Source organism: Bos indicus x Bos taurus, chromosome 15 (genome assembly GCF_003369695.1).
Source record: "Bos indicus x Bos taurus breed Angus x Brahman F1 hybrid chromosome 15, Bos_hybrid_MaternalHap_v2.0, whole genome shotgun sequence".
In the NCBI taxonomy this organism is placed as follows: Eukaryota; Metazoa; Chordata; class Mammalia; order Artiodactyla; family Bovidae; genus Bos; species Bos indicus x Bos taurus.
This window is the reverse complement of record NC_040090.1, coordinates 46,984,389-47,056,477: the sequence shown is the minus strand read 5'-3', so window position 1 is coordinate 47,056,477 and position 72,089 is coordinate 46,984,389. Positions and strand designations below refer to the sequence as shown.

The window sequence follows — 72,089 nt, the reverse complement described above, 5'->3', positions numbered from 1 at the left end:
TGGTATCACCTACCTTGGATCAGCAGGTATGGACACTCCGTACATGTTGATTAAATTGAATTAAACAATTAGCCTTCCTTCATCCATAGAGCAACCTTTGAGAACTAAAGGAAAGATCATGATTTCATTGGGTCTCATGTTCCTATAAATAATTAGAATGTTCATGTAGTTAGTAAAGAATTCCCCGAAATCAGGGCTTTTCAAACTTTAGTGGGCATTGGAATCACCTGTAGCGCTCGTTAAACCCAATTACTGGGCCCCACCCCTGGAGTTTCCTGCTTGATAGGTCTGGAGTGGGACTTGCTAATTTGCATTTCCAACAAGTTCTCAGGTGATGCCCATGCTGCTGAAATAAAAGATCACCATTAGAACACCACCACCACCAGGCTAATGATTGCTGCAGGCAAGATCACCGATAGATGCTAATATTAGTGAGCAAAGCATTAAAGAAAAATAGGATATTTGTACAGTCTCCAACAAGTATTTATTCACTACGGAGGTGGTTTTTATACTTGTTCACCAATTGTTTGCTTGTTCTCCCTCCAGGAATGGAGTTTAATTCCCCTCCCCTGAATGTGGGCTGGATTTAGTGACTTGCTTCTAACAAATAGTGTATGGGACATGGGACGAGCAGTATAGTAACTTCATGGTGGGAAAACCTGGCAGATGCCACCCTCACTAAGTGGTCAAGGCTAAACCAGAAATAAGTCACATTGATACCATGTACCTCCTAATGTGTTGTGATAAGGGTACTTCACCTTTATGATAGTCTTCCCCAAAATCCATAGCCTCAGTCTAATCAAGAGAAAACATAAGGCCAATCGAAATGGAGAAATATTCTACAAAATAACTGGGCAACTCTTTTTTTACGTCTTCCCTGGTGGCTCAATCGGTAAAAAGTCTGCCTGCAATGCAGAAGACCTGGGTTCAATCCCCAGGTAGGGAACATCCCCTGGAGAAGGAAATGGCAACCCACTCCAGTATTCTTGCCTGGAGAATTCCATGGACAGAGGAGCCTGGTGGGCTACAGTCCATGGGGTCACAAACAGTGGGAAACTACTGAGTGACTAACACTTTCACTTCACTTTCAAAGGTTTTAAAGTCAAAGAGGAAAGACCAAATAAATGTCACAGATTAAAAGAAAATAGGAGATATGGTAACCAATACATTATCCCAAATAATATATTATTTGGGATATATTGAAACAGAAAAAGGAAATTAGTAACTTTTTAAAAACTGGTAAAATCCAAATAAAGCCTGTAGTTTAGTTAATAGTAGGTCCGCTTCTCAGTTTAGATAAATGTGCCACAGTCGTGTAAGATGTTGACATTGGGACAGGACTGGCTACATAATTTGGTGGATATAGGCAGGGCCATGTTTTTTCCAGTTGTCATGTGTGGATGTGAGAGTTGGAACATACAAAAGACTGAGCACCGAAGAAATTATGTTTTCCAACTGTGGTGCTGGAGAAAACTCTCGAGAGTCCCTTGGACAGCAAGGAGATCAAACCGGTCAGTCCTAAAGGAAATCAACCCTGAATATTCATAGGAAGGACTGATGCTGATGTGAAGAGCTGACTCATTGGAAAAGACCCTGATGCTGGGTAAGACTGAGGTTAGAAGAAGGGGGCAACAGAGGATGAGATGGCTGGATGGCATCACCTATTCAATGGACATGAGTTTGAGCAAACTCCAGGAGATAGTGAAGGACAGGGAAGGCTGGAGTGCTGCAATAGATGGGGTCACAAAGAGTCAGACACGACTAAGCAACTGAACAACAAGTGTAAAGTAAAACTCTGGGGCCACTTGTTCAAAATTTAAAAGATTTCAAGACAGCAACAGAGAAGAAAACCAGGCACAGGCCATTCTGAACATGGGGTGCAGTGAGACCACACAGGTTGTTATGCCATGAAGCCTGCCCTGCGTTTGGAGGAAGCAAGGTGTGAAGCATATGGTCAGGACTTAAGCTGAGCTGGGAGACAGCACTGAGCTGTCAGGTATCTGAGTAGCTGATTAAAGCAACAAGTTTTAAGAAACAGGCCTTTAATCACTTACTCTGATGATATGAGGAGAAAATGATGACTCCCCCTGGAACCACACATAGGTTGAAGGTCAGGTGAATCCGTGTGGATGTGGAGTTCATCTCACTGTTGAGGGAGCCCCAAGGAACAAAAGGCCCCAGCAGTGGGAGGTGAGAAAAGTTCAGAGTGAAAAAGAACTAGGGGTGGGTGGGTACAGAGTCAGAGTGGGGAAAGGTTCTTTAAGTTTTTCCCTCTTCCCCCTGATAAAGAGCATTTAGCGGAAGTTTCTGAAAAAGACCTCAACCAAAGCCTTGGATAAAAGGAAGGAAGGTGTCTGGGCTAGGAATGTAAGTATGAGAAAGATCTCCACCATGACTAGTAGGAGGAGGGGCCTGAGACCCCGATTGCAGCTCCCTTCAGACGGCTGTGCAGCTATGGGCAGGAAGTACCGTGAGAGCAGTGCCCCTCGAAACCCCCGTGAGGCTTGCCACGTGGTGCCTTTGTGTTAACCTATGGGTGGGCCTGAAACATCACATGTAGGTTTTTAACCAGGAGCTGAACTCCTTGTTTTTTTTGTACTATGTTTGCAAGTCTTCTATAAATCTATAATTATTTCAAAATAAAACTTTTTTTAAAAAGGGCTCTCTCATCGTTGTCCCATTCTTTCCTCTCCCATACCTTCTAAACATTTTGTTTGTAACTGAGACTAATAAACTAAGTTTCTAAGAACTAGTTTCTTTGTCCTTCTCTCCACAGGTCTTAGACATGAATCACTGAGGCTGCTCCAGGGACCTCTGAAGACCTGGATCATGGGCTACTTTGTCCCTTCTCTCCGCACCAATAGGCCTCTTTCCCAAATGCAGATTATCAGCTTGTGGAAATAGATGCCTATGAATCAGCGGCCCTATCCAGACATACCTGAACCTGGATGGATTGAGCACCACCCACAAGTCCTCTGCCAGGTGTTCACTGAGTGGACTGCCCTTGCTTCTCTCCACTTAAATTTCATTCTCCATCTCTGACATCTCCACTAAGTTCTCACAAATACCTCAATGCAGTATACACTGCTGCCTCATGTTCAATATGTCCAGAAAGGTATTTAACCCATCACTACCCATGCAAAAAATAAAAAAGTAAAAAACCTGCTTTCCTCCTAACATCTGACTTTCAATGACAATTTTGTGTTTCTAATCACCTGGGGATTAGAACCTTAGCTACATTTTGAGTTCACCCCATTTCCTACCACATTCCAGCAGTTATTCAGTAGTTTCTACCTCATCAATATGTCTCATCTGTTAAAGCCCCACCTGTGCCACAGGTTTTAATAGCTTTTTTCCAGGCTTATTACAATAGTTTCATTACTCATTCTATTGTCAAACCTATGTGCTATATATACCTTTTGCAGGCATGTCCTTTCTTACCTCTGAGCCTGTTCAGACTATTTCTGTTCACACTCTTCCCATCCTCCAGCCATTAAGCTAGGTAGTTCTCATTCAGCCTGTGTGTATTTGTTGATCCTCACTTTCTTCCCTGATCCTTCCCAGGCCTGGGTTAGATGACACCCTCAGCCCCTGGGTTTGCCCTCACACACTGTACTGTAGCTACCTGATTTGTTTGTCCCTTGCTTTAGGCATGAAGCATGACAGCAGGGACCATGACATGATTATAGCCTTAGCAACCAACATGAAGTGTGATACACAGTCTTAGTTAAAACTTACTTAAAAAAAAATCTTATTGACTGGAGGTATGAATGCTGGGCACTGTCCTAGGACTGGGGGTTATAAAGAATAAACTTTAGTTCCTCTTTTCAAAGATTTCACACTCAAGTGGAAGACAAAAAAAGTACAACAAGCACTTATTGAGTGCTTTATAAGCTAGGTACAATATTATCCCCATTTTACAATGGAAAATTGAAATGGAAAGTTTAATTGCCCAGTTTAAAAAGTGGCAGACGAGGAATTTATTATAATCAAGAGGAGGAAATACTCCAAATGTCTGTCAGTAGAAACATACATGAACAAACTGTAGTCATTCATACAATAGAATGCCACTCAGCAACTAAAAGCAATAAGTTACTGATACAACAACATGGGTGAATCTCCAAAACCTCCTGCTGAGCGAAAGAAGCCAGACACAAAAAGAGTACATGCAGTATGATTCCACTTATATAAAACTTCAGAAAAAAACATAAATCTAATATGTGGTATAAGAACACAGATCAGTATTTGCTTTGGGCTAGGGAAAAACACGGATATTGACTAGCAAAACATTCAAGGGAATTTGAGGCTGATGGTAATGTTCAGTATGTAGTTATATGGGTATATATCATTTGACAAAAATCATCACAGTATACCCTGAAAAGTAGTGAATTTTACCTGAGGTAAATTATATCTACACAGTTTATATAACTTTTTTAAAAGTAAAATTAAAAACTCAGTCAAATTTCAGAATCCTTGTTTTTAACCACTATGCTGCCTAACAAATATGACAGTTATACATTTGTAGAGACTGTATCAAGCATGCTGCTGCTGCTGCTGCTAAGTCGCTTCAGTCGTGTCCGACTCTGTGCGACCCCATAGACGGCAGCCCACCAGGCTTCCCCGTCCCTGGGATTCTCCAGGCAAGAACACTGGAGTGGGTTGCCATTTCCTTCTCCAATGCAAAAAGTGAAAAGTGAAAGTGAAGTTGCTCAGTCGAGTCCGACTCTTCGCAACCCCATGGACTGCAGCCTACCAAGCTCCTCCGTCCATGGGATTTTCCAGGCAAGAGTACTGGAGTGGGGTGCCATAGCCTTCTCCGGTATCAAGCATCATGAAATATAAAACTTTGGTTTCTACCAAAATAGTTGACTATTTCCCCCCTTTCCACCAAAATTAACACTGAAAAGAAAAAGTATAAAAGCAAGAGGAACATATAAGTGTCAGAAATCAACAACAGTAATAATAACAAAATGTGAGCCCTCTGGGGACAGAGTCTGGATCTGTTGTGTGTCAGGAGGTGGGTAGCTATAGCTTGAAGCTGACAATACCCAGAGGTGGTGTCCCCTCAGTGTGTGGGAGGAAAGTTCTGGCGTTTTGCTCTCACCTCCCTGCTGTACTGCCCTGGACAAACCATCACCTGTTCCTTCACAGTCCAGCCAGGCCAGCACCTAACAGTATAGGGGAAAAGTCCTTTGGGAGCAGGAACAAGCAAAGAACTGATAAATTTAAAAAATACTGAGATCCTACTATACATTTATTAGAATAACCAAAATCCAGAACAATGACAACGCCAAATGCTAGCGAGGATGTGGAGCAAAAGGAACTTTCATACACTCCTGGTGGGAATGCAAAATGGTACACCCAATCTGGGAAACAAGTGTCTTAAACTAAACACCCTCTTACCATGTGATCCAGCAATCACATTCCTTGGCATTTATCCAAAAGAGTCAAAAACACTGATGTCCACACAAAAACCTGAACACACATGTTTATAGCAGCTTTATTCATTATGGCCAAAAACTTGGAAGCCAGCTAGATACCTTCATTCAGTGAATGGATACATATACTGCAGTACACCCAGATGATGAACTATTATTCAGCACTAACAATGCGTATTACTAAGTGAAAGAAGCCAACATGAAAAAGCTACATACTAGGGCTTCCCTGGTGGCTCCGTGGTGAAGAATCTGCCTGCCAGTTCAGGAGACTCAGGTTCAATCCCTCCAGGAGGATCCCACATGCCACAGAACAACTGAGCCTGTGCACCAGAACTATTGATCTTCTGCTCTGGAGCCTGGGAGCTGCAACTGCTGAGGCCCATGCACCTGGACCCCATGCTCTGCAACAAGAGAAGCCACTGCAGCGAGAAGACCGAGCACCACGACTAGAGGAGAGTCCATGCAGCAATGAAGACCCAGCACCGCCAAAAGTAAGTAAATAATAAAATTAATTTTTAGAAAGCTACATATTGTGTAATTCCAACTCTATGACATTCTGGAAAAGGCGAAACTATGGAGACAATAAAAAGATTAATGGTTGCCAAGAGTAGGTGAGGAAAGGAAAAGACAAAATTGGCAGAGCACAAAGCATTTTTATGGCATGGAGAATATTCTGTATGGTATTATAACGATGGATATATGTCATTATACATTTGCCCAAATTCATAAAATATACCATACCAAGAGTAAATCCTAAGGTAAACTATGGGTTTGGGGTGATTATGGTGTGTCAATGGAGGTTCATCCTGGTGAGTGATGCTGGTAATGGGGGAATATGTACAGGTTTAGGGGCAGAAGGTATATGGGAAATCTCAGTATCTTCCTCTCAATTTTATGGTGAACCTAAAACCGCTCTAAAAAAAAATATCTTTGAAAAAAGTTGATGAAAATCAGTTGGATCTGCTTTCCACCCCCTCTCCCAAACCCAGACCAGACACAACCCACAGAGGCCACCCTCTGCCCATGCCAATTCACCTCACAGGTTTAAAGTGGAACTCCAGTTGTAGGACTCGAGGGACCTTGGGCTTTCTGCCCTCAGACTCATCTATTCCCCTCTCCTTAAATCCATGGAGACAGACACCTGAATGTGACCTCTTTCCCCAACACACCTTACCAAATGACTGATTGATAGCCTCAGGGAAACACGACTTCATAAACCAAAAGAACTAGATTTGAGGACGTAATTACTACGAAGAAAGGCAACATATAGAACAACACCTGAAGCAGAACTACTGAAATAAACCTTCCAAAAATGTAAAATACGCATGAAGATATGAGGGGAAAATATTAGCCATAGGAAGCAAAGACAGGAAATCAACAAGATCCCAAGAAGAAATGTTAGTATCAATACTAAAGCCAAAGTAAATAACACAGTCAATGGAATAAATGGCAAGATGAATTTGAAGAAAAATGAATTAGTGAATTAGAAGAGCAGACTGAGGAAATGATGGGAAATATAAAAGAAAAGCTAAAAGATGATTCTGGATGTGAAAAGATAGACTCGATATTAAAAATAGCATAGAATAAGGGGAATATAGGCATACCAGTGAGATGGGCAGAAAAAGCTGAGAGAGTAAAGAGCAGGGAAATCCATGAAAAGCCTCATAAAGAGAAGTCTTGAGATGAGACAAAAAGAAGGGTAGAAGTTTGCCAGGTGAGCATGGAAAGGGAAAACATTTCAGGCAGAGAGAAACAACGCAGGTAAACGCATGGCGGCACGAATACAAACCATCACTTGACTAGGATCTAGCAGGTAGTCTGGTGTGTCTGGAGCAAAGGCTATTTGAAGGAAGGTAAAGAAGGTTAACATTGGAATGCAAGCAAGAGTCAGGTCAGTAAAACTCTTGGGAGATCTGTAGCATAATTATACCCCATCTTAAATACCAGGAAACTAAGTCGAGCTCAGATAGTTGAGCGAGTTGCCCCAGGTCAGACTTCCAACTGCCAGGCTCGGACCTGTTCACTGCCTCACACTCAGCGGTGGTTCTGAGTTTGCTTGTAGCTTGGATGTCTCAGTGTTCTGCAAAGTCAATTAGAATTTTTTTAAACAGATGAATTTGGGAAGTAGGGGAGTTGTGCATCCAAGATTAGGTGCGTTGTTCTGAAGTTTCCGAGTGTCCAGTTGACAATTAGTAGTTTAGGGTTAAAAGTAAGAAGATCAAGACAGTTAATACAAATTCAGATATTCCCAGCACATGGAGGTGGATGGAAGTGGATGGAGTTGCAACAATAATGCCACTGGTAACCTCGGCAAACATTTCCTCAGGACAGAAACACTTTACTGGGGTAAGACATCACTAGCCAAGTGAGGAAAACTGAAAGGCCCACAGTCACTCTGGCTTGCTGCTTTCTGTTAGTCAGATCTCAGTTCAGTTGTAGCATTTTCCGCCAGCCAGACACTGCCAGCACACCAGATAACTCTGACTGGGATGTGAGTGCAGTGCAGCACTCAGCGCAGTACTTCGTGACCCCGTGGACTGTAGCCCGCCAGGCTCCTCTGTCCATGGAATTTTCCAGGCAAGAAAACTGGAGTGGGTTGCCATTTCCAATTTCAGTGGATCTTCCTGACCTAGGGATTGAACACACATCTCCTTCATCTCTTGCACTGTCAGGCAGATTCTTTACCACTGCACCAGTAAACCTGGGAAGTGAAAATAACCATCCTCAGATGCATATTGTCAAAAGTCTGACTTCTTCTAAGTGACATCCAATTCTGGGATCCAGGAATACAAGAACACCAGGGTTGCTTGGGAAACCCAAATTGGGGAGATGTATCTCTGAATGCCAGTTACCAAGAAACATATCCTTTTATCCAGAAGGAAAATAATATTACTTTTAGCTTGTAGATAAAGAAACCAAATCTGAGAGAAGTTAAGTGACTTGCTCAAGATCATTCAGCTAAGAGGCAAAACTGGGATTCAAATCGAGGGGAGGCTGGTTCCAAAGCCAAGGAGATGAAGATTAAACAAGACGGTGCTGGTGTACCCAACATTCACTCTCATTCTTGCTTTCTCAAAGCCCAGTATTCAGAGTGGGTCAGGAGAAAAAGGTCCATGTCCTTGTTCCTAAGAAGCTTGAGAACTGAAGTCACCATTTGCTGGGAAAGAAAGAGCTTTGGGTTACAAATCAGAAGAATTAGGTCCCAGTCTGATCTGTGCCACAACTTGCTGTGTGACTGTGACCAAGTCACTCACCTCTGTGGTCCCCATTCCCTCTGCAAAAGGAAGATTCTGGAAATGCAGGTGTCTGTGACTGGCAGGAGGCTTCCCTTAGACCCTAAGCCCCACCCAGCAGAGCTGGCAGTATCCAATTCTCTCCTCCCAATGCCTTTCCTCTTCTCCATTCATACCAGCCATTACAGCTAGGGCATCCCAGCTGAGGGCTAGGTGTGGATTGTTTGAGAAGCCATATGGCATCCCAGTGCAGCCGAGAGTCCAATCTCAAGGGGAAACCATTGTTCATTCATCTGGACCGAGTGACATTCTTTATGCAAGAATAACTCTTGATTAAAGGGTGAGTTTTAATGGAAACTAATTAGGCAAACTCTTTAGCCTGGGCATAATGATCAAATGAGCTGTCACACCATACCTGATACAATGATCTCACTCGCTACAAGATTTTATTCCTTAGCAATTACACTCCCACATGGCACTGCATGCCGTTATTGCCTGGAGCACACATGTCAAATTAAAGAGCAACTTATGCACCTGATATTTAATTATTGCCTAGTACTACAGACACCCAGGGAATGTCAAAGTGAGCAGTCCTGCTTGGGAGAAACGAAAACTGAAATCTACTTCTGCAAGGGAGTGAAAAAAATAGGGATAAAATATGTATAGGCTACTATAGTTCCTTATTCAGCCGTCTTACAATTCAGTTACAAAACTTGCTCTCCCCAACCTTGAATAATTTACCTTTTTTTTCCTTCATCCAGAGAAAGTCAGCAGTTGGAGAGTTGTAGGTAAAGGCACAGGGGTCCGATTGGTATTTGTTTATCTACATGATTGATGTGTGCAGGTCTGGTCAACATTGAGCTCTTCCTGTACGTTATTCTCTCCCTAACAGACTCTGACAGGAAAGAGGGTACCTGGCATGTCTTTCTAGCCCAAAGGGAAATGTTTGCCCTCAAGGCTGAGCACTCAGGAAGCCACATCTCACACCAGGCACACGAGCAACACGTTTGAAAAGTTGACCAAAGTTTCCCCACAAGCTGGGACAGTGAGAGGCCATGGGGAGGGAGGCTCTCTCTCTACTTTGGTTAGAATAATCTGGAGAACTTTGCAAACATACGGATGCTCAGAATCCCATCCCAGACTATTTACATTAGGATCCGAGGCCTTAACTTCTGGGGCTTCCCTGGTAGCTCAGCGGGTAAAGAATACACCTACAATGCAGGAGACCCTAGTTCGATTCCTGGGTTGGGAAGATCCCCTGGAGAAGGAATAGGCTACCCACTCCAGTATTCTTGAGCTTCCCTGGTGGCTCAGCTGGTGAAGAAGCTGCCTGCAATGCAGGAGACCTGGGTTCAATCCCTGCATTTGGAAGATCCCCTGGAGAAGGAATAGGCTACCCACTCCAGTATTCTTGAGCTTCCCTGGTGGCTCAGCTGGTGAAGAAGCTGCCTGCAATGCAGGAGACCTGGGTTCAATCCCTGCATTTGGAAGATCCCCTGGAGAAGGAATAGGCTACCCACTCCAGTATTCTTGAGCTTCCCTGGTGGCTCAGCTGGTGAAGAAGCTGCCTGCAATGCAGGAGACCTGGGTTCGATCCCTGCATTTGGAAGATCCCCTGGAGAAGGGAATGGCTACCCACTTCAGTATTCTGGCCTGGAGAATTCCATGGACTGTATAGTCCTTGGGGTGGCAAAGAGTCGGACATGGCTGAGTGACTTTTACTTTCTAGAAAGGAGGACTGGGTAATTTGTAAAGCTCCTCAGATGATTCTAATACTCAAGCAGGGCCAAGAACAGCTGGTCTGGACTGGAACCAGCCAGGCCAGAGCTTAGTGTTTTAGGAGCTGCTTTCTGTCCTCAAAAACACCTCCACACCTCAGTGCCTTTGGATGTGCTATTCTCTCCTCTGGAATGTTCTTTCACATCCCTTCTTTCTACCTCGGAAAAAAAAAATTATCCTTCAACATCAAATACATATGCTATTTTCCTCTGAGGTCTCCCCATGATTTCCCCAAGCAGAGTTGCTTCATCATCCACCAGGAGCCAGACACAAGGCTCAAAGGATCATTAAACCATCCTGCTCTCCTCAGCGGGGGTTCAAGAAGGGAATCCCCATGTCTCCAGCAATCATCTGTGAGTCCCAGCTGAGCAAACTCTGAGAATATCTTGGTCCCTTTGCTCCAGATAAAGAAATTCAATTACTCATTATCAGAATTGCACTGCCTAATACTAAAATGCCTTAATATGAGAGCTTTTGTATTTAGTAAACTGCACAGCTTGTGAAAACCCCCTCCAAACATCTGGCAAGAGGCCCAGCAGAGGTAGGGCTGAAACCTCTAATGATGGCAACATGTAAACAAGTGTTTTGTTTCAACCGATAATCATTAACTTCCAGTGTCAGGCTTACCCCTAGAGGTCTGATGCCTCAGCCTTGCAAAGGCCTCTGGGAAACAGCAGCTGGGATGAGGCCTATGCTGAGCCAATGGGGAGGGAAGGGGTGGGAAGGCCTGTCACTATCAACCTGGAGAGGCAGGAGGTGACAGGAGCAGATGCCTCTGATGAAAGGGAGTGCCATCAGGGAGTCCTAACTTCTTTTCAGGGATGTTCATACTGGGCAAGGGTTGCTTCTCGACTATGCCTGCCTAGCTGTGTGACCTTGGCAATAAAGCCCCAGTTTCTCTATCTGCCAAATAGAATTAACAAAGGTTCCTACTTTATAGTTGTGAGACATATGTGAGAAAACATGCTCCAACCAGGCTTTTGGCACTGCCCTGATTTACAAAAAGCAGTCAATAAAAGAAATTTCCAGTTTCTTTCTCCATTATTCCCTTCAGATGTTCCTAACTGGGAACTAGACTAGTCTGAAGACCCCTGTTCTAACTCACTAAGTAATGGCTATTTGACCGCAGGATCACTGGGCTGAAGTGTGTGTATTTGTACACATGAGTCTCAGAATAGAAACTGATAAGGGAACAGCTGGGTTTTTATTCTCATTGACCATTAACAAGTACTGGTGCTGAGTAATCCTTCACACTATAATTCATGTGCAAATATCAATTCATTCCATAAATATTAACTGAGTAACTACTATGTCCCAGATACTATGTGTACTAAGATGATTAAGAAGTGTGTTCACAGCTTGGGTTCTGGGAAAGCAGACACTGAGACAGAGAGGGGGTCACCATGGAGTGAGTTTAGGACCCACTTGTGTGAAAGGGAGATGTTATGGACTGAACTATGTCCCTCCAAAGTTCATGTGATAAAGCTCTACCCGAGTGTGACTGTATTTGGAGATAGGGCCTTTAAGGAGATAATTAAGGTTAAATAAAGTCATAAAAGGGCTTCCCAGGTAGCTCAGTGGTAAAGAATCTGCCTGCAATGCAGGACACTGGGTTCCCTGGGTCAGGAAGGTCCCCTGGAGAAGCGAATGGCTACCCGCTCCAGTATTCTTGCCTGGAGAATCCCATGGAGAGAGGAGCCTGGTGCGTTATAGTCCATAGGGTGGCAAAGAGTTGGATATGACTAAAGTGACTTAGCAGAGCATAGCACATGCAAAGTCATAAGTGGGACTCAGATTTGATAGGACTGGTATGCTCATGAGAAGAGGGAGAAACTAGAGCACTCTCTCGCTCTCTCTCTGCATAAGCACAGAGGAAAGACCAAGTGAGGATACAGTGAGTAGGGGGCTGTCTGTAAGCCAAGAAGAGAGAACCCAGAACCAGAAACCCAAACCAGCCAGGACCTTGATCTTGGACTTCCTGCCTCTAGGACTATGAGATAACAAATTTATGTTGTTTAAACCACCCAATCTGTGGTATGCCATTATAGAAGCCTAAGCTGACAAACACAGAGATGAAGGAAGCAGGAAAGGGGGGAGGCAGACACTGAGCTGTAACTCAGGCCCAATAAAGACCTCAGGTGACCACATGGGGAGCTCTGGAGTGGGAGGGCTTTCTGAGCCTCCTCCCAATCCAGAGAGGGGCTGGGCCTTTATGCCCCCCAGGTCATCAGTCATTGGATGCAGGCTGCCCCTGAAAAGAGGTGTGACCCTGGAATAGGTAGTTTCCTTCTGCAGAGCCAACCCCCAAGAAGGCCGGCAGGACTCTGTACATCTCAGCCTCCATCACAACGAGTTCCCTATGGCCCTAGTGACCAGTGTCCTTTGTCCAGCACCCACCATGTGCCAGAAGCCTCATAAATGTCATTTACTTGGTCTTCACAGTACTCCTGTGAGAAAATACCCATTTCACAGAGAAGGCGAAATAACGTCCAAAGCCACAAATCTGATACATAACAAAGGCCGAATTGAAGAGGCCTCTCTTTCCCTTATATCCTAGTCTTGTCTTGACAGCATGCTTCCTCCCCCTTGGAAACCTTCATTTTCCACAAGAAGCTTTCCCTGTCCTCCTCCAGCAGGTATATGTGCCCATGACACCCTGTGCCTCCCTCTTCAAAGCCTATAGCACTTTGCATTATCAACAGTCACACTATGCATGTTAGTTGCTTAGTAATGTCCAACTCTTTGCAACACCATAGACTGTAGCCCACCAGACTCCTCTGTCCATGGAATTCTCTAGGCAAGAATACTGGAGTGGGTTGCCATTTCTTCCTCCAGACACCTTCCTGACCCAGGGATGGGACCCGAGTCCCCTGCATTGCAGGCAGGTTTTTTACCATTTGAGCCACTATGGAAGCCTGATCACATTAGCTGACACAACCCTGGTGGCTCAGAGAGTAAAGAATTTGCCTCCAAAGCAGGAGACCTAGGTTTGATGCCTGGGTTGGGAAGATCCCCTGGAAGAGGGAATGGCAACCCACTCCAGTATTCTTGGCTAGAGAATTTCATGGACAGAGGAGCCTGGTGGGCTACCGTCCATAGGGTCGCAAAGAGTCAAGCACAACTGAGTGACGAACACTTGCACTTTAACATTTACCATGTCGCAGGCACTGTTCTGGCACTTTCCAAACATTAATTTATTTAATCTTTTCAACAGCCCTATAAAATATTATTTTGATCATTCTCATTTACAGATAAGAAGGCTAATAAGATATAAAACTGTTAAGTAACTTTCCCAGAGATACCCAACCAGGGTTTGAAACCACTCGATCTGGTTCCAGATATTATACTATTCTGTCTAGGGGTCATTTCTGACACCCTTCTGATTTGCAAATGTTTGGAGGACATAGACAAGTCTCATTCATATTTTTCCACCTCAGTGACTTACCTGGGACTGACATATACTGAGCTTTTTGTAAGGTTTTCCTAAACAACTAAGTGACGGCTTTCACATGAACATTTTGAAAATAATTGGATTTGATCTATGTGGACAAAGCCTAGAAGAAAAGACAGACAAAAAAAAAATCCATTTGATCTGTTGAGACATTGAGATCATGGGTGAATTTTAATACCTGGATATTGAGAGAATACTGGTTTTTAAGAATTCAAAATGGGTGATGGCAAACTTTATCTGCATTTCCTATTGCTGTCATGAGAGTGGACCTCTAGTACATTTCAGACGGCATTCCTACCGGGATGCAGGCTTCTCCAGTCCATGAAGCTCAGGTCCAGAAATATCTCAGGTGTCAGAGTAGGGCAATGTCTTTCCAATGACCCCATAACCAATTCTTAGATGAAAAGATCAAGGCTCTCATCATCACAACTCGGAAGTTACTGATACCCAGAAATGATGTAAAGAGTATTTTGGTGGGTCATTTAAGCCTGTTTCTAAGTGAACTCTAGTGACTGGGCAGATTCCCCAAGTCTTCAGATCTTCAGATTCCCACTAGGACATTTAGATAAGCAGACCCTTATGCAGCTGATAAGTAATCAGAATGAGCCAGTGGCCAGGGAGGCTCTGAGAAATTGCATTGAGTTCTCTCATCTCACTCCCGTACTTGCTGTTTACTTTATATTCATTCATTCACTCATTTATCCATTCAGCAGATGTAACTGGGGTCTTACTAGATGTCAAAAAGTTTTCTAGTCTTGAAGAATACATAACGAACAAGCCAGATGAGTCCTTTTCTTGTATGGAGTTTATAGTCTAATGAGAGAATACGAACAATAAACAAACGATATAACTTCAACTCATGATGATTTCTATAAAGAAAATAAAGCAGGGTGACATTCTGAAAAGTGAGTGAGGCACAGGGAAAAACTGATTTTGACAGGATAGTTAGGGAAGGATTCTCAGGGGTGGCATTTAAATAGAGACTTGAATAGTAAGTGGCCAACTTTCAGGAAATCTGGGAGAAGAGGAGTACAAAGTCCCTGAGGCTGAACTAGGCTTGCCAGCGTCCTGGGGGCAGAAATCAGACCAGTGCAGGTGGGCCGGCTGAGCATGGGGAAGAATAGTAAGATACAAAGCCTGAGAAGCAGAAAAGAAGTTTGGGTTTTATTTCTAGCATGATGAGGAACTATTGGAGAGCTTTTAAGAAAGACAGAAATGCAATATGGTTTAAGTATTTAAAAGATCACTCTGGCTGCCAAGTAAAGAATGAACTATAGGAAACAAAAATAGAATCTTGGAGACTCAGTTCACTGTCTACTAGATGTCTGGTCTGCTGATTTGGCTCTTGTTTCCGATCCCAAAGTTACTGCCAGCAATTCAAATTGCCTAGTTCATTTCACCTCCACCCCTGACTTCCCAGTACTTGAGTGCTGCTGCTCACCACTTCAGCCAGCACCCTATCTGCCCAACTGGCTCTGCACAAGTGGGGATCAGATGCGTCTCTAGATCACAAAAGGCAGCAGTTTAGCTCATTAATGTCACTTGTAAATTAATGTAAAACCCAAAAGTGTCAACTGCAAGATCCATGAAAACAGAGTAAAGAGTTGATACTGTTTACAAAGTTGCCCCAGTGCTATGCAGAGTAGGTGCTCCAAAGATATTGGTTAGATGAACAGATGGATCTAGAGGGGCTGGGTGCTCATTGTCTGGCTCAGATGAACAGAGCCTCCACTTGGGAGTCTGGGGAGAAGCTACAAAGAAGCTACAGTCCAGCAAACATCACTTCAACTTAAAACCTCCACATTGGCTGGGGTGAAGCTGCCCAGGGCCCCTCCTCAGATCAGGTGGAACCTGCTAGACTGCCAGGCTTGTTCATTAGTGGCCTGACATTACACATCTGCAAGTGGGTAATTTCTATGTTAACTACTCCCTCCCGCCATAATGAGAGCTCATAACTATGTTTTATATAAAGCCGATTATGCATTTGCACAGAGACCATAAAGGGTCAGTGATTATAAAGTGTGTTGGGAGTCTCTGGGGTAACCATCATACTACCCAGTCCAGACCCACCCTGTGGGATGCATTTGAATGACATGGGATGGGTGGGTTGGGAAGAAAGTCCTCTATAAGAGCTGACCAAGAAGGGCTTCTGGGATATGGCCCTCTCTAAAAGCATGCTACTACCACCTATTAGAATTCAAGACAGACTTATAGCTTGCTGAAAATATTAGGTCTAGGAGAAGGTCTTTTTTTTAATCTCTTTTTCATTTCTCTCTTATTTTTTCATATTTATATATAAATATATAAACATATGCATTATTTGATTCTGCTTTCACTGAAATTTTTTCAGAAAGAAGGCCACTCTTGTCTGTATGATAAAGGATTTTTGAGGACTGGCATGAGGTCTGAATTTCTTCCCTTGGGTTCTGTTATCATCTCCACGTCTACTAGCTGTGTTACCTTGAACCATACATATTACATTCATGGGTCTCATTTTCCACATTCATAAAATGGGATCACCATATCTCACATTTTTGGCAGGTCTATTTTGAGAATGAAAGCATAACACCATTTATTGAAACTTATTAGTTTCAGGCATTGTCTATGTGTCAATTCATTTAAACCTCTCAACAACCCCTTGTGGTGGGCCCTGGTGACATCTCCAATTTTAAAAGGTAGAAACTGAGAAGTTAGAAGGTTGGCTCTAAGTCACAGAGCTGATTAGCGGTAAAGCCAAAATTCAAGCCCAGGCAATCTGTCTCTGGAGCCAAAGAACCCAACAACAGCGCCCAGAGCAAAGTAAACATTCAAAAAATAAATAAAAGTTTCCGTCATCATTTTTACCAACTTCAAGCCAATTTTATGCACAAATCTTTCTCACTATTATCACATCTTGGGTATGACTCCAGGTCCTATTAAAAGGGACAGAGATACAGTGAGGGGCTACCGCAGAGTCAGGATTGTCTGGTACCCCCAGAGGGTTGACTCTTGGGCTACTGAGGGGATAGAATGGAGCCCTGACAGTGAGAGCGAGACAGAGACAAAGACGGCAGGAAAAGGACACAGGGTTCAAGACTGGAAATTTAGACTCTAGTCCCATCACCTGCCCACCCTGGGGCCTTGAGCAAAGCCAGCTGCCCTCAACGTTCTGCCCAGGGTATGGCAGGGGCTGAGTGGGCTAGCTCGGGGACTAGATGTGAGGGGTGAAGCACAGGCCAGTGAGGACAGGATGCCCACATGGGTCGGGAAGATGCCCTGGAGGCGGCAATGGCAGCCCACTCCAGTGTTCTTGCCTGGAGAATCCCATGGACAGAGGAGCCTGGCAGGCTATAGTCCATAGGGTTGCAAAGAGTCAGACACGACTGAATCGACTTAGCACGCACACACTGGAATATGAGTTAGACTGAGCAAGGGGGGCCATGGGCCCCTTGCAGGATTTTCCTCCTAGAGGTCATCCAGCGTGTTTGGATGGCCCAGACTTATGGCTGAGATAGCTGTAATCTAGACCATGAAGACCTTGGCAGAGAGCGTCAGGGAGCCAGAGCTCTGGCCCAGCCCACCAAGGACCTGTGGCATACCCCAGCCCAGTGACAGCCCCTTCTGGCCTCAGTTTTTCCCATCTGAAAAATGAGAGGGTCAATGAAACAAATTTTAATGGCTCTAACATCTTGAAAATTCCACATCCCCAAGCCTGACTTCATCCACAGCCTTATACTAATATCCTTGGGGCACAGCGATTTCATTTAGGTCAGATGATTTCCCTGCACACAAGCAGAAGTGAAACAAAAGCCCCCTTTCTCCCAAGTCATTAGCTCTCTCACACACAGGCGCACACACACACACACGCATGTAAACCCTCATAATGCTTATACAGGCCACCCCCTCCGCAGTCGTGCACAAAGGCTCACACACAGGCGCGCAGAGGCACAAACACCTGGACTCTCTAAGCGGCTCCTTCCCCCACCCGACTCCTGCGCACTCCCCACCCTCAAGCCTTCCAACTCCCCTACTGGGAAGCGGAGCGGCCCCACCAGCCTCCGCGAGTAACTTAACCTGATGGGCTGGTGCCACCTAATGGTCAGGATGAGAAATGCACCCTTGGTTCCAAGAAGCAGAAGGATTGGAAAAGGTCCAGGGTCATTATATTTACCCCCTCCCTCCAACAGGGCTATATCCAGAGCAGCCTTAGACCGATGAGACTTTCTTTAATCTTTAAAACCTTTCAAACAAGAATTTCCTTTCATGATGCCCCTAATATGGATCTTCTTTTCCAAAGATCAGTGTATTGTCATTAGCACTCTGAGTAGGCTTGCACTAGAGCTTAAAATTATTGCGCATGAACTCTGTTCAGCGTCATTCTAGAAGCTTTTGATGTGTTATCTTTTTAATCCTCACAACAGCTGTCTTTGCAGTGCTTGTATTACTGTCTTCATTTCAAAGAGCTACAACCAAGAAGGAGTAGGCCTAAGACAAACACGAGTTCTAACTCAGCAGCCACTTGGCCATCCTGTACCTCAGTTTTGTCAGTGTGTACACAACTGGTTCCAGACATTCATTCAGTCATTCTTTCCTTCAGCGAGCATTGATTGCACAGCTACTATGGATCAGGAACTGTGTTGGGGCTTAGAATTCAGCAAGCACTTATACATGGTCTTTGCGTTTACAGAGGTCTCTCTGTCCACTGAAGTCAATGACAGCTCTCGTCCTCCTAGGTCCCTGACTCTCAGATTTAGTGGATCTTCTCTGCAAACTAGGACAAAAGCCCTAAGGAGAAGTCAAGGGAAGAAGAGTAAAAGGCTGCGAGCTGGGGGTGTGGGGGGTGTGGGGGATGTGGGCGAGGCAGCCAGCCTACAGAGTGGAAGGAAGGTCAGTGTCCTTGCCCGAGTCCCCTGGTCCACACCCTGCTCATCTGGGATTGGTCAGTCTGCAACTGCCTCAAGCCCTTCCAGGGCCCATATCCTCTCCGAAAGGAAGGAGAAGGAGCTGCGGTTATCTGACTTCAGAGCAGATGTCCTTTGTACCACACCAGAGGTTTTGGGGAGCACACCAGAGAGATCAGAGCCAGAACTGGGGAGCACCTCAGGGGCTTGGAAGATGAAGTAAGGGAACCAAAGCCTTATTGATAAGTGTGGTTGTTGCTCTGACTGTCAGAGCCCCTGTGACCTTCCTAAGCATCTGTCTCTCCATCTATTTCCTCATAGATTCACACTGCCCCAGAGTCACATCCTACACTCCAAATACCCCATGGCCTACCCGTGCTTAGCCTTGCTGTCTTACAAATTAATAAAGTAATAGAATAATAGACTCCTCGAATGTCAAGCCCTGGAAGAAATCATCTGATCCAAAAGTTGTGGATGAGGAAAATACAATCAGAGAGGTAAGGTTAGGACATGTTCCAAGTCACACAGCGAATGAGTAGCATGGTCAAGCCTAGAATTCAGGCACCCCCTTCCATTGTAAAGACTTTTCCCTACTCTCTCTCTTCTTTTCCACTCACACACAGTTAGACACCGATAAGAGTCCATTTCTATTCTGAAAGTTCTTTTTATCATTCCTCTTCTTTTCACTTCTCCCATTTAATCCTATTAGATCATAAGCCCCTGGAAAACAGAAAATCTCTCCTTCTTCCAAAGCCTTACTACTTAGCACAATGATAAGCATGCAAATGTTTAAAACTGGATGGATGAAAGGATGTATCAATGGATGGATGGAGAGAAGCATGAATGGGTAAATTCTATATGGAATTTCTGCACTAACCTCTTACCTAGTCTCCTGGTTTCCAGTTTCCCCACAACCTGGCCTATCCTCCACAGTGGTATTAGAATGACCCTTTTAAAAATAAAAGTCTTTCTCTTCTGTGTGCAAAAGCATTTGAAACATTTCCTACCATCTAATAATGCAGGAGTCCCCAAGCTCTGGGATCTAATGCCTGATGGTATGAGGTGGAGCTGACATAACAATAGTAGAAATAAAGTGTACAATAAATGTAACGCATTTGAATCACCCCAAAACCACCACCCCCACACCCCTAGTCTGTGAAAAAAGTTTCTTCATGACACCAGTCTGTGGTGCCGAAAGGTTGGGAACTGGCCATCTAATGGATAAGTCAAGACCAGTTGGCTTACAATATTCTAAATGGATCTGTCACCTACCCTACCAGCCTCATGAGCTATTAACCATGTAAATACATCATACACAATCATACCCTAAACTCTAGAAATACCAGAGTTCTCCATTCCCTGAATGAAGAAACACGCATGGCCTCATCTCCAGGATCTTCTTGTGTCATTCCCATATTCTCAGAATCCTTTCCTGCTAATACCAGACTCTTAACATCCTAACCAACCTTCAAAGCCCAATTCAAATGCCACCTCCGTGAAGTCCTCCCTAATTCCCTTAACAAAATGGCTAATGCTCAGAGCATGTAGTCCTTCAGGCTTTGGTAAGCATGTGCACTTCATTGTGGCCCTCCTAAAATGACCTTTTGAAACCTTTTCCCTGGGCATTGTAGTTGGTCGTTTTTATGTCCATAGCTCCCAAAAGAGGCTTAGCCATGGATCTGAGGATCCGACACAAAGTAAATGCTTATTCAGCATTTGTTGAATGGACATTCTTCTTACTGCACCATGTGCTCCAACTGTCCCTGAGGGTGCAGTTTTATTTTATTCTAAAACCACTTAAGTTACTTTCTAGGCTATTATGAGCAAGAGCCCTGTGGGAACAGAACACAGATTCTCCAAAGAACCAGAGCTCTATGGTGGGTACAGGGCAGGATGGTAGAGATGAAAATGGCACACACAAAAGCAGATCTCTTAGTTAGAAATGAAGGGCAGGGGAAAGAACTCAGTTCCACTGGGGGAAGATCCAAGGAGTCAAATTTTGGTTCAACTTAAGGGCCTTGTTCATGATGAAAGCAATGGATTAGACTGCCTCAGGAAGTAGTGAGCCCTCTGGTCCTGCAAGTATGTAAGAAGTGACTATAGACGACTGTTAAGGACAAATCTAAGAATCTATGGTCTTGCATAGGGGACCACGGGCTTCCCAGGTTGCTCAGTGGGTAAAGAACCTGCCTGCAATACAAGAGACCCCGGAGATATTGGTTCGATTCATGGGTTGGGAAGATCACCTGGAGGAGGGCACAGCAGTCCTCTCCTGTATTCTTGCATGGATAATCCCCATGGACAGAGGAGCCTGGTGGACTACAGTCCATAGGTCACAAAGGGTCAGACGCATGACTGAAGTGACTTAGCACAGCACAGCATAGGCGACCATAGCAATGGGAGTGAGGTCGAACCATAGACTTGTAAGGTCCTCTCCAGCACTGAGAATCTGGGATCCCATCAAACCTCCAGGAGTGGCCCAAGCAAAATTACTAAAAGTTAGTTTTGGGGCGATTAGTATTGCTCTTTGTCTCCCTTCCTTTCAATACTTCCTCTCACCCTGAACCTCTAAGAAGTCTGTCATCACAGAGTTGCTGGAAGAGATGTTCTTGGTGCCCCTCTCATATACAGCCCACCCTGGTGGTCACCTGCATCTTGATGGACAGTTCTCATATAAGCTAACCTCTCTGGAGGCCTGGTGGGATTAACACCCAGGGGCCCACAGCAATATCCAACCCACCAAACACCTTCCCTTAGCTCTCTCCTTTTCTTGTGCTCCCCTACTACCTCACTTCTTCCTGGAATCACTTTCTAAATAATCTACTTGCACCCAAATCTTTGTCTCAGAGTCTGCTTTGGGGGGTGCAGTGTGTTCTACATGGTGAGGGGTCAAAACACAGATTTTGTGGTTACTAAACACTGGATAGGAAGTCCAGTTTGGTGACCTGGAGAAAGGTAATAAATCTCTCTGAACCACCTTCAGTGGATAAAAAGAGGTTAGTAACTACTTCCCAGACTTCATAGCACTCACTGTATGTGACACAGGGCTGTATAGTTATGTTCACTGAATGCTTACTTTGTGCCAGGAACTGTGCTAAGATAAATGTGCTCAGCCATGTCCGACTTTTTGTGACCCCATGGACTATAGCCTGCCAGGCTTCTCTGTCCATGGAATTTTTCAGACAAGAATACTGGAGTGGGTTGCCATTTTCTACTCCAGGGGATCTTCCCGACCTAGGGATCGAATCCGCATCTCTTGCATCTCCTGCACTAGCATGATTCATATATATGATCCTCACACCAAAGGAAATAAATGCAGGAAGAAGACTATAGGAGACTGATGGTGGCCCCCAAAAGATATGTCCACATCATAACCCCCAGAACCTGTGACCTCATTTGGAAAAATGGGTCTTTGCTGATGTAATTGAGTTAATGATCTCAAGAGGAGAATATCATGGATTACCCAGGTAGACCCTAAATTCACTGAAGAATGTCCTTATAGGAGATAGATGAAATCACAGAGGAAAAGATCATATGGAGGCAGATGTAGTGATGCATCCATAAGCCAAGGGACGCCTGGAGTCAGCAGAAGCTAGAGAAGGCAAGGAAGGATTCTCCCCTGGAGACTTTAGAGGGAGCCCAACCTTGCTGACACCTTAATTTGGGATTTCTGGCTTCCAGAACTGTGAGGGAACACATTCCTGCTGTTTGAGCCAGCAAATTTTTACAGTTTGTTAGGGAGCCCTAGGAAACTGATACAAAGGTTCTATTTCCTTGCTTTTACACATACGGAAACCAAGGCTTACAGAAAAACGCCCTACCCAGGGGCATCCGCCAGAATATGGCAGAGCTGGGATTTGAACCCAAGTCTGACTAACCACACAGGGGCCACTCTTAGCCACCAGATCAAGGGAAATCAGTCATGGGACATGCCTAGCACTGTGCCAGGCACATCATAGTTGCTCAGAGAGTGTCAATTTGCTTAAACTTTCTCTTTGGTGCCCATTTTACCCCTGACTGTTACTAGGTAGTCAACAGTTAATCAGACAAACCTGTTCCTGCCAATCCATGAGCTCCCCTAGAGTGGGCTTCTACCTGGATACAGTTACATTACACACACTGAGAAGGTCCTTAGAATCAACTTGTCTGGTAAGCATTTCGGCTTCACAGCAGCTGTTGGAAAAGATAGATTGGGGCCTGTGCCTTGAGTTAATGTCAGTCTGAATTGAAGATGTGCCAGCCTCATCAGGATAGATCCTTTAATTAACCTGCTAGTCCTGTCAGGGATTGGGTTCACTGTCTTTCTCCAGAAATGTGTTATGTGTCTCTCCTTTCACCACTTTGTCATTTGCTCTATTTTAGATTCAAGGTGTCCTTTAGCTGTGCTTTAAAAGACTCTCTGTCCTCTTGAGTCAACAGCTGTTGGCAAAGTGGCCCCTCAAACAAGATCTCATTGCTTAACCATCACAGCTCTTCTCAGTGTCTGCAAGAAACAAACATTCAGCAATTTTGATGCAACAAATACATTTTGAGCAACTGCTGTGTGCTTGCTCCTGAGTTATCCATTGCAGAAGATGAATAAGACCCAGGTCCTGCCTTTCAAGGATAAAACAAAACAGGTGACTTGTATTTCCCAGTCTTTTCACTTCATGGTAGGCACAGAAAAATGATAATAATTTTAAAGGGAACCTGGGAGAAATTCACAAGGCTGCTAGTGGTCTGAGGCAATCAGCCCAGGGGTTCCAGCTCCCCAGGCCCCTCCAAATAACCCCCATGGGATTGGGCAACCAGCATTCCCATACATTAGTGATCCATTCACCTTCAACCTTTCAGGAAAATATGCTGGTAGAAAACCATACTTCTTACCTTTGCTCTTTGCAGGAATTTGTGTCCCACCATTTGAACCTGGATTCTACAGTTGAAATCCAACACTGTCAGTGCTTTTCCAGTTTGTAGAATACATTGTATTAATGAGAATCATTTTCGTAGCTACAATTTTTTCCCCACAATTTTTTTAAACTTCAGTCTACCTCTGAACTTCTAGACCAGGCTCCAAGGAAACAAAATGAATGGGCAAGAAATAAGATATTAACAGGAAAACTTAGAGACAAATTGAATTGTTTTGCTTTTTGTTCAATGTGAGGATATGGGGATGGCTTTATAGTTTGTGCATTTAGAAAGAGGTTATTCCAAAGATATGTAAAGAGGGGCCTGATTTCAGGCATTCCACAACTTCAACAGGTTTGGAAATCTATTGAAACAAAGCAAGAACTAATACATTTGTCCTCCAAAAAAGTACAAATAAGGTGCTTTGGAGATTATAAAATTCCTGTGTGTGATGAATGAATCGATGAAAAAATGAATTTTTCTCCCTAAAGTTATCCTTAGTTATACTCGTTACCCTTCTGGTTTTATTTTTTTTTTATCAACATAGTACAGTGTTTTGGGGCAAAGGAAGTCACTGAGAAAAACCAGCATCGTGGTGACGTACTAAGAACATACCAGAACATCAGTGGCTTCCTGCCAGAGATGTGCACTTTAATCATGAGAAAACACCAGACAAACCCAGAGTGAGGGACATGGTACAAAACAGATGACTTACACTCTTAAAAATATGTACATATTTCAGACTAGGGAAATTTTCCAGAGAAAAAGAGACTGAAAAATCACAAAAATTAAATACAATATGTGATCTCAAATTGGATTCTGAGCCAGAAAATAAAAAAGTGCTATAAAAGATATTATTAAGATAATTGGTGAAATTTTCATAATGTCTGTAGATTAATATCAGTCTTAAATTTGATTTTGGTAGTTAACTGCAGTTACATAAGGAAATAGCCTCATTCTTGGGAAAGGCACAGTGAAATACTTAGGAAAAAAGAGTATATATATATATATGTGTGTGTGTGTGTGTGTGTGTGAGTGTGTGTGTGTATGTATACACAAAGTGAAAGTCAATCATGTCTGACTCTTTGTTATCCCATGGACTGCAGACCACCAGACTCTTCTGTCCGTGGGATTCTCTAGGCAAGAATACTGGAGTGGGTTGTCACTCCCTTCTCCAATATATATATGTATATATTTTACATAATTATAATTATATACATAGTATATATTAACTATAAAGGATTGTGGCAAATGTTGACAACTAGTGAACCTGGGTGTAAGGTATATGGGAGCTCTTTCACTATTAATGCAACTTTTGTGTAAGTTAAAAGTATAAAAAGTTACAAAATTAAAAAGCTAGTACATAAATCATTAAAAGTTCTATCTTGCATTTCTCTGTACTGCTTCCCATTTCCAATACTCTTTGCTCCCTTCCCCTCTTACTTTTGAAACTTCCACAATAAATAAATAAATAAAATAGGGAAAGAAAAAAATAGGGAAAATAAATCTAATATTTTCTATAAATTCTTGGTAGTAGGAACAATTCACTGATGTTGTACACAAATATGTTGGTTGAGTAAAAAATAGAATCACAAAAGAAAGAGCTCAGCTCTTTGATGAAGAAGGGATCATATATGAAGGAGACTGAAAAACCTCTTGAAAATAGTCTCCAGTGCTGAGATTCTTCATATCTAAACAAGCCTGCCCAAAAACATTGACCATCTTGCCTAACTGCTAGTGGTCTGGGTACTGATTTAGGTTTAGGTCTCAGTTTACCTACTGTGTTAGTTTGCCAAGGCTGCCTTAACAAAACACTATAGATAAGCTGGCTTAAACCACAGAAATGTCACAAGCCTGGAGCTGCAGGTCCAAAGTCAGGGTGCTGGCAGTGTTGGTATTTTCTGAGGGCTGTGGGGGAAGGATCTGTCCCAGTTCTCTCTCCTTAGCTTGAGAAGAGCACCTTCTATCTGTGTCTTTCCACATCATCGATTGAAGGTGGGAGGAGAAGGGGACGACAGAGGATGAGATGGTTGGATGGCATCATGAACTCAATGGACATGAGTTTGAGTAGGCTCCGGGAGTTGGTGATGGACAGGGAAGCCTGGAAGCATGGACCCTGGAAGTCCATGGGGTTGCAAAGAGTTGGACACAACTGAACTGACCCTCTAGAAGTGTCTCTGGTCCAAACTCTTCCTTTTCATGAGGACATCAATCACATTGGAGTAGAGCCCACCCTAATGATCTTATTTTAACTTGATTGCCTCTATAAAGGCTCTCTCTCCAAATAAAGTTTCATTCAGAGTTATAACGTATGTTGAAATTCATTCAACATTTGAATTTTAGGGGGGACACGATTCAATCCATAACACCCACTTCTGAATGGAATCCCAAAACTCCAAAACCCTAAATGTCCAATCAATATATATTGATTGGCCAAAACAGAGCTCCAATCTATTCCAAAAATATGGAATTTCACATCTCCAAATCTGCAATGGGAAATAAATCCGACTTTGGAAACAACACATCAGCAGATCATCTCTACCATCTTCTGAATTATCAAAGTAGTAATATGGGGACATTGAACATGACCACTGGGGCTTAATATCTACCATAGTCTTTCAAGTATATTTTCTGTGGCTGAGGTTAAAGGATTAGCAAATTTTTTCAATCATTTTTGCATAGATACTGACCAAGTGCCTGCTACATGTCAAGCACAGTGCTAGTGCTGAAACAAAGGTTTACGAAGACCAGCAATCCAGTGGAACTTACATTTAGTGGGAGTGAATGAGGGTCATGCTTGTGTGTGTATACTTAAGTGTACCGAAGTCACTTCAGTAGTGTGCAACCCTTTTCAACCCCATGGACTGTAGCCCATCAGGCTCCTCTGTCCATGGGATTCTCCAGGCAAGATGCCCTCCTCCAGGGGATCTTCCCAACCCAGGGATTGAAGCTGCATCCCTTAGGTCTCCTGCCTTGGCAGGCAGGTTCTGTAGCATTAACCACCTGGGAAGCCCAAGAGTCATGCTTACTGCCAATTAAATCCTTCTGTTTAGATGGAATAGGGAGGAAGCGAGATGGAAAGGTAGGGATACTGAGCATGATAGACTTCAACACAAGGCTATTCCACTAAAAATTAGGGTGTGTCCTGGAGAGAGACTGAAATGAGAAATTGCTTTGAATCTACTATCCTTTCAATTTGTTCAGTTTCCATTGGCCTCTCATAATGGAGTTTCTCCAGTTTTTTGAGTATGATTCTATGGGATTTACAAGGATAATTTTGACTCTAAGATTTTTGCCTTAAACTTTGGAGTCATACACCCACCATCTGTAAGGTGAAATCAGCTGATGAAATCAACCAGTGTGCCAGTTTATGGACCTATGATTAGTCACCAATTTTGGTGGTTATAGAGCTTCCCTGGTGGCTCAGACGATAAAGAATCTGCCAGCAAAGCAGATCCAGGTTTGATCCCTGGGTTGGTAAGATCCTCTGGAGAAGGGAATGGCTACCCACTGCAGTATTCTTGCCTGGAGAATTCCATGGACAGAGGAGCCTGGAGGACTGCAGCCCATGGGATGCAAAGAGTCAGATATGACTGAGTGACTAACACATACTTGGTGGTTATAAGGATGAGAGAGAGAGATGGAGAGAGAAGAGAGAGAAAGTAGACAGTTTACAAGAAAGAGATAGCTAACTAAAAAACTCTCCTATTTCTCAACCCCTCGAACTAGTGTTTCCTTATTTGTTTATTTTTGTTTCAGGAAATAAGAAAAGACCTGTGTTTTGATTAGAGGCTTCAGATACCATGATCCTGAAGGACTTGGTGTTCTCAGGTATAAATTTTAAGGTGTATAAAATGTAAGACTAACTGCAAAGTTAGACCAAGTTTGGACTGCAGTAAAGTCCAGATTTTAATCTCAAAGGCATAAGGGCCCTGCCCCAGTTCTGAGTCCACAGTAGGCCTGATTAAAAATCTGTTGGTTAAAAACTTGCTTTCATTATAATGAATTTTTCTCATTTTTCTTCCGTATTGAGAGTGACAATTTCCATTTGTGATGATCAGCCACAACATAGATGCAAATGTGCTAAGTAAAATTAGGTGTATCAGAGAGGCTATCTTATAAAAAAGATCATTTTACAGCCTAACCCAGCAAGTAGAGAGTTATTCCTGCTCAATGTACTATATGCAAATGCTCAGATTATAGCTAATTATATTGTTGCAAAGCAGAGCCAAGAAACTGCTACAATACTCCTAGTCTCCTTGGGGAACAGGCCATGAAAAGAACTTTTTTTTCCTCCTTTGTAAATTACACTATGATATAATTGGGTCTCACTGTTCATGTAACACCCCGCTCAGGGATAGCGCAAGAGAAACGAACAATGTCTTACTAAGTCCCTGTTAAGATCATTAAATGTAGATCACAACACACTAGCAGGCGCCCAAATCTTAATGTGTCACAGTAACAAAACCGGGAAAAGAAAAAAAGTGACAAGTTGCCTCATATTATTTTTCTCTTACAATGGAGTTTAAGGTAATAAAGTGTTAATGAATTCGGCCCTGTGTAGTTGGCATTGTGAGAGAATTTTTTTTTTTTACTACATTGTAGGAAAAATTGTCATATTCTTTTAGGCAGCTGTTTAGAGAAAAGCTTTGACAGTGTATAATTGACTCTATTTTTACTGCATTTTCATATGGCATTGTTAGGATTATATACTGTACTGAGCTCTGCTTTTCAGTTTTACGCACTAAGAAATTTTCCCCTCAGACAATTTTTCACTAGGGATAAACGAGAGTCCAACCAGACAGGCAAAAATGCACATCCCCAGCTTCTCCCATTGGACGCCCTGAGAGGAGTTACTGAATTATTGTTAGAATTCTTTCCGAGGGAAAAGACCTCTCAGATTGACCCCCTCAGCCTACAGCTGGAGTAATATATAAATATATTTCTAAAATTACACACACACACACACACACACACAGAGCACCAAAATGGTAACCATAGTTGTCAGAGGTTTTCTCTAGGAGATAAGAATTTGAGAATCGTGGGTGATTTTTCATTTACTTATTTATTCATTTATTTATTGCATTTCTTGTTTTGTTTTCAAAAGCATCTTTCTCCTGGGGTTAGGAGGAGTGTTTTTAACAAGCCAGCTCCCTGACTTCCACCAAAGTGCCCTTTCCTCCCACCAGGCTGGATAGGTATTGCAGATACAGTTGTCAACCATTTCAATCCTGAGATCCTGGGCATTTTAAATTTAGCTCTGTTTCTTTTTCAATTCAAATCAATTTGTCATAGATTCTAAGAAGATATTCCACAACTGTCTTTTTTTCCCCCTCCCACGTTCAATTATAACAATGTAATATTGCCTCCAGGTTGAGAAGAGCAGTGACAGAAATATTTGCCAGCCAGTACAGCAGGGGCCAAGGCATCAGAAAGGACGATGGTTACAAATTTCCTATGCCATCTGGGTGTGTCCTGGATGGACATCAGCCCTAGTTAAGACCATGACCTTTTAGAGTCAGAAAAGCTTGTGTTTTAATCTGGGCTCTATCATATACTGGCCATTTGACCTCAGGCCAGCTAATCTCTTAAAACCCTTTTAATGACACCGACCATTGAAAACCCACTAGGGTATTATGAAGATTAAATGAGATAATTCATTTCTAAAGCACTTAGCAACATGCCCAACACACAGTGAGTATTCAATAAGTGATTGCTATAACTGTTACTATACATGATGGACAAGGATCCAATGTATTATTTTTTTTTTTTTACATAAAAAGGAGGCTTTAAAACTCATCTTCACAAACTGTAAATTGATTCTCTGACTCTCCCACCCCCACCCCTGTTTATGCACCTTATTCATATTTTTCTGTGAACTTGTGGTTGCTGCCAAATGAGTAGAGCAAAATGGGAGCTCAATTTAATTGAAAATGCATGTGTCAATGTCACAGTGTGAGAAAGGTGCCATCGTTCGGGCCATCACTTCTCATCACACACACATATGGGTGCTTGTACGTGTGCACACACACACACACACACACACAATAAAATGCAGCACATGTGTCTGAATTATTCTGTGGTTCTCCAAGAAAGGAAATGTCTCTACATCTCAGTGTAGGGTGATCATATGTGGAGGTAAAATGATTATGTTTCTAATAGTGATATTAAAGCTACAGCTTACATAGTACTGTTACATGCTCTTTATACATGTTAATGGATTTACTACTCACTGCAATCCTACAAGATAGGCAGTAACATGATACCTGTTTCCCAGATGAAGACACTGAGTCACAGAGTGGTGAAGTGACTTAGCCAAGATCACACAGTAAAGAACCTAGCTGGGATTCACCCCAAGGAATCTAGCTTCAGGAAATACACACTTACTGTTCTCTTACAATCTAACAACTCCCTATCGAACATTTCCCCAGTGCCAGGCACCCTGCTGTGTTGATGGTATCTCACTTGCCTGCCTTTACTAAACATTGTAGTTAGTAAGGGGTAGAATCCAGCTCCAAACTTAGTCTTATCTGATTCTAAAATTACACTGTTGGCCCCTGGAATATACACACAAATGTATATATGTGTTCATGCATGCGTGCTGAGTCACTCACTCATGTCTGACTTTTTACAACCCTATGGACAGTAGCCTACCAGGCTCCTCTGTCCATGGGATTCTCCAGGCAAGAATACCGGAGTGGGTTGTCACGCCCTCCTCCAGGGGATCTTCCCGGCCCAGTGATCGGACCAGCAACTCTTAAACTCCTGCATTGGCAGGCAGATTCCTTACCACTAGCACCATACATACACATATACATACGTATATATACATATAATATACTATAATGTATACATATATGTGTGTATATATAATATATATTTTATATATATATATATATATATATATTCCTCTTTTGAGGAAATTCTAGGACACCCAAATCAAGTGCCACCTCCTCAAAAATGTTTTCATCAACATCTGCCTATACTTACCTCACTTTGCCAGGAATTCACACAAAACTTAGCACCTGCATCTCAAGAGTTTGATGCCTTTGGTTTCTGCAACTGCATCACATAAATTCCTTGAAGCTCCCTAAAGCAAAATGTAGGTCATTTGAGAGCCAGGATCATATCTTTACCCTTTTATATTCCCAGGGATTCTGGAACAGAATTAGCCACATAATTGACAATTGCTCATTTTGGTGAAGACTTTATTTGAAATGTAAAAAATCTAAAAAAATAGAAGTACCACAGAAAAAGAGTTAGGTAATCTTTGTGCCTCAAATTCTCATCTTTTGTCCATTCTCCAGTTATCGCCTCAGTAAGACAGAAACTTGTCTCTTTATATCCACAGCAAAACTCAGAAGGCAGCAGGGACAATGCCCTCCTCAGAATAACTTCTAACAGCAAAGCAAGAGTCCAATCAGGAGTCACCCCTGATGCAAGATTCATGGTGATTTTACTAAAGGACTTATGAAATCAGTGCATTATTATGTGACTTTAACTTCTGAATTTCCTGATAGGCTTATCAAATTCTCTTCCTGCACTGATGGCTACTGCTATGACCTTGGTACCTGTTCTCATGAATTCTCCTAAGTTATTTCCCTGTCTTAGTCCATGACCTCTCCCTTCCATCCTATCTATGGCAAAAACAAAACGTTGTGTGGTCACCAGATTCATTTCCTTTTTCCTCTGGGCACCCAGATGGATAATATTCATCACCCTTGGCAGTTACCTGGAGCCCACACAACTAGGTTCTGACTGATGAATCATGGAGCGTCGTCATGCCCGCCACCTCCAGTGTGAGCGACCTGTAAAAATCCCCCACTTGCTCTCTGTCACTCCCCTCCCACTTCACAGTGACCATATATTGGTGCTGAAAATAGGACCACAAAGTGGAAGAGTCCAGGCTCTAGAGTTAACATTTGGCAAAAAAAAAAAAAACAAAAACAAAAACAAAAAAAAAGATATTCACTGACCTGATTGCGAAGAGAGAAAAACTGAATTTTTATTGGATTATTTCACTGGTCTTTGAGGGTTGCTTGTAACAACAGTTAGTGCTTATTTATGACTTACTCTAGGACTCACTCCATGATGGCAGTTGAGTCAACCGCAAGGGGAACTTCAATTGTTTCACTCCCAGAAATTACCAGGAATTTTCTATCCTACTTTGGAGAGTCTTCTGACCAGAGACTATGTCTCTCTCATCTCTGAATCCCCAGGACTCCCCACACCACCTGACCCAGAGAACAGAAGTTAACCAATAGACTTCTCTATTTAGGAATATTTGAAAGTGTTTACTATGTACCTCGGAGAAGGCAATGGCACCCCACTCCAGTACTCTTGCCTGGAAAATCCAATGGACAGAGGAGCCTGGTGGGCTGCAGTCCAAGGGGTCGCTAAGAGTCATGCACGACTGAGCGACTTCACTTTCACTTTTCACTTTCATGCATTGGAGAAGGAAATGGCAACCCACTCCAGTGTTCTTGCCTGGAGAATCCCAGGGACAGGGGAGCCTGGTGGGCTGCTGTCTATGGGGCCGCACAGAGTCGGACATGACTTGAAGCAACTTAGCAGCAGCAACCATGTACCTGACATTCTCCCAGGCACTGGGGAGACCAGGTGAACCAATTTCCTGATTGCCCAGAGCAATCTAGTAAGGGACTCAGACCACAACATACCAACCAAAAATATTTTAATATAGTATTAGGTATGTGTATTATGAAGGAAATGAAATGTAAGAATGGTGTAGAGCTTGACTTGAAATAAAAGACTCTTGTCTGTAACTTGGTTAAGAAAGAGGCTTCTCCAAGGAGATAACATTTAAACTAAGACTTAATTATCTATATATTCATTTTACAAATAACTCTTGACCATTTAGTTTGTGTTATTGTGCTAGAAACTAGGACGTGATAGATGTTTATTGAGTGTACTAACAAATAAGTTCAGCATGAAATTCAGTTCTTTAATTTGGTATCCTTTATGTGGCTTCAACTCACTTTCAACAAAAGAGGATCAAAGCGATAGGAAGGAAGAAAAAGACAAGAGGTCAGAGTCAGAGAGAGAAACAGGAAACAGAAGGAGAGGGGACACAGATAGGGAGGTAGTTTGATCCTGTGTCAATCCATTCTCTTTGATCAGCTGCCTCTGCAGCTCCAGATAGTATATATCTCCTGATAGATTTGGAAGTTTCCATTCTGGATTGTCCCATTCAACTCACTGAGGGCACCTGGGATCCCCTTCCTAATGACCCTTCACACTAGACCAGCATCCTCTGAAATGGGCTCTCTAGGCCCATCCACCTCTTGGGGACTCCAGATGGGTCCCCTTTATCTGACCATCTCCCTACACTCTTTAGGTTTCTTCTAAAAACTGGCTGCTTCCAGACCCATCTTTAAGCATGCCCTCAAGGCCAAGGTCCATGATCACTAAACAAGGCAAGAAGTTTCCAGCAACCCTTGCCAAGGAAATGAAATTCAATATTATCCTAGAAAATTCTCAAACCTACAGACAATATCCAGGTTACAGTCTTGGAAAAGTTGTGCTTAGTGCCAAGGTGTTTATGCCAAAGCTTCCCCTATGCCTTACAGAGGGTCCCATATGGGCTGATCCCACTTATGGGCTATCACTTGAGAATATGACTTCCAAATATCCCAATGACACATGACCCTTTCCATAATATGCAACAGAAATAGCCTGCAAATGCTATTGTGTGGAGAGTCTAAACCACATATCCCAGCCTTCATTTTTTACTCTGATAGCAAAATATTCTTCTCAAACCATGTATTACTATTGTTCTGCTCTCCCCTCTTATCCTTCCCTACCTGATGCTACCCCAGTTGTGACAACCAAATATGTCTCCCAGACATTGCCATAAGCAGCTGGTGGGGGGAGAGGGGAAAAATCACCCCCAATTGAAAACCAATGCTCTAGTTGGAGAAAGATGGTCTTTCCCTATATCCCCATAACATAGGGAGGAGAAGAGAAGAGGGGAGGGAAACATGAGCTATCCTGGCTGGGTCTCTATGCCCTGCAACCTATGGAGACTGACTAGGATAGCTTCCTATGAGGCTGGTAGGAGCTCAGCTTAGTAGCTATTATTACAGTCATTACCATTACAATGACTACTTATAAAGGGGATTTGAGCTTGGAGGTGGGATTGGACCAGTTGATCTTCACAGTTCTTTCAAGCCCCCAGAGCCCCGGATTTCTCACCCAGAAATCCCCCAAGTGTGACGCTTCTTTCCTGGTAGCAATCTTATCATCTCACCTCCTGTGCCCTTCACTGCTGTCTCTTCAATCTTTCCACATCACCAATTCAAAATACTTTTCTAACACATGACAATAAAGTGCAAATAGCAGAAATCAAGTCCAAAGTTTCTGTCAAACCACCTCATCACAAAACAGCCGAAGTCAGATGCACAAAGTCTGTTGATTAAAATTCCCTGTTAAGACAATGAACACCAGACCCAGAGCTCCTGAAGGTGGCTGGGGTGACATCAGCCATGCTGACTCTGAACCTAAAGGATCCTTCCAGAAATGCCTCCTGAAATCTTGGCCTTTCCTGGGCCTCCCTGGTGACTGTTCCAGCACCACCAGAGACTGGCAGGCTGAGCCCAGGCTGTTTTTCTTTCTGTCTAGAGCTCAAGGAAGGATAAGGCCCAGCCAGGTAGAAGCCCAAGAGGACAACCTGAGATGCCAAAGTGTAAACACTTCAGGAGGGACGGAAGTATGAGAGCAGTCATCACACAGCGTCCACGTGCAGTTGGGAGATGTCCCAGCAGAGCCCTGCCATGGATAACCAGCCCCTCCTGATGTCATTCTTTCTAGGTCACTGTTTGTGCCACAAACATGCACACATGCTGTTGAAATAAATTATTCTGAAATTATTTATTGAACACTTACTGTCAGGCAAATTCACCAACATACCATAAATATACCTCTGTAACTGCACACACCTGCATATAAATGCACCTCTATAACTCTATAACTGGAAAAGGTCAGTTTTCATCCCAATCCCAAAGAAAGGCAATGCTAGAAAATGTTCAAACTACCACACAATTTCACTCATTGCACATACTAGCAAAGTAATGCTGAAAATTCTCCAAGCTAGACTTCAACAGTATGTGAACCAAGAACTTCCAGATGTTCAAACTGGATTTAGAAAAGGCAGAGGAACCAGAGATCAAATTGCCAACATCCGTTGGATCATAGAAAAAGCAAGAGAATTCCAGAAAAGCATCTACTTCTGCTTCATTGACTACTCTAAAGCCTTTCACTGTGTGGATCACAACAAACTATGGAAAATTCTTAAAGAGCTGGGGATACTAGACTACCTTACATGCCTTCTGAGAAATCTGTATGCTAGTCAAGAAACAACAGTTAGAACTGGACATGGAACAACAGACTGGTTCCAAATTGGGAAAGGAGTATGTCAAGGCTGTATATTGTCACCCTGCTTATTTAACTTTTATGCAGAGTACATCATGCAAAATGCTGGGCTGGATGAATCACAAACTGGAATCAAGATTACAGGCAGGGAGAAATATCAATAACCTCAGATATGCAGATGACACAACCCATATGGCAGAAAGCGAAGAGGAACTGAGAAGCCTCTTGATGAAAGTGAAAGAGGAGAGTGAAAAAGTTGTCTTAAAACTCAACATTCAAAAAACTGAGATCATAGCATCCAGTATCATCACTTCATGGCAAATAGATGGGGAAACAATGGAATCAGTGACAAACTTAATTTTCTTGCGCTCCAAAATCACTGCAGATGGTGACTATAGCCATGAAATTAGAAGACGCTTTCTCCTTGGAATAAGAGCTATGACAAACCTTGAAAGCGTATTGAAAATCAGAGACATTACTTTGACAACAAATGTCCATCTAGTCAAAGCTATGATTTTTCCAGTAGTGATATATGGATGTGAGAATTGGACCATAAAGAAAGTTGAGCACCGAAGAATTGATGCTTTTGAACTATGATGCTGGAGAAGACTCTCGAGAGTCCCTTGAACTGCATGGAGATCAAACCAGTCAATCCTAAAGGAAATCAGTCCTGAGTATTCACTGGAAGGACTGATGCTAAAGCTGAAGCTCCAGTACTTTGGCCACGTGATGCAAAGAACTGACTCATTAGAAAAGACCTTGATGCTAGGAAAGATTGAAGGCAGGAGGAGAAGGAGACAACAGCGAATGAGACAGTTGGATGGTATCACCAACTCAATGGACATGAGTTTGAGCAAGTTCTGGGAGTTGGTAATGGACAGGGAAGTCTGGTGTGCTGCAGTCCATGGGGTTGCAGAGTCAGACACGACTAAGCAACTGAACTAAACTGAACTGATAACTGCATAGGATTACCAGGACACACAAAGGCACATGAGGATATATAGGCACACACATTTCATAAGTGTCAGCACATATATGAATATACACAAATATGCATGCAAACACATAGCATTGTAATGTATATGTGTATTGTCACACAAAACCATACGTATTACATTAGAGTCAGTGCAAGTGACAGAAACTCAATTCAGGTTGGCATTAATTAGATGAGGAATCTGGGGCTTCCCTGATGGCTTAGATGGTAAAGAATCTGCCTGCAGTGCTAGAGACCCGAGTTTGATCCCTGGGTTGGGAAGATCCTCTGGAGGAAGAAATGGCTACCCACTCCAGTATTCTTGCCTGCAGAATACCATGGACAGAGGAGTCTGATGAGCCATATATATAGTCCATGGGGTTGCAAAGAGTTGGACATGATTAAGCAACTAACACTTTCATTTTCAGAGGGGGAAGTTACTGTTTACAGAATCAAGATGAAATGGGACAATGAAGCTGGGTGCAGAGCAAGGATGCAGCTGGGTGTCAAGAACAACTGAACTCAGAACCACAGACTTCATCAATTTCATCTCCCACTTTGATCTCTATTTCTCTGCTCTCTCTCTTTGCTGACTTTGCATAAAAGGCATATGTTTAGTCAGATGAGAGAAATATGGCCTTTATTCATGAATGGGAAACATGACCACACATTTCCTGATCTCCAGCCATAAATCACAGTCAACAGAAATTACTAAAGCACTTTCTAGTTCCAAAACTGAAAGCCCAAGGAGTGAGACAATTGATTCCATCGCCAATTTGTTGTAGTCAGTTTAGGATAGGTTAAGCTGCAATATCTAGGTCACAACAATGAAAACCCCTAAAATCTGCACGCTTTACTCCCACAAGGTTTACTTCTTACTTGTATTACATGTTTACCATTGGCTGGCTAAGGCTCTGCTCCAGGGCATCTGCTTTCTGGGACCCAGGATGACAGAACAGCATTTATCTGAATATCACAAGTCTTATGGCAGAGGAAAAGGAGAAATGGCAAGTCAGGCAAGGGCTCTTAGAGCTTTGGCTTAAGTATAGCTTATGTCACCTGGGCTCTCATTTCCATTGGCCAAAGGAGGTTATTCAGCCATTCCAAACATCAATGGGAGAAAGGTGACAAAGGAAGTTTTAAATGGTAATCCAGCCTACCACAGCATTTCCTGACCATCATAATGAGGTGAGTGGGTACTAGAATTGACTCATCCCTAGACAAATTAAATTGGGCCAGGAGGCAGAACGAGGTTGTTCTACCATGACTTCAGGGGTAATACTTTGAACAAAGAGTAACACTATTATGCCTGTCTGCTAAATCAATTCAGTCTTGTCTTATTCTGTGACCCTATGGATCACAACCCACCAGGCTCCCCTGTCTATGGGATTCTCCAGGCATGAATAGTGGAGTGGGTTGCCATGCCCTCCTCCAGGGGATCTGCCCACCCCTGGGATCAAACCTGAGTCTCTTACATCTCCTGCATTGGCAGGCGGGTTCTTGACTACTAGTGCCATGTGGGAAGCCCAACACTGTTATAAATTGCCTCATATGGAAATTGCTGGGCGGATAATACCATTCATTGTGTTATAGAGATATCACAGATGAACTGACGTGCAGACATGTGCTCTGCCCAGCAAACTTCAAGGCATACACACGTACGCACACTCAGTAACTCCCAAGTTTAGATACGGGCACACATACACAGATAGGCACACACATATGCATGCATATGCACACATGTGAACCTGTAGCGGTGCCTGTGTGCATACACATACGTGCACATGTTGGTGTCCAGTCTGCCCTCATTTACATGTGAACCCACACACACATGCCACCCTCAAGCACACATGCACACTCCAGCTCAGCGGGGAGTGGCTGCTTCTTCGCTGGAGAGATCAAAGGCAGCTGCTCCCTCTGCATATTTAAGGAGCCCCTGCTGTGAGCCTGTAGCTCTTAGCTGAGCCCCCTGCCTAGGCAAAGCCCCACTCTGGGAAATGCCGCCCACCCCCAACTCCACCCCAGGGGAAAGTCTTTGGAATCTGATCACTTACTTCCCCAAGCCTTTCAAGAAGAACCCAGAGAGAACCCCAGGGTGGGGGCCCTGGAGAAGCAATCTGGCCCCCAGGGCTGTAGTATGGCCTAGCAGGCAGAGGAGATAGTGCCCCTGGGACAGCCAAGCTCAGTCCAGGGGAGGAAGGACTGGCCTTGCCCATTTGCCGAGATCCTATATTTCCTCCTAGGGAATGAGCCTGCCGCCCAGATACTTGACGTCACGCTTTGTGGAAGGCTGCCAAGACAGAAAGCCGAGCCCTCATCAGACCTGGCTTTGCCACAAACTCATCTGGACCAGTCACTTTCCTTTCTGGGCCTCAGTTTTCTAGAAAAGTAGACATTCCAAGCCACCCAAAACCGTCCAATCCAAGAATGACAAACACCTGGCCCAACTACCTCTGCAGCAACTCATTCCAGGCGTGGGAGAGACCAGGAAGTGAACACAGTGCCCCTTCTGGCCAAGACTAAATGAAGCCTTTGTTGTTCAGTCGAGCGTGCCAGGCTTCCATGTCCTTCACCAGGAGGCCTAGAAGGCTGAAACAGATGAACTCTCAACCTTCCTTCCTCCTCCACCCTCCCCCACTCTGCTTTCATCCAAAAGAGGCAAGCGGGATTCCTCTTGTTTGCAACCTCTGATCAATTTGTAAAAACTGCAGGAAACTTGGTATTGAGCAGATTCCCTGACTGTGCCTTGGCTCCTTAGGAAAGGGCATCATGACCAGCACTATCTGCCATCAGCACAGGTGTGTAGTGTGGGGCAGCAGGCCCCATGCTAGCTAAGCCATGTTTATAATGGGGCAAATGCTGCACTTTCCTCCACGTGTAAGACAATAAGCCCGATCTGCCTGTAAAAAGAAATGTATTCTTTCCCAGGAGTAGAGATGCTTTGAGTTGAGCCTTGGGAGACATGAAGGAGCCTTTTGCAAATGACACTGATAAGGAGGAGGTAAGTCCCAGCTTCAACAGCCAGGGAGCATTCCTTTAAAATCTCTCTCTATGCTGATTAAATCTGCCTACCAGAAAAAAAAAGAAAAGGGCATAGTATCCGTACTCTGTAGTTCCTTTATACAACAATAACAATACCAAAGTGACAACAATATAATAATAATTTATTGACCACCTACCATATGTCAGGTCCTGTGCTTGGCTCTATACACACAGCGTGTCTAATTCTCCCAACATTGCTGCAAGTTAGGTCTATTCCTACTTGACAGATAAAGAAATGGACGCTCAGAGAAGTTACATGAATTGCCCACTATCACTCAAGGTAGGAAGGGGGTTGGATTTGAGGCCATATCTGTATGCAGAAGCCTCTTCTCTTTCTACTGCATAATAGTCAGATCTATTTTGAATCAAAATAAGAGACAACATGAACTCTGTGAGTAAGATGGCAGACAGCTTTGGGGTGGGAGCCAAAAAAATGGGATATTGGTACCCAAACTGTAACAGCATTTCTCTCATCCCTTACTTCTTAAATTCTGCATTTCCTTTCATTCAAATTTAAAACTTGAGCATGACTATCACACAGATCTCCAGATTTTAGTAAACAGATATTATGAAAATTTTATTTAAACAGGTGAATGTTGTTTATTAGACTTTTATTACCTTTTTAACACAAAAGCATTACACTACCAGTAAAGAAAATACAAATGAACATACAGAAGAAAACAAAAAATACTCCAAACTTACTAATTTCTCCACCAGAAACAAGCCTTGTTAATACTTTAATACGTAACCTTCCAGAATTTTGCTATACATACTTTGTTACATGAATTCATTCTGCAATACCGTTTCTATAATTTGCCCTTTCTTTTCATGATTTTATGTTATTCATCTACTGCATCATTTTAATCCACTGAGTAGCAGTACATTGTATGGATGTATTTTCTTTAACCAAAACCTATTGTTGGACATTGTGGATCACAATAAACTCTGGAAAATTCTTAAAGAGATGGGAATACCAGACCACCTGACCTGCCTCTTGAGAAACCTATATGCAGGTCAAGAAGCAACAGTCAGAACTGGACATGGAACAACAGACTGGTTTCAAATAGGAAAAGGAGTATGTCAAGGCTGTATATTGTCACCCTGCTTATTTAACTTTTATGCAGAGTACATCATGAGAAACGCTGGGCTGGACGAAGCACAAGCTGGAATCAAGATTGCCAGGAGAAATATCAATAACCTCAGATATGCAGATGACACCACCCTTATGGCAGAAAGTGAAGAGGAACTAAAAAGTCTCTTGATGAAAGTGAAAGAAAAGAGTGAAAAAGTTGGCTTAAAGCTTAACATTCAGAAAACGAAGATCATGGCATCTTGTCCCATCACTTCATGGGAAATAGATGGGGAAACAGTGGAAACAGTGTCAGACTTTATTTTGGGGGGCTCCAAAATCATTGCAGATGGTGACTGCAGCCATGAAATTAAAAGACGCTTACTCCTTGGAAGGAAAGTTATGACCAACCTAGATAGCATATTGAAAAGCAGAGACATTACTTTGCCAACAAAGGTCCGTCTAGTCAAGGCTAGGGTTTTTCCAGTGGTCATGTATGGATGTGAGAGTTGGACTGTGAGGAAATCTGAGCACCGAAGAATTGATGCTTTTGACCTGTGGTGTTGGAGAAGACTCTTGAGAGTTCCTTGGACTGCAAGGAGATCCAACCAGTCCATTCTAAAGGAGATCAGTCCTGGGTGTTCTTTGGAAGGAATGATGCTAAAGCTGAAACTCCAGTACTTTGGCCACCTCATGCGAAGAGTTGACTCATTGGAAAAGACTCTGATGCTGGGAGGGATTGGGGGCAGGAGGAGAAGGGGACGACAGAGGATGAGATGGCTGGATGGCATCACCGACTCGATGGACGTGAGTTTGAGTGAACTCCAGGAGTTGGTGATGGACAGGGAGGCCTGGCGTGCTGCAATTCATGGGGTCACAAAGAATAGGACAGGACTGAGTGACTGAACTGAACTGAACTGATTGTTGGACATTTAGGTTGTTTTCAGTTAAATGTCATCATCATAAAATACATTTTTTTTTCATAAAATACATTTTAAATACAGTTTTGTACATCCTTATTGTAGGTGATTCCCTTAGAATAAATTTCTAGAATTTGAGGGTCAAATGTATGAATATTCTAAGGGGTTTGTTACCTAATCCAAATTTCCCTCCCAAAAAACAGATTGTTATCAATTTACAAATTCTGTCCGCTTCTCCTGATCTTTGCCAATGCTGGACTTTTCAGTTTTAAATCTTTGACTGCTTCTTAACACTTGTGAACACGAAAACAGAGTGAAGCACTTTGGAGGGGTTCCCTGGGGCATCCCATGCATCACAGGCACTGATGGTGAAAATGGACACGTTGATTTATTTAAGTGGACAGGCATTAGCATCACTTGAAAAGAAGATGCCAGAGCACCAGAGCACGTGATGACATGCCACCCCTAGATCTGGGTGTAACGTACCGTGGAGTATGGCCTCCCCAGTCAGAAACTCAGATCTGTGAGGGTAGGGACTAAGCCATACTCATCCCTGAAAACTGCTAGGGCCTAGTGTAGGGCCCTGCGCACAGGGAGTATTTCTGGATCTGCTGTCTTCATCCGTCAATGATGAGATCATCAAGCATCCAATTTGAGGCCCCACAGGGAAACTGACTGGAAAGGGGGATGGCCTGGCTCAAGGGAGCACTCATGCAGTTTAGATTCAGGAGTTCTGAGTTCAAGTCCTGGCTCCCCTGCTTCTTTGGGGCAATTTTTTTTAAAACCTTTTTGAATCTACTTGCCTCAACTAGAAGAAGGAGGTCAGTATTGACTCATAAGGCTGGTTAAATTAATTAACGGATATTGCAACTGACAAACCCTGTACTGATATCCTTGTGTTAATGATCATATCAAATACTTGGACTTGTTGTCTGGATGTCCCTCCCCTGAACAAAAATGCAAACAGAATTAATCACTTCAAACTTTTCTTCTCCTTTAAAAAATATCCCAATTAATGACCAGGGTTAGGGCATCCAGGCAGATAGACCTGAGTTTGAATACTGGTTCTACCATTTACTAGCTTTGTGATCTTGGGCAAGTAACCTAAGCGTTGCAAATCTCTTTGCTGCAAAATGGGGATATTAATAGTGTTAACTGCACAAAGGAAACTCTATATCCAGTATGAGGACCAAAGGAGATGATAATATATGCGTAAATGCCTGGCCCAGCCTGGAGGTATAGCAGGAACTCAAGAAGTATCCTCTTCTCCCTAACTATAAATAGGACTCCCCTATCTATCAATCTCAGCTTCTGTACTTTTTCTGTCATGTAACAAATCACTCTGAACTTACTTAATGTAGCAGCCCATGCATTTAGCTCAGAATTCTGTAGAGCGGCAATGGCTGGGAACTGCTGGGTGGTTCTTCTGCTGCCTCTGCATATGGCTGCACTCAGCTAGCAGGGGATGGCTTCAATCCCATGTCTGGCAATGGAAGAGTATCACTAGAGCAAAGAAGATAACTAGGTCATGGGTCTTACCATCCCACGCCCCACTGGGGGCTTGTTCACCTCATGGTTAAGTGCCAATTTCCAAAAGTAGCAAGAGGGCAAGTCACTGTGAACAAGTCTGCCAATGACCCTGTAGCCAAAGCCAGACACATAGCCAATCCCAGATTTAAAAGCTGGAGAACTAGACTCCAACTCTGGGTAGGAGAAGCTCCAGTATCACATTAAATAGGAGTTGAAATACAGGAAGAATCTGTGGCCATTTTTGCAATTTCTCTCCAAGGTGAGTGCTTCTTCTAGGGTTGTTGTCTGTAACCCTGTGACCCAGCTGCTCACAGGGAAATCATGTCTCCTCTATGTATATCAGAAAAGTCTTCCATAATTTTCCCAGCATTCCTGCAAATCAGTGCCAACATGGTGCCATGATCTCCAGCCTAGAAGCTTGTGAGCAGGAGACAGAGACAAAAGAACAAATGCTTAAATTATCTGATGAATGTCAGATACATTAAACTAATTTATGTAATAATGTAAGCATAGTGATGGGAAGGTAATATGAGAGACATAAATTATACATTATTATTGTCAGCTCTAGCACTTATCTTAGTAGCGTGTCAAAATACATCCTGATATGTTAACATTTATAGAAATGAACAACAAATGCTTGTGCTCAGGGATCCGGCAGTGAGAAGCTGGATGTCATTTGCATGTGTACACCAAGCCATCATTGTCTTGCTCAGGAATGACAGGGACAGGAGAAGAAGGTGCCCATGTGCTTTGCTCCCCTAAAGAACTCTCAGCCCAAATGCCCCTGGCATGAGTTCCCGGGTGTGGTCAATATGGGAAGCCATGAAATATAGGAAGCATGGTCTTGGGGTCAGCCTGATAACTTATCAGCTGTCTAATCCAAGTCATCACAACTCTTCAGACCTCACTTTCCACATCTATGAAATGGGAATAATAAATCTATCTTCAAAAGATTACCACAAGCATAAAATGAAATTATTTTGTTTTTCTTCTCATAGGGGGATCTCTGGAGTATGTATCTGGAGATCATACTCTCTGGAGTATGATCTCTGGAGTATGGGGATATCTGGAGGAAGTATCTGAAGGAATCTTAAACACTGGAAACTGGAAGGCAGGCTTTCCTACTAATCTCAAGCACAGCTAGTGACTGCTTGACTATGGCTATGTTTATTTTTCTCCATTCCATCCACAACATACTGTCTGATATTCCCCTTTCTCTGTCATGTTATAGCCAGACAATAATTATTATGCCTAGAGCATAACATGGGAGTATAATATAACACTAGTAAGAAACTCCCAGGGCTGATCTGCAGGGAACCATGGTTTGATCTTGGACACATCCAAGTCCTGACCTCTGAGGCAGGGATAATACAGAAGTCTCTAGACATTAGAGAAATCTGTGTGTAGGACAGCTCCCACAGGGAAACATGGCCCTAGGGAAGGGAACCTAGTATACAGGGGCAGGCAGGTGGGCAACTATCCTTAGAAGGAATGACCCAGGGATGACAGCCCATCCTGAGAGGACCAGGATGGGCCTCCAGCTAAACCCAAGCCAAGTCCTGAGCACAGGCAACTCCAGGGCAAGAAAACCAAAAGGAGGGACAGGCATAAGCTTTGTAGAGAAGCCCAGGAGAGCCATGGGATTCTCACCATGTGCAGCCCCAGAAGCCCAGGGCCCAGCAAGGGCAGAGGCAAACCAGAGCTGTTTCAGTCCTACCTGCCCACTGTACCACCATCTGGACACATGGGCAGGCTAAATCTATAGAGTTGGGAGGACACATAAGGTATTAGGCCCAGAAGTGGGGACTTGGACTTCCAATAGAAGCTGGACATGGGGGAATAGCAATGGTCCTGAGCCTGGAGCCTGGACCCCTGGAATCTGCCTCCCCTCTCCTTTTCTTAAGATACCCATCTTGAGGCCTACTATCCCTTCCACAGTTGGAACTCAAGAAAGTCTAGATCTACCTTCTAGACCTCAATTTCTTCATTGCGAGCAGGAGCCAAAAGGCCTTGCCCTTAATCCATGTGCCTTCTAGAGAAATCAACTCCCAAGGCTGGGTCTAGGGAGAGACAGGCAAGGAGCTTAGAGTGCTCCCTCTCGGGTTCTTGCAGGCACAGGCTGGGCACCTAAGAGGAAATACTCCCTTCAGTATCACACCCTGTTCACCTCCATCGCTTCCCCCTAGTCCTGGCCCTGGACCCACCAGGGCCTGTGTGAGGAGTCTCAGCTTTGAAGCAATGAATATCCCAGGGATTCCCAGGGCAGTCCCCAAGAGCATATCCTCTCTAACAGGAAACACTGAGATGAGGAGAGCCACTCAGCTCTCTCCCTGGAGAGGAACACCTTCCCTTGGCTCCTATGGTTCCCAGGGAAATAAGCAGAGATTTGTTGTCGTTCAGTCACTCAGTCATGTCTGACTCTTTGCGACCCTACAGACTGCAGCATGCCAGGCTTCCTTTTACTCCACCATTTGCTGGAGCTTGCTCAGACTCATGTCTATTGAGTCAGGGATGCCATCCAACCATCTCATCCTCTGTCATCCCCTTTTCCTCCTGCCTTCAATCTTTCCCAGCATCAGGGCCTTTTTAACTGAGTCAGCTCTTCACATCAGGGGGCCAAAGCATTGGCGCTTCAGCTTCAGCATCAGTCCTTTCAATGAATATTCCAGGTTGATTTCATTTAGGGTTGATTGGCTTGATCTCCTTGCTGTCGAAGGGACTGGGATTCTCAAGTCTTCTCCAGCACCACAGTTTGAAAATATCAACTCTTTGGCACTCATCCTTCTTTACAGTCCAACTCTCACAGCTGAACATGACTACTCGAAAAACCATAGCTTTGACTATATGGACATTTGTTGGCAAAGTGATGTCTCTGCTTTTTAGTACACTGTCTAGTTTTGTCATAGCTTTTCTTCAAGGAGCAAGCATCTTTTAACTTAATGGCTGAAGTCACCATCCACAGTGATTTTGGAGCCCAAGAAAATAAAGTCTGTCACAGTTTCCATGTTTTCCCCATCTATTTACCATGAAGTGAGATACGAACAGATATGAACACTTAAATCTGGTTCTGGCCTTCCCTGTCCAGGAGGCCTCCGTGGCAACCCCATCACCCATGGAATAACATCCAACTTTATCTTCAAGGCCATTATCTGTTCTAGCTTCTATCACACTCTGTTGTGACCACTTGCTATGTGACTGACTGGACTGGATGTTGGGCACCTCCAAAGAAAGCCTTACCTCCCTTTCCAGTTCTTGGTGCATCGATATCTGATGAGTTACTGAGCACCTACTTTATGCACATGCCATGCTAGGCACTGAGTGTACTACAGAAATCAACATGGACTAAGCCCCTACTTTCACAGAACTTATACTCTAATTGGAAGACACAAACAAAATATAAATTAAATACATCATATACATGATACATGCGATAAGAAGAAAATAAAACCCAGCAAAGGGACAGTGAGACAGAATGGGGTTTGCTAGTGCCCAGGGAAGGCCTCTCTGAGGAGCTGCTGCTTGAGGAGAGAGCCATAGGATCAGGGGAGCCCGCCATGAGAGTATTTGTGGGGAGATAATTTCTGGGGTGAAGACAGCACTTCACACAGTAAGGAACAACGCATGCCTCCTCTCACACCCCCGACAAAGCCAGTGCTTTGGCCATATGCTAGCGATCTTTTGTGACTAAGACTGTTTCATGGGCTATTCTCTCTGTTTGATGTGCCTTTCACGCTTTCTCTGCTTGGAAAACTCCTACTCAGTCTTCAGAACCCATCCTTTAATCACGTATTTGTAGGTTTCCCTGCCAGGCAGGTGCAACTGACTTCTTCTTCCTCTGTGCTCTCATAGCAGTTTGCACATTCTCCATGACAGCAGCTTAATAGATGCATCTCCGCTAAAGATTGTGTGCTTTCCAAGGGCACACATTTGGAACTCTCCTTGTTCCAATGTGGAATTGTCTTTATAGGTATTCCTATTAACAGTGATCAAGCTTACCTTTATGACTGTTCCCTTGTTTCTAAGTAAAATATGTCTCTCCCTCTTTTATGAGTTGCTTTGTAGGAAGATTATAAAAGTCTGCAAAGATAGTAACAAGAAATGACTTTCTTTCATAGACACATTTACAGATGATCCTGGCCCCAACTTTCTTTTTTCTTAACCTCTGTCATCTAATTCAGCAAGTCAAAATAAATCATTCAGGTCAGATCAGATCAGTCACTCAGTCGTGTCTGACTCTTTGGGACCCCATGAATCGCAGCACGCCAGGCCTCCCTGTCCATCACCAACTCCTGGAGTTCACTGAGACTCACATCCATCGAGTCAGTGATGCCATCCAGGCATCTCATCCTCTGTCGTCCCCTTCTCTTCCTGCCCCCAATCCCTCCCAGCATCACAGTCTTTTCCAATGAGTCAACTCTTCGCATGAGGTGACCAAAGTACAGGAGCTTCAGCTTTAGCATCATTCCTTCCAAAGAAATCCCAGGGCTGATCTCCTTCAGAATGGACTGGTTGGATCTCCTTGCAGTCCAAGGGACTCTCAAGAGTCTTCTCCAACACCATAGTTCAAAAGCATCAATTCTTCTGCGCTCAGCCTTCTTCACAGTCCAACTCTCACATCCATACATGACCACAGGAAAAACCATAGCCTTGACTAGACGGACCTTTGTTGGCAAAGTAATGCCTCTGCTTTTGAATATGCTATCTAGGTTGGTCATAATAAATCACTGGGGAGGGGAAAACTCCATCAATCCCCTCTTAGCTCTGTGCTGTCGAATAATTTAAATGATATAGGACAAATCAATAGTGGGAAACAAATTTAATTACATACACACAGGGAATCCACATAAACAAGACTACAAAGACAGTCAGGCAAAATGGGGTATATATGTCATTCTGGACTAAGGAGAAGGGGGCAGGCTCTGGGGCTTCAAAGGGAAAGAAGGCAATCATAGGAAGATGAAAAAAGAGCAAATGTTTGGTGAACAAATGTTTGCTGGGCCATGTAGAGACAATGGAACACAGAGAATCTTAACAAGCAGACTATGCTAGGTTCCTCCCTGCCTATACACCTAGTTCATACTGCAGCATCGAGTATTACACAATCTGGTGATAGTTAACTTTGCAGAACAGATCCTCTATTTAAATTCTCGTAGGTAGTTAGGGGAGAAGTTCAAAGCTCCTTTCTGAGTTTTCATTTCTTAAAAATAATCGAGCCCAAATAATCTTTATGACAAAGATATACATTTCGGGTGGCAAATTTTGCTTTCCTACAAAATAAATCCTGGCCCTATAATAGTCAATTTCAAAGGAAGCTCTTCCACCATTAGAATGAGAATGATGTTGAAGTCAGGACATTAAAAAACAACAACGACAGCTATCTGTGCATCATCAGTTGCCCAGCAATGCCTAGTATCTTAGATGAAAGTGGGAAAATGTTTGATGTGTGAAAAGTTATGGGCCTTCTTTAGGAGAACATGAAAAGGTAAGAGACCCCCTTTTGTTGAATGTATCTCGGTCAGTGCAACCAGCCCAACATAAGACTTTCAACTAGAGCACAGGACAGCAAACCAGAGCCCCAGGCCACGGGGGGCGCCCAACTCTTACTTTGGTAAGTTTTTATTGGAACACAGCCCCTCTTATCTATTTACCTATTATTGTCTATGGCCGCCTCCAGGGGATAAAGGCAGAGTTGAGCGGTTATGACGTAGACTGCATGGTCTTTTCCTGAAAAGGTTTGCTGGCCTCTGAATTAGAGAATCATGGAATGTAACGCATAGTCAAGTATGAATTGCCCTGTGAACAGCCCCTAAATGCTATCTATGGTGAAGATTCTCTCCATGTCATTTCTTTCCTCTATAGTACAGATAGCCCCCTCGGCTCAGTTTTCCTAGGTACTGTATTAACCCCAGGCCCCTCCTCCCCACCTGAGGAGGATGGAGGTGACCCCAAAGCAGGCTTCATCTGGGAGGGATGCCAACTCTCTTTTCATCTGATCTACAAGCCCCCTGACACCCAACCAGCAGTATCATTTTCCCCATCTTCTTGCTAAGCCAAGCAACTTTGCCCACCCATTTGCCATTCGACAAAGTCTTTTAAACAGATGACTTTTAATAAGTTAATCCATTCATTGTCTGGAGCTCTGAAAACTGACATAAAAGCACAATAACGCCTAATTAAACTTGTTCTGTGAAAACTAATTTGTCAAACCCAGAAGCACAGTTCATAGATAAATGCTAATATTTGAAAGTCAAATTAAAGTTGAAAAGGTTTGTAATAACAGTTAATTAACTCTTGTTTTGTTTTCCTTCACTGCAAACTGGAACCAACTGCATTGCGGGCGCCTCTTTAACATTTTGGACCACAAAGATAAAATTCAAAGCTTTGAGATACGCCTTTGATGTTGGTATTCTCTGCAGATTCGATATTATTTTAAGTCTCTTTGTTTAAAAATTCATTTTTATTATCCCTGCATGAAATGCATGGCAATTCCCCAAATAACGAGCCATCAGTGCAATTAACATCGTCGATCGACACCAGCGTCCTGATAATTAATACAGACGCGCTGCCTCCCCAGCGAGAACTGTGAGGGCTTGATTTTTCAGAGCAACTGTTCATTTACAGACTCAGCTTCAACCTAATGAAAATGGATTGTGAAACTTTAATGAACAAGACTTTGCTGTCATAATAATAAAGACTTTGAAACAACGCGGAGGCCTCCATAGCAAGCGTCTGGCGCTGTGCTTGTTGCTACGGTACATCAAACCAATTAAGCCATATGATGAATATTTACACCGAGGTTTTTTTCAACTCTATGACATAAGATAAACTCGTAAAAGTGAGCATTAATTCTGCATCAACAGTTTCTGACATTACATCGCACCAAAGACTCATCCGCCCAGCCAAAAGACTGTCTGCCTACCTCTGTTTTGTCTTAATAAGTGTCAACAAAGAATTAGAACGTTCTGAAAATCCAATTTGCATGCACAGGTTGTGAGTACAAGTGCAAGGAAAATATCTTCCCTGAAGTGCATATATATTTGTGTATGCGTGTGTGTGTTTTGCTTGTGGGTGTGTGTATGAAAGAACCTGGGTGGGCTTGTTTTGTTTGTGTGCATATCTGTGCCTGGGGGAGTGTGTGGCCACCTTGTATACATGAACCTGCGGGGGTAGGGTGTGTAAAAGTGCAAAACTTGTTTCTCTGTGCGTATATGTGTCTACACATTTCTATCTCTGCAAATGTGTATATGGGGATGATTTTATGCATTTGTTTGTGTTCATATGACTATTCCTTGAATCCATTCAACAGTATTTTCTGAGCACCTATTATGTACTAGACCTTGTGAAGTTACAGTGGTTATAAAATCTTTGAAAGCATCTCTACTCAAGGCACTATAATCTGGTAGGAGACTCTATATGTCAATTAGTATCTAATCAGAGTACAGCAGGCTAAGTGCCAAGATGGGAAAAAGAAACAGTATTTTGGGTGTGCATACTATACTAGGGCTTCCTATATGGTGCAGTAGTAAAGAATGCGCCTGCCAATTCAGGAGATGCGAGAGATGCGGGTTTGTTCTCTAGGTCAGGAAGATCCCCTGGGGAAGAAAATGGCAACCTGCTCTAGTATTCTTGCCTGAAAAATTCCATGGACAGAGGATCCTGGCAGGCTACAGTCCATGAGGTTGCAAAGAGTCTGATACAACTGAATGCACACACTCTCACACAGGCACACAATAGGGACATATAACATAAAGTAAAAGAAATTGGGAAATACTTCTTGGAAGAACTGGGGTATAAGCTGAGGCCCAAAGATAAGGAGGAGTTAGCCAGGCAAAAAGAGGGAGACAGGTACGGAGATGATCTAGGTGCCTTTGCATGTACTTGAGCTGTGAGCCAGTGTCTGTGTGGTGTCTGAACGTGTACTTTGAGAAACCTCTGTACATCCAGGCCTTAGTGTCTCGAGAATCACAGCACTCCCTGGTAGGAAATATCTCAAGACATCACCCATCTGGACTGTAAATGATGCAAATGTACAGCAAGGACCATGACCTCAGAAGGTTCAGGGCAGCAACTTTGGATTAAAAAGATCTATCATCCGCATTTCTAATCTAACCCACATTTGTAAGTCAAACTTTCACATACCTATAATTGTCTGATTATTATCTTATTTATGGAAGCATAGAACTTCCCAGAAGCTAACAGAAGGTAAATTTACCCTGTGATTTTGAGCACAATCTCGGTAGCTTAGGAATTTTCAAGTCAGGGGCTTCTAAACAATCTTCTTCTAGAAGTAAGAGTGTCAGATATAGACAAATGAACCGAACTACAGCAACTTCTGAACATAGCTGTATCTCAATCATATAGAGTTGTGCACACATGCATGGACACAAAAGAACAATTTCTGATTCTATTATGGTTTTAAAAAATTGTCAAGGAGTTAGCATCGCTCGTCGGCAAGCTGTAGCAGAGCAGTTTAAGGTTGCACACTTTGTCTCCCGGGTGGAAGATGGGTTAAAACTGATATTACATGTGTTCAGAGCACTTCCAGGGATAAGGAAGGAAGCCACTGGGCCAAAAGAGCTGTCACAAGCCATGTAATTTATCCATGGGGAGGATTTTCAGGCATTTGACAACTCACTTTACTAACAAAATTTTTGGATGTTCTTTTCCTAGCCTGCAGAAGAGGAGAGACAGTTAATTAAATTTGTCAAGAAAGCTACTATTTGCAGACGCATCAGCAGAAGTGATGAGGCAGAGGCCTATTCTGGGGCCATTTATCATGGAGGCACACAGTCTGACCTATCTTCTCAAGGGTCTCTCTGAGCCATGGTTGGTGTTCATCATGATGACCCTGAGTCCCCAGGAGGAGGTTAAATCATTTAGTTTCCTCTGGTGAAGAAAGGTATGAAGATCTGCAGCAAAATCATTTTTAAAAGATTTAAATGTTACAAGGATTTGCCCTTGGCTGTCCAGAAAGTTCAACTACAATACCTTGGTTCAGATACACTATCATATACTGAGTGCCAGCTAGGCACTGGGCTAAGTCTTTCCACTGGTCATCTCATAGAATCCTTATCAAAATTCTGAGAAGTATTAGGTTGGCCAGAAGTTTCATTCAGGTTTTTCTGTAAGATGTTACAAACTTTTTGGCCCACCCAGTAGAACTTAATACCCTTATTTTAGAGAAGAGGAAACAAAAGCAGAAAGAAGTTGAGTAATTAAGGGAAGGCACGCTTCTTTTGGCTCTCACTCTTTCTACTCTTAGATACTTATTTCAGAACAATGAATTGTCCCAGGGTTCCAGAGATTTGAGGTCTTACAACAGATGCTTGAAAGTTCCCCACACATCTGCTGGCAGTAAAGCCATCACTATTTGAGAGGTGCCCTTACCTTTGCGTTTATCCAGATCTTCAGTCAGCATTGTAGTTCTCACTTGGTCTCCCTCTCAGGATCAGCAGAAATAGGGACTTCTGAAAATAAAACTTTAAGAAATATTAGATGACCCAGACTGATGCATCAGAAGACACGAACTCCTTGACACACCAAAAAGGCTTGGGGGAAGGAAAGTGATATGTATGCTTTTCTGTGTGTTCTCTTATTTAGTTTGCACAATGGTCTTGTAAATACATACATCTATAATGTGCACATGTACGTATGTGCACATTATAGAATTCCCCTCTGCTGTACCAGGCACCACACAAGCATTATCTCTACTGTTCAAGGTGCAGCAAGAGGGTAAAACAACCCCAGGAAATCTGAGGTGCAGAGAGGTTTAGCAAGTTACTTAATGCCACAAAACTAGGAGTGGTAATGCTGGGATTCGAACACAGGATGTGTGACTCCAAGCCCAGTGTTCTTTCACTTATGTTATTCAGCCTTCTGAGAATGAGCCCCCAGCCCTAAAGAGGCGAAGCCTATCACGTCTTCTAAGATCTGTCCAGTCTGGAGTCCGTGATACAGAAAAAGAAGGTTGATGGTCTCATCATGGGTTACTGGGACAGCACAGCTCTGTTCCTGGAGTCTCCTGAGTCTTACAGGGCACAGAAAGAGGACTTAGTTCCATGCCTTCTGAAAACAAGACAGACTCATCATCCATCCTGGAGATTTACAACAGAGACTGCAGGGATCTACAGATGCCAAGTATCATCTTGTCTAATCTCTTTGTCGTATCCCAGGGTCCTCTATTGAAAAACCTCTCAATGGCTACATTCATCCAAAGTGCTGTCCATTCTTAACTTTATAGAGAGTTCTTGTTCTACAGAATTAAAACAGAGTTAAAATCTCTCTCTCTCTGTAGCTTGTACCCACTGGTCCAACACTGAGCCCTTGCTCCATGGGACCCCCTTTCCATTCCAAATGTAGAAGCAGTGAGGGTGTGTGCTCCTCCTCAGGATGCATACCTGGGGTCTGCTGATGTCTCCATTTTCCTCCCTGAGCTTCACTGGGTCTCAGACTTGAGGACTGTCCAGCAGTCAGACCAGCATTGAGCCCTGAGAGGATTTGCCCAACACTCCTCTTCAGTAGGACTGAGGGAAGGGCCTGTGCTCTGGTCAGGTTTCAGCCTCTACATCCTCTGCTGGCCAGACCTTCCAATAAAGTCTCATCCCATCAGACAGTGCCTCCTCTTCAGTCTCAACACTGGAGTCTAGGACCCATGTGAATTATCACCCCCGTGGGTCTAAAGATCTGTTAAATGCTTTGCAAATTACCTGAGAGCCCACTGAATATATGTTATCATTTTATGTTATTACTGTTACTATTGTTGTTGTTGCTACCTGATAATAGTGCATGCTCAGTTGCTTTAGTTGTATCCAACTCTTTGCAATCCCATGGACTATAGTTCCCCGGACTCCTCTGTCCATGGGATTCCCCAGGCAAGATACTGGAGCAGGTTGCATTTCCTTCTGCAGGGGAACTTCCCAGCCTAGGGATCAAACCCACGTTCCCTGAGTCACCTGCATGGCAGGCAGATTCTTTTACTACTAAGCCACTGGGGAAGCCCACCTGATAATAGAACCCCAGGGTAATTAGAAGGGGGCTGGGGGCACTAAGACTCACCAAAGATCCTACTTTGATCTGATAAGAAAATCTGAGTCCTGATTATAGTTCCACTGTTAAAAAATGATGACAAGGAGGATTTTGATGGTAAGGGTCACAAGATCAATCACCGTTTCTACCAGGCACAGCGAATTGAATGCATACAACTCTGTAAGTGAAAGTGAAAGTCAAGTCACTCAGTCGTGTCCGACTCTTTGCGACCCCATGGACTGTAGCCTACCAGGCTCCTCTGTCCATGGGATTTTCCAGGCAATAGTACTGGAGTGGATTGCCATTTCCTTCTCCAGGGGATCTTCCCAACCCAGGGATTGAACCCAGGTCTCCCGCATTGTAGACAGACGCTTTACCATCTGAGCCACCAGGGAAGCCCTACAACTCTGTAAAGTGGATACTATTATTTGCCTCATTTTACAGATGAGGAAACTGAGGCTTAGAGAGGTTTTAAGTATTACGTATTAAGTAATTTCCCAAGGCCACATAACAGTAATGGGATGAGCATCTGGGTGGTCCAAGAGACCCGGAATCTATATTATTATCTACTATGTGGTTCTTCCTGTCACTAGCCTGCAGTGTGAGTTGGGCAAGACAATTCCCTCTCTGGGCCTCAAGTCTGAGTCACCTAGGGTGTTTTAAAGCTCCATTAGACCACAGAGTTGACTTGAGAAAGGCAGTGGAAGTCCCAGGGAAGTTGAATCTCCCTCACTGGGGAGCCACCCTCTACTTTCCTGCATCTGAATTTCCTCCTGACTGCCAGGGCAGCTCTCAGGCTCATCTGAACATGCAAATCAGAATTAATTATTCAAGACTGGGTCTACTTTGCATACCAATTCCATTTTCTTCTGTGTGGGAAGGTTCTCACCCCTTTTAACAGTTTAGAATAATGAGCATCAGACCTTCAAAATGAAAACAAAAGTTAAAAAAAAAAATGGAGGAAGAATGGATAAGCTGGATTCTTCACTTGTTCTCTCTGGGGCTGGGCCAGGCTGGCTATAAACCAGGATGGCAGAGACCTTGACAGCCTGGAAGGTCTCTACCATTGATGGTGGACAAGGAGTTCTTGAATTTCTGGATCGTGGATATCTCTGAGACTCTGATGAAACCTATGGCCTCTCATCTCCAGAAAACCTACAAAATGCAAGCATGCAATTCTGGAGTGTTTCCTGAGAATCTGAAACTCAGCTCTGGACCCCTGATTAGGAAGCCAGGAATGGCTAAAATCAGAAATAATATGGAGATGAAGGCCTATCAGGATTCCTGGGCATGCAGGTATGTCAGTGAGTTAAAAAAGATGACTAATCAAACTCAGTTTACTGAGATGCCTAAAGACCCCTGGTCCTTCACTTGAGAGGTGGACCAGGGCCCACCCCAAGGCATGAGAGCCTCTGATTGACTCACCTGACAGTATGGGCTTCAAGGAAGATGTCTTCAACTGCACTTCTGCAGAAGACGAAAATTTCATTATTCTTAAATTAAGCTATTTTATGTGATCACAAGTATAAAAATAACCACACAGAAATGAAGATGAGCAGAAAATAAGTAAAATTTTTGTGGAAGTTATCCTTGAATATAACAATAGGTACTATTTCTCTTTTTGTTGATTTTCTATATTTTTTCCTAATTTTCTGTAAGGAAAAGTTTTGCCTCATGGTGAAAAATGCATGCAGTTTAAATGTTAAAACAGAAGACCTGTGGGTAGCCCATGATCATGTCTAAGAACAGAGACAAATGGTGATATTAATATTCTATCATGATATTAATAATAACCATAAAAGTCGAATTAACATGTAGGGACAGCTATGATGATGTGAATGAAGCAGAGAAAAGAAAACTGTCCAGAGGAGAAACAGAAGAATAAACCATATGCTCAGAGAGAGGCAGAGCATTGTGTCCCCTCTATACCCTGAAGGAGGGAGAGAAAAAGTCACACCCTGGCCCCCAACTCCCTCAGGAGGCCTGGCTGAGTTCTGTGATATAGCTTTAATCTTTCCTCTTTTTGCCTAAACTGGTTTGAGTGGGCTTGGTCTCATGTAACCAAATAATACCTAAGACAGTGGGAAGACAGAAAGAACACATATGTCTAGTCTACAATCGAGTATCTGTGACATCTGAGTGAGTGTGGGTGACATCTGAGAAATTATGGGTAACATCTGCATGGGTGTGTTTGTGTAACAGGCTGAGTGTGTGTAACATCCAAGCATTTGTGACATCTTGAGAGAGAGTGTGTGTGAGATCAAAGTCAGTGTATGTAGCACTGGAATAAGTATGCATAGTTAGCTGGAGTCAATAAATGTTTAAATCTGTGACCTGTCAGTTGTAATTTCTATCAATTTTCCCTCCACAATCTGGTCTTACATTCAGCCCAAGGGTCCCATCTTTGCAGATCTCACCTGATGCCAGGGCAGACTTTCTTGGGATGCTTTTCTGTCCAGCTCTATGGGCCTGTGGAGAGAAGAGCAGCCGGTCAAGTTTATCCCCTTCATGCTCTTCAGGCAATGTCAGCTGATTCTCTGAAACCTCTTTGGAAAACTCAAGCCCAGGGCCAAGAGGCACCTCCCCCTTGACCACAGCATCAGACTAGGCTCTCTGAAGCTCAAAGCAACACTTGAGTGCTGTCCGTGCAGAGATAATCATTTACTTATCACAGATAAGTAAAACTGAGGTCCAGAGTCACACAGGATTTGTGCCAAGCAGTCAGGATCTGATCTCAGGTCCCCTGACTCCAGAGCCTGTGCCTTCTCAGTATGTCACACTCCTCCCAGCCAGACTCTACAGATGTCATGAGTGGCTTTTCTCAGCTATACTCAGGTCTCAGTTATCTTCCAATTTCCCATCAAGTGTTCCCAGATGGGCCTCCATGGCAACACTGCACCCGTGGCAACAGGAGTAACTACAGCCACTTGCTGGTGGCTTGAAGCCCACTGGCACAGGAGTTGACACAGGGACAAAGAACACCAAGCCTGCAAAGTGTACAGGCCTATACTTGAGCAGTGTTGAAAGGGTAGATTCATTCTGTGGCTTTCTTGGGATCAATTTTATTTGGAGAATTGATGACACAGAGATTGCTGCATACAAAGCCCTCAAAAAAGTGTTTCATCAAGGGTGATGCAGAATCCAGAAAACTCAGGGCATACAGCCTGGTTGAGCACTATAGCAAGGGAACGTTATCTAAAGCTCTTTTGGGGAAATGGGAAGACTCTAGTCATATCCAATGGGGGTGTTGGGAAGGCATCATATTTGCCCACGGTCTAGAAGAAGAATGTATTTTTCATTAAATGCTGAGGTCACTGGTGTGTGTAACATTGTGAGCTGACCTTGCTTCATCCGTTCTGTTTCCTTTCCTCATGGATCAGTGAGACCTGCCCAGCCCACAAGGACAGCTGCAGTGACAATGAAATTATGTGAATTCATTCCTATTCTATTACTCCCAAACTATGTGACTTTCCCAGTAGTGAATTCCTACAACTCAGCTTGAAACTCAAATGGGATTTGCTCTCTAAAGGGACTCTTTTGGTTCCAATCTTATTCTTAGCTAAGGCTCCTGCAGAACAATATTCTTCCAATGTCCTTCCTTGACATCTCACTGTGAATAAATCCATCAGTCTTTCCTAAGAGTGGGATTTTAAGGGAATCTGGTTAAAGTTGGGAAGAGATGGAAAGTATAGAAACATAAAGATTGAAAGCTCAGAAGACAAACTATACCAACAACTTAATTTGCAGAAGCCCTATCCAGGCATGCATGCTAAATGGCTTCAGTCGTGTCTGACTCTGTGCGACCCTATGGACTGAAGCCTGCCAACGTCCTCTGTCCATTGGATTCTCCAGGCAAGAATACTGGAGTGAGTTGCCATGTCCTCCTCCAGGGGATCCTCCCAACCCGAGGATCGAATCCGCCTCTCTTAAGTCTACCTGTATTGGCAGGTGGATTCTTTCCCACTAGTGTCACCTGGGAAGCCCAGAAGGCCTATCCACTCACGTTCAAAGTGGAGATCCTTGTGGCTGAGCACCGATGAAATGATTTCTGCATGTCGGGCACAGTTGCAAGCTCTTCACATTAGTTAACTCTCTTAATCTCTTTTCCTCCAGCTTTTAGGCTCACTGCTTGGCACAAATAAAGTAATTCATGGGCTAAAAGATTACCAAAATGACTAAAGACAGATGGATAGCTAAGGTAGTGAAACAGTAAGAAGGACAGAGTCTTGGGGTAACTTCTTTGTGTCACTGACATGAGTTTTTAAATATTTTCCTGCCCAGATTTTCATAAACCATTGTCAGTGGGTCAACTTTTATCCTAGCTGTCCTTTTCCCACTTGGCTAAGAAACTGTCAGATGAAAAATGGTAGATTTCTATTAGAAATAGAAGGAGAAATCATAAGGACAGCTATTAATGAGATGATTTAAAAATATATATATTCAATCAAGAGTAATTGGGGCTGAGCATAGTAAGTCATGGAAAATTATAAGCTCTGCCCACTCTAGGGCATGACTGACTATTAAAATCTTTTTCACACCATTGCCTACAGAAAGCAGCTGGGCACCATGCCACCAGGGAGGTGGCAGCAGAATGGCCTCATTCCCTAAACAGGCTTGCAAAAAAGAGGACAATCGGTTGAATTGCTGAATCAAACTTAACCCTTTTAATGCCACATCAAGTGGATTTTTGACAAAGAAGAGTCAACAGTTAACTCCTCAAGACCAAGTCATGGAATGACTTAGTTGAAAAACATTTATTATTTATGGAATACCCACTGTGAGCTTTTGTATCAGTGATCTCATTCCCTTAAATTCTCAAAGTAAATACATATGGCCCATTTTATTCACCCATGTTCATAAAGGCTGAAACGGAGTTCAGAGAAGCCAAGGTGCTTAGCCCAAAGTCCCATGGTCGATTTGTGGCAGAATTGCAGTGGTAAAAGCTGACTCCACTCCCAGAACTCTTCTCATAAGCCCACAGACAGCTCATCTGTTTGTTCTGCCTTCAGGTAGTCACGGTTTGACCTCAGTTAAAGTGAAGAAGAGCTAAGGAGCCTCTTGATGAAAGTGAAAGAGGAGAGTGAAAAAGTTGGCTTAAAACTCAACATTCAGAAAACTAAGATCATGGCATCTGGTCCCATCACTTCATGGCAAATAGATGAGGAAACAATGGAAACAGTGAGAGATTTTATTTTGGGGGGGGGGGTGCCAAAATCACTGCGGATGGTGACTGCAGCCATGAAATTAAAAGACGCTTGCTCCTTGGAAGAAAAGCTATGACCAACCTAGCATATTAAAAAGCAGAGACATTACTTTACGAACAAAGGTCCATCTAGTCAAAGTTATGGTTTTTCCAGTTGTCACGTATGGATGTGAGAGTTGAACTATAAAGAAAGCTGAGCGCCGAAGAATCGATGGTTTTGAACTGTGGTGTTGGAGAAGACTCTTGAGAGTCCCTCGGACTGCAAGGAGATCCAACCAGTCCATCAAAAAGGAAATCAGTCCTGAATATTCATTGGAAGAACTGATGCTGAGGCTGAAATTCCAATACTTTGGCCACCTGATGCGAAGAACTGACTCATTGGATAAGACCATGATGCTGGGAAAGATTGAAGGAGGGAGGAAAAGGGGACAACGGTGGATGAGATGGTTGGATGGCATCACCAACACAATGGACATAAGTTTGAGTAGGCTCTGGGAGTTGGTGATAGACAGGGAAGCCTGGTGTGCTGCAGTCCATGGGGTCACAAAGAGTTGGACTCGACTGAGAGACTGAATTGAACTGAACCAACAACAAACCTGTTAACTAGAACTTGCACCTGGAGATTTTCTTGAATGTTTTTCTTCCTGTTACTCAGAGTTAAGAGAAAACTCTCCTCTCTCAACCTAGCTAGTTGATAAATTTAGTACAGTGTCTGGATCTCTCTTCTCCACTGGCTTATGCAGAGAATGTTGTAGAGTCTTTCTAGGAAGGAACCACTTGCAAAAATGATCTCTTTGAACACACTTTACACTGTCTAGGACTAAGAGTATTGGGAATCCCAGAATTCCTGAATGTCTAGGTTCTCTTATCTGGGCCTTTGTCTTCTTGCCACTTCTTCCTTTTCTCCTCGTCTTGCTGATCACACCAACTACTCCAATTGTCTTGCTGTATCTCACTGTGTGAACTTTTCGCTGAACCCCAGTTAGGTAAGGCTGGAGCAGGGAAGCTGAAAGAAGACTCATTCTCTCCAGGTAACAGCAAAAAGGGGTCTCCTCAGGTGGGGCTTATACTTGTACAGAGCAAACACGGCCTGTGGCCAAGTGGGTACAATGTGATGGGCATGTGCATTGCTATAAGTGATCTCAGCTATTACGTAACCATTATTTACAAAATGTGCAGCAACAGTGAGAGGCCTTGGGGCCAGAGAGCCTGACCACACCATCTTGGCTAATTTGCTCTCTCCCTACACCCCTGCTCCCACTCCATTACAGGATAGGATCTAGAAAGAAGCAGGAACTTGGTTGACTTAGATATGGCCTGATCCTAGCCTGTATCTTTTCTTCCTTCACTAATAAATCTTTTATGTGAGGCTGCTTCATTGTGTTTTACATCATATTCCTCCCAAAAAAGTGAAGGAAAAAGTAAAATTATATTTTAGTGACGTGTTTGATCAACTAGGATCTATTTTGTCAAGGTTAGTGGTCACATTGTATGGTGGAAAAAACTCTAATGCAAGAATTAGTTACAAGAGTTCCAGCCTCAAATTCATCATCTGCTACAGGTGTGATCAGGTGTTAATTTCTTCAACTTCAGGTGGAACTAATGATACTTACTTCACAAGATGGTTGTGGAGATCAAGCAATATAATGAGGATTAAAGTATTTGGCGGAGAAGGCAATGGCAACCCACTCCAGTACTCTTGCCCGGAAAATCCCATAGGCAGAGGAGCCTGGTAGGCTGAAGTCCATGGGGTCGCTAAGAGTCAGACACGACTGCAACTTCACTTTCACTTTTCACTTTCACTTTCACTTTTCACTTTCTTGCATTGGAGAAGGAAATGGCAGCCCACTCCAGTGTTCTTGCCTGGAGAATCCCAGGGACAGGGGAGCCTGGTGGGCTGCCGTCTATGGGGTCGCACAGAGTCGGACACGACTGAAGCGACTTAACAGCAGCAGCAGCAGCAAAGTATTTGGAATGTGTAAAAACGCTGTCAAAATTGTATGTGACATGTGCTTGTGACTTTGCCCAGTAACACCCCCACCTGGGGTCCATGTAATTTAAGCATTACCAGGACTATGAATGGAGCTGCATGAAAAGAGCAGTCTTTGGGATCAGATTGGTGTCAGTTCAAGTGCTGAATCTACCGTTTGCCATTTGAATATCCTTGAACAAACTAATTATACTCACTCATTCTTATTTTTTCACCTATAAGGTGAAAATAGCAATACTTTTCTCCTTGAGTTCTGAAGAGTACTAAAATGGTATGCTGATAAATGTTTAACAATCAGCTTTCTAAAGTAAAAAAAAGCCCTGGGTTTGTGGTGTTGGCTTCCATGATGTAAATATTCTCATCACAGCTGACTTCAAGTTACCACTATGGCATTGCTGGATGCTGAGTTGGGAAGTTGTGCACAGTTGGCTCTTGCAAGCCAGTCTGAGCCAGCACCAGCCCACCTCTCATGTTAGATGAGTTAACAGTTGTGAAGACTCAGAAGAGGTTTTCTGTTTACCGGGAAACTGATAAGTGTACATTGACTTTATTTTGCTTGGGCCCTGTCCTCCAAGGCACAGAACCTGAGGCAGGCACTGAGACAAGCTGGGAGGCAGGGATTGGGGTGGGTGAAGGATCTACAAGCAGATTCATTCCTGTGGTAAAGGAAGTGAGAGGATAACTGGAAGGAAGAGGCATCCTGGTGCTACAAGGAAAACAAGGTAACTAGAGAAAGATAATCAGCAGGAAAAGGAGGAATCTTTCCCCCAAGTCCTGGATGCAGTAAAGGATTGTAATTCACACCCAGTCCTGGGATCATCCGGATCCTTTCATTCCACCATCACCTAGGTAACTGGGGCAAAGTGGGATTAGTTGCCTGGCAACAACACCCACCTCTCTACTCCTGTACACACTCATATGTCCTGACCTCTGCTGACATTCCCTTCCACAGGCCATCACCTGTCCCAGCAACACACTTTCTGCCACCCCAAGCCCCTGTCTAAGCCAGGCCCAGGGCCCATTTAATCGGAGTACATCAGCCTAGAAATCCACAAGTTTGCCTGCTCTCATGGAAGAGAAGCAACAAAGAGAGAGAGCCCAGACCAAGAGCGGGGAGACTTGGAGTCTAGTCTCAGCTTCACACAGGACCTGCTCCTGTGGGGTCTTGGGTAGGCTGTTTGACTTCTCTGAGTTATTGCTTCTTCATCCCCCAACTGGAGATTTCCCTCACATTTGCACCATGGAGAGTCCCTTTCATCTGTAAAATGGGAATTATAACACCTGCTGGGCCAGCACAGTCGTCCTCAGGTCCACTTGTGTGTAGAGTCCCCTGATGTACAGTCAGTGCCAAGGGTGACCAGGTGATGACTACAGTGGCCAGCAACCCTGTCATCAAATGGGCTTCCAGCCTCCCCAGTGTTCCCCGAAGCTCGGCGGAGGCCTTGGCACCAGGAAACCAAGGGATGAATGCAGCTGAATCCCTTCCAGGACAAAGCAGATGACATGCTCTGATGGATTCTGAAGAGGGCTTGTGTTCCTGCCCTTCACCATTGTCAGGCCATTCGTGCAGGCAGCCCGGAATCCTGCCCAGCAGCTCTTTCTCCCCGAGAAGAAAATTGGCAGTCCTGGGAAGCGAGCAGCTCTCAGGTTGGACTTGATTAGGGACCAATTTGGGCCTGTTAGCCGAGCCTCCAGTATCATCTCGGCCAATTACTGGCCCAGCCTGGCCTGCAGCTGGCTGCTCCCTTCCAAGCTGGCCACTTTTATTTCCAGCAAAGCTCACCCTGTGCCTGAGGCAAGAGACCAGGGTGACTGTGGCCCATTAAAAAGATGGAGAGCGAAATAACTCACTCAGTAAGGTAATAGTGTGGGTGGGGCTTGAGCTGGAGTTTTAATTAAAAAAAAAAAAAATTCCTCAATAAACAGTCTTGTGCCTTACGTGTAATAAGTATGGGAATTTATAAACTCTCCCCTGCTATGGGGCTCTGATGACTATTAAACTTCACGTCTGGCAGAGGAATTTTGGCCTTCTGGGCTAACTGTGCTACTTCACCTCTGCCAAGCCAAACAGGCTGGCAACCCAGGAGGGAGGCCAGTGAAACTGTGTTCAGACTGCCCCCACCTTTCCAGAGCTGCTGGTTCAGACTATCCCCTGAACAGCGCTACAGCACTGGCCCTTGGGAAACCCAGGATCTGCCAAAAGACTCTCCTTCCGGCTCCTTTCCCTGCCTCTGCAGGAACCTGGCATTCACTCCTGCCCTCTCTAGTCAAAGCACTGCTCCCAGGAATGCAAGTGAGAAGGGTCAAATCTCAGAATAATGTATCACCTCTTCCCCCGCAGCGGGTGCTGCCTTGTATATTTAACAGCCTTATACTTCTTAGCATGGCATACAAAGCCCCCTGCAATCTGGCCCCTTTTTACCTCATTTCTCACCACTCTCTGCCTCCCACTTACCCCTCCATGCTCTCTTCATCTAGCCTCTGACTATGGGTCTCTGCTGCTGCTGCTGCCTCTGCCTAGATGCCCATGTCTTTATACTCTTGAGAGGAGTAGTGGCATTGCCATGTGCATAGGCCCCAGGGCCAGCCTAGAGTTTGAACCCCTGCTCACCAGCTGTTTCACTTTTGCAAATTTAACCTGTTAATACCTCAGCTGCTGCTGCTCAGTCGCTTAGTAGTACCTGACTCTTTCCAACTCTTTGGACTGTAGCCCGCCGGCTCCTCTGTCCATGGGATTTCCCAGGCAAGAATACTGGAGTGGGTTGCCATTTCCTTCTCCAGGGATCTTTCCGACCCCAAGGATCAAACCCGCGTCTCCTGCACTGCAGGCAGTTCTTCTACCACTGAGCCACTGTGGAAGACCCTAATACCTCAGACTCCTCAATATAAAATGAAACTTGTACCTCCATCCTAGGGTTAGTATGAGGATTAAATGACCACCTGTTTGTGTTTGGCACATAGGAAGTTTTATATAGCTCGTTGTTGTCATTATTATTATCTTTTTAGATAAATGTCAGCTAACCACAGCCTGCAGACCAAATCTACCTACCTGTATTCATAAATGAAGTTCTGCTGGAGCACAACCACAGACACATCCATTTGCTGACATATTGTTTATGGCTGTTTTCCTGCTACAATTGGCAAAGTTATGCAATTGTGACACACACTGTGGTCCCAAATCCTAAACTATTTACTATCTGCCAGTTGTATTGGCCCTTTAAGATCCAGTTAAAGGGGATGCTGATGCTAACACCCCCAATCCCAGGCTGCATTCAGCACAATCTTTTCTGTCCCCAGCCCAACCCCCATCCTTGCCCTTCTGCACCCTTGTCACACACTGCAGTGACCTGCTAAGGATCTGCTTCCACCACTGGACTGTGAGCCCTTCAAGGGAAAGAAAGCTATTTTCTTCTTTTGCTTTTCTCCCATCAGTTCAGTTCAGTTCAGTTCAGTCGCTCAGTCATATCCTACTCTTTGCAACCCCATGAATCGCAGCATGCCAGGCCTCCCTGTCTATCACCGACTCCTGGAGTTCACTCAGACTCATGTCAATCGAGTTGGTGATACCATCCAGCCATCTCATCCTCTGTCGTCCCCTTCTCCTCCTGCCCCCAATCTCTCCCAGCATCAGAGTCTTTTCCAATGAGTCAACTCTTCACATGAGGTGGCCAAAGTATTGGAGTTTCAGCTTTAGCATCAGTCCTTCCAAAGAACACCCAGGACTGATCTCCTTTAGAATGGACTGGTTGGATCTCCTTGCAGTCCAAGGAACTCTCAAGAGTCTTCTCCAACACCACAGTTCAAAAGCATCAATTCTTCAGTGCTCAGCCTCCTTCACAGTCCAACTCTCACATCCATACATGACTACTGGGAAAACCGTAGCCTTGACTAGATGAACCTTTGTTGGCAAAGTAATGCCTCTGCTTTTCAATATGCTATCTAGGTTGGTCATAACTTTCCTTCCAAGGAGTAAGCGTCTTTTAATTTCATGGCTGCAATCACCATCTGCAGTGATTTTGGAGCCCCAAAAAATAAAGTCTGACACTGTTTCCACTGTTTCCCCATCTATTTCCCATGAAGTGATGGGAGCAGATGCCATGATCTTCGTTTTCCGAATGTTGACTTTAAACCAACTTTTTCACTCTCCACTTTCACTTTCATCAAGAGGCTTTTTAGTTCCTCTTCACTTTCTGCCATAAGGGTGGTGTCATATGCATATCTGAGGTTATTGATATTTCTCCTGGCAATCTTGATTCCAGCTTGTGCTTCTTCCAGCCCAGCGTTTCTCATGATGTACTCTGCATATAAGTTAAATAAGTTCTGACTAATAGATGATAGATCATATCTTGAGCCACAAAGATATACAAGCACAAACTTTGTAGGCCAAACACTGCGGCTCAGTTTGTGATAGGGGCATCTAGCTCACTGAATGGTGTCACCTGTGACCTTCAGAGGAGTCACTTCAGGCTTGTCTGCTTCTTGTCTGTGCTTCCCAAGACAGAGTCATTTCAGATTTATATAGCTTCAAAAACATGAACTGATGAGGCAGAATGAAGAACAACTTTCGTATCCACACGAGTTTGTATTATAAGTTCCCAGTGTTTCAAAGTCTCGTTTCTCCTTCTTCTCCATCTTTCACTAACCTAGGGCTCAGAGGTGGCTCACCAAGTTATACACATGAGGTCTGAAGGAATAGGTGGTGATGAGGCAGGAACAGGGCTCAGGAGCCTAGAAACACAACAGGAAATAACATTTCCAAATCATAAGGAGGCTGAGAAAATGGAAAGATGGCTAAGTTTGAGGTTTTCTAGAGCTTTCTTCCATCTAGCCTTCAGTTAAGAAAAAAAGGACGTCTAAGCTTAAAAATAAGAATGGTAGGGGAAAGGATGCTATGACTTTGATAAATACCGTATTGTCACAATCATACAAGCAGGAGCTACTAACTCACAGCCTTGAGAGAAATGATTGTCTTGACATCAGATAGGGAAAGTTCTCTGTGAGTCACAGAGGGAAGGCAGGGGATTTAGTGATGAGCAGGTAAACAACACACAGATAGAAAAGGAACCTTAGTCCCTGCCTTCAGAGAGTTCATCATCTAATGAGAGGTTAAAAACCAGTAGGACTGTAATTGTCCTTGTAAACCTGCGTGAAAACCCAACCGACAATCTGCACAATGAACTCCAGAGACTAAATCAGTTCCTATTACTGTGAAATCTCAGTTTAACTAAAGATTCCCAGCCAGTGACGCACTGACTATAAGCAATATTTAAAACAATAAAACTACCTCGTAACAGGAAAAGAATTCAAAGAAGCCCTTGGGGTCTCTATAAAAAGGTTTGGCTTACATAAACACTTGCTGCGTAATTGAGAACCCAAGAATGCTGGGCAAAAGACTAGGTGAGATGTGACTTTGACAGAGTTACCGATAGGACCAAGGGCCGCAGAAATTCCAGAATGGGAAGGCAGCACTAGGTTAGCATTTTTTAAAGTGTAATCCTTGGGATCTTTCTAGATGTTTTACTTAGAAATTGTGAAGTAAGCATCTTTGCAGAAACTTTAGCATGTTTTTATGTAGTATGACTCTTAGAAGGCAGATAAAATATATGGCATTTCTTAAATTTCTGACATTTCTTAATGTTTCTGAAAGGAAACATCTTTTTTTTTTAATAGAGTATCACCCAGTTCTCATGTTCTGCAGAGACAATAAGGAAAATGATATAAGTGTTGGTAAAATTGTGAGTTCTTTGCAGAGTGATTTCTTTTGGTCTTGCCAGTGCCTAGGACCACACCTGGCACAAAGTACTCAGAAAATGTTAGTGAAGTGGAACCACCTGAAGTGTGAAGCTAATGTCCTGAGTTTAAGTCACAGATAAATCATAGCCCCAGGCCTCATGGACTTTTCCCAGCACAGAGAAGGCAGAGGGAATTTCCATAGAGTGTTTCTTCAGAGTCCAACTGAGCTCAATTTAGAACACAGATTTTGCCAGAAGAAACTTGAATAACTTCAAGTTCATCAGCTTTGGATAAAAGCTACTCCTCCTTGGAAGACAACTGAGTTAGTGTCTTCTGAAACAGTGAGAGCCTATGAACCGTCTTTCAAAACCTGAAGTAACAAACCACTTCGTAACACGCCCCCGAAGTCGCCATCACACAATAAAAGTATCATCTGTCACTTTCACCTGAAATTACCAGGACTTCCTGTATACTAACATTTTACGGAATGTTTAGCAGAAATCCTTAGGCTAGATAGAAATGAGTTTCTAATAATCTCATGAACAAAATTGCATTCTATAACACTCTTGCTGTACCCTTGCATACACTATCAAAGTGCCTGAAAATTATAGAAATTATTTTATCGGCTACATTAATTTCCTCTTGAAACATCTCAACATATCAACTTGAAATTAAGCATCAGAATTCTGCAGTTCCATTTAAATATGTTAATAATCTTAGGTAAACAAACTGAAGGCTGAAATTGTCTACAAAGAATGGAAGGCTGCTTGTTGGAGGTTCACAAACACAATGTAGAATAATTATACGCTAAAACACTTAACCTTGGGAACACACAGAAAATTCACAAAGATCAATTGCTCATAAAAGAAAGAAAAAATTTTTAATCAGATGAGAGTTATCTAGTAAATGGCTAGAAAACTTGATGGGAATTCCTTTGATAATACCATTTTGATTTGATTAGTTGTACTATTTTTGTATCTTTAGTAAACACAGTTTGATTATACTGCTGAGTTTCTTTTCTACAGAAATATTACAAACCTATTGGTGGCTAAGAAGAAAATGTAGAAGGAAGATCAAAATACATTTTTAAATTACAACCCACACTTCTCTCTCCTTCTCCTTGCTTTCTAGTGATGATAGTTTATGAGGGCCACTGTAACAGAGTAAAGTGGCCCCCCCTTATCCACAGGGGACTCAATCCAAGACCCCTCGTGAAGGCCTAAAACCATAGATAGTACCAAACTCTGATACATCCATTGATCTAACTAATGATGGATGGAAAATACTAAAGAAGAAGTTTCAGAAAACTGCAAAAAGCAAAATTTGAATTTTCCATGGGCTAGCAACTGTTTACATAGCTTTTACATTATACCAGGTATTGTAAGAAATCTAGAGATGATTTAAAGTATAAGGGAGGATGCGCATAGGTTATACACAAGTACTATGACATTCATAGAAGGGACTTGAGCACCTGTGGATTTTGGTGTCTCCTGGGGGCCAATCCCCTGTGCATACTGGGGGACGGTTGTACTAGGTTTTTTCCTATACCAACATACATATGATAAAGGTTAGTTTATAAATTAGGCACGGTAAGAGACTAATAACAATAGCTAATAAGAAATAGAAAAATTATAAAACTATACTGTAATAAGAGTTAAGTGAATGTGGTCTTTCTCTCACTGTCTCAACATCTTCTTGTACAAAATCAATGCCTTTTCCATCTTAATTTAAGCACCTAACATGCAATGTGCTGTTTGCATGGTTGAGGCATGATAGTAAAATTAGAACAAATTTGTTTTTCTTTCTTCACAATTTCATGGATAGGTGACTCATTCTTACCATAGATCTTAGCAACTTCAGCATATGAATTTTTTTTCTTTCCTTATTAAGAACTTTCACCTTTTTACTTACAGGAAGCACTGTATGGCTTCTCTCTGGCAGATCTGAGTTGCCAGCATCATTCTTCTTTCACTTTAGGGCTATTATTAAGTAAAATAATGATGACCTGCACAGTCAATCTGATAACCTAGAAGGCTACTAAGCGACCAACAGTGAGGACATGGTGGACAAGGGACAGCTCACGTGTGAAAGGCATGAAGCAGGACGGTGTGGGACGGTGTGAGATTTCACCACGCTACTCAGAATAGTAGCGAGCAATTTACAACTTATGCATTGTTTATTTCTGGAATTTTTATTTCATGTTTTCCAACCACAGTTGACCATGGGTAACTGAAACCGGCAAGTGAAACCATAGATAGAGCGGAGGGAGAATACTGTATCACAGACTGGGTGACTTACACAAGAGAAATTTATTTTCTCACAATTTTGGAGGCCAGAAATCAGAAATCAAAGTGTTGACAGGGTGGGTTCCTTCTGAGAACTCTCTCCTTGGCTTGCAGATGGTTGTCTTCTCCCCATGTCTTCACATGGTCTTCCCTCTATCTATCCTTGTCCAAGCTTCCTCTTTTTATAAGGACATCAGTTCTATTGGGTTAGGATACATCCTAGCCACCTCATTTTAACTTCATTACTTCTTTAAAGACCCCATTCCAAATACAGTCACATTCTAAAGTTCTAGGGGTTAGGACTTCAATATATGGATTTGGGTGGTAGGGGTGGGAAGAACACAATTAAGCCCATAACTTCTCTTCCTCCATTTCTTTTTAATTTTTATTTATTTATTATTTTTGGCTGTGCTGATTCTTCACTGCTGCACAGGCTTTCTCTAGTTGTAGAGAGTGGGGGCTACTCTAGCTGTGGTGCACAAGCTTCTCATTGCAGTGGCGTCTCTTGTTGCAGATCATGGGCTCTGGGGTGTTTGGCTTTCATAGTTGCGGCTACTAGGATCTAGATCACAGGCTCAATAGTTGTGGCACATTGGTTAGTTGCTCCATGGCATGTGGGATCTTCGCAGACCAGGGATCAAACCAGTTGTCTCCTGCATTGGCAGGCAGATTGTTTACCACTAAGCCACCAGGAGAGCCCTCTTCCTCCATTTTTTAATGGAGGGAATATCATTGCCTTAAAATTTTTTTTCCACATAGGTATTTACATTATGCCTTCTTTATCATTCATTACAATTATTTCTATTGATTTTTGTCTCATAAATTGGTCTCATTTCTCTTCCTTGAGTCTTCATCATCACAAGTTTAGATTTCTGAGCAGTTTTTTCCCTGACTCCTACCACCATCCAGCAGTCAGAGTGATCTTTCTACCTGGGTCTTCCCTCGTAGCTCATTTGGTAAATCATTTGCCTGCAATGCAGGAGACCTGGGTTCGATTCCTGGGTTGGGAAGATCCCCTGGAGAAGGAAATGGCAACCCACGCCAGTATTCTTGCCTGGAGAATCCCATGGACAGAGGAGCCTGACAGATCCACGGGATCACAAGAGTCAGACATGTAGAAAGTCTTATAGCTGCTTCTCTGTTTAAAACCTTTGTTGAATATTTAAACATCCAAAATTCTAAGAAGCTATAAATTACACTCTTGTAGATTCATCCAAAGGAAAGAATCAGAAAATTACACAAAGTATGTACTTGCAAAGATTTTGGTTACAGAATTGTTTACAATAGAGAAAACTGAAAATCATCCAAATCCCCATTAATAGAAGACTGGTCAAATACAACCTAGACGTATATCCATGCACTAAAATAAAATACCATGCAGTTATGAAAGGGATGAGACCAGGGGATATATTTGTTGACAATTAAAAAATGTTTGTCCTCAGAAATTCCCTGGGGGTCCAGTGGTTAGGATGCTGTGCTTTCACTGCCAAGGGCCCATGTTCAGTCCCTGATTGAGGAAATAAGATCCCACAAGCCACATGGTATAGACAAAAGAAACAAAATATGTCTTCTATTAATTTTTTTAAAAAGCTGAATGGTATATATGTTTTTATTTAAACTATAGATAGATAAACATGGATTGAGAGATAGAATTCTGGAGAAAGAAAGATTAAATTTTTGTGGTGCTTATCTTTGGCTGCAAAATCACTGTGTATGGAGACTGCAGCCATGAAGTTAAAAGAGGCTTGTTCCTTGGAAGAAAAGCTATGACAAAGCTAAACATTTTATTAAAAAGCAGAGACATCACTTTGCTTACAAAGATCTGGATAATCAAAGCTATGGTTTTTCCAGTAGTTGTACCATAAAGAAGGATGAGCATTGAAGAATTGATGCTGTTGAACTGTGGTACTGGAGAAGACTCTTGAGAGTCCCTTGGACAGCCAGGAGATCAAACCAGTCAATCCTAATGGAAATCAACACTGAATACTCATTGGAAAGACTGATACTGAAGCTGAAACTGCAATACTTTGGCCACCTGATGTGAAGAGCCAACTCATTGGAAAAGACCCTGATTTGGGGAAAGAGTGAGGGCAGGAGGGCAGGAGGAGAAGGGGGCAACAGAGGATGAGATGGTTGGATAGTATCACTGACTCAATGGACATGAGTTTGAGTAGACCGCAGGAGTTGGTAAAGGACAGGGAAGCCTGTTGTGCTGCAGTCCATGGGGTCACAAAGAGTTGGATACAACTGAGCAACTGAATAAGAATAATCTTTGGTAGAATTACAAGTGATTTTTTGTTTATTTATCTGTTTTATCTAATTCTTCAAAAACAAATGTATATATTGCTCTTATAATAGAGAACTTACAGGTTAAAAAGGAAAACTGCTAATCCTCCTTTCCCCACAGATGTGAGTTCATGCTTCTTAGAGTGACATCCAGACATCCTCATCCTGGAGCTGGACTACCTTTCCAGGTGTGCATCCTATTACCTCTCCTTGCTACGCCTACCCCTACCCTCCGCCACTCCCTGTTCCCCTGGCATGTTCGGCTGTCTCCTATGTCTGTGTCCTTTCCATATGTTTTTTTTTTTCCTACTACTGAATTACCTTTCTCCACAACTTTTGATTGAAAAACTCCTATTCATCCTTTAAAACCCATATCAAACATCACCTCCCTTGTGACATTTACCCCCCAAGATATAGTTGCTCCCTCTTCTGGATAGTGACATTCTGTTTGTTTGTTTGTTTGTTTTGTTTATGCTTCAAGCTAAGCATGTAGCTTCTTCCCTCTTGATTATTTTTATGTTCCTTTCATGACTCTGGGAATTTCAAAGACTAAATTAGAATCTTGGGCATTACAGAGCCCATGAGAAGCTGGCCCCCACTTCTGATGGGGTATCTCCGTTGTAGAGCAAAGTGGAAGGATTAAAGGACGTCTTTAGAATCTGGATCCAGTCCCTCTTCCTTCGGGCAAGTTTTTCCTGACCACCTCCACTCTTGCCTCAGGCTACACCAGATCTCTCTCTATTATCTTCTTGGCTGTTTCCTCCACTGATTTTGCCAGCCTTCCTCTGGAGATGGTTTGCTCCTTGAGGCATGGTCCATGCAGGCTGCCTGTGCATCTCTATAGGTCTCATCACTATAGGTACTCAGATCTTGCTTGAATAAACAGATGAGTACAATGTCAGCCCTGTGCGTGGCCCACAACAGCCTCAGGGCAATGTGTCCTCTTATCCCTGTCATCTTCTGGTCCTATGATGTTT

General features: G+C 43.3%; 1 long non-coding RNA gene across 3 annotated transcripts; it reads right to left on the bottom strand.

Moving 5' to 3' along the window:
• Positions 1 to 41,085: 41,085 nt before the first annotated feature.
• LOC113905706 lies at positions 41,086 to 56,216 on the bottom strand. Of its 3 annotated transcripts, XR_003514706.1 has the most exons (5): positions 56,033 to 56,216; positions 55,041 to 55,082; positions 51,978 to 52,057; positions 46,587 to 46,667; positions 41,086 to 43,007 (listed from the first exon to the last, which is right to left on the bottom strand). It is a non-coding gene; the product is annotated as an uncharacterized LOC113905706 (long non-coding RNA). The 3 variants fall into 3 exon arrangements; XR_003514708.1 differs by lacking the exon at positions 46,587 to 46,667; XR_003514707.1 differs by lacking the exons at positions 41,086 to 43,007; positions 46,587 to 46,667 and adding an exon at positions 50,297 to 51,499.
• Between the last annotated feature and the right edge of the window lie 15,873 nt (positions 56,217 to 72,089).